A 72,089-nucleotide genomic window follows, 5' to 3' on the forward strand; every position below is an offset into this window, starting at 1 on the left:
AAAAAGAGTGCACCTGTGTGTAATCTAATGTCAGTACAAATACAGCTGCTCTGTGACGGCCTCAGAGGTTGTCTAAGAGAATATTGGGAGCAACAACACCATGAAGTCCAAAGAACACACCAGACAGGTCAGGGATCAACTTATTGAGAAATTTAAAGCAGGCTTAGGCTACAAAAAGATTTCCCAAGCCTTGAACATCCCACGGAGCACTGTTCAAGCCATCATTCAGAAATGGAAGGAGTATGGCACAACTGTAAACCTACCAAGACAAGGCCGTCCACCTAAACTCACAGGCCGAACAAGGAGAGCACTGATCAGAAATGCAGCCAAGAGGCCCATGGTGACTCTGGACGAGCTGCAGAGATCTACAGCTCAGGTGGGGGAATCTGTCCATAGGACAACTATTAGTCGTGCACTGCACAAAGTTGGCCTTTATGGAAGAGTGGCAAGAAGAAAGCCATTGTTAACAGAAAACCATAAGAAGTCCCGTTTGCAGTTTGCCACAAGCCATGTGGGGGACACAGCAAACATGTGGAAGAAGGTGCTCTGTTCAGATGAGACCAAAATGGAACATTTTGGCCAAAATGCAAAACGCTATGTGTGGCGGAAAACTAACACTGCACATCACTCTGAACACACCATCCCCACTGTCAAATATGGTGGTGGCAGCATCATGCTCTGGGGGTGCTTCTCTTCAGCAGGGACAGGGAAGCTGGTCAGAGTTGGTGGGAAGATGGATGGAGCCAAATACAGGGCAATCTTGGAAGAAAACCTCTTGGAGTCTGCAAAAGACTTGAGACTGGGGCGGAGGTTCACCTTCCAGCAGGACAACGACCCTAAACATAAAGCCAGGGCAACAATGGAATGGTTTAACACAAAACATATCCATGTGTTAGAATGGCCCAGTCAAAGTCCAGATCTAAATCCAATCCAGAATCTGTGGCAAGATCTGAAAACTGCTGTTCACAAACGCTGTCCATCTAATCTGACTGAGCTGGAGTTGCAGTTATTTATTTGTAAAAAATGTTTGGAATCATGTCTGATTTTCGTTCCACTTCTCACGTGTACACCACTTTGTATTGGTCTTTCACGTGGAATTCCAATGAAATTGATTCATGTTTGTGGCTGTAATGTGACAAAATGTGGAAAAGTTCAAGGGGGCCGAATACTTTTGCAAGCCACTGTACTTTTTGTAGCTCGTTCTATTCACAGTCAACAAATATTTGAAGCTGGTGTTTCCACGTTCAGTGAGAGTGAGTGGTGCAGGCGGACCTGACACCTGAAGCAAAGCTCAGAGGTAAGTGGCCATGTTTGGAAATAAAAACCTCTCAGAAGGCCTTGGGAGGAAAAACAGTCTGCTCTCTTCTGTTTGCTAAAATACACCATCACACTCTTTAATAAAGATGCAATAAGGAGTGAGAAACGAATCACCTGTTATGAAATGAAGTGTGAGACAGAGCACCCCTTCTTTGTGTGGTGATGGCTCCCTCTGTGGTAGAGTATCATTTCCTGTTCCTGTTACACACACACACACACACACACACACACAGTTGTGTTTTTGTGTAGCCAATTTAATTAAAAACTCATAGATAACATCTTATTTCATAGTGTGATCTTCACATTCTTTAACCAAAGCACACTATCTGGTGATTCACCTGCTGATTGTGTTTACAGTATTCACTCACTGTGTCGTTAGGGATTCACTAGCTCCCCTGTTACCTCTCCCCCTGCAGATTGTCCCGAGCAGCCAGTAAAACAGGCTGAGGAGGAAGCACAGTCCTAAACAGAAGCCCCTGGCACACCACCAGCCTGTTCGTGTGTGTAATCCCCACTCAGCGACACACCGGCTGAGGAACAAACTCTGGTAATCGGCACATCTGTTCTGACACAAGTCCCAAAATGTTGATGACTGAGCATGCATCAAGACACTAGAGACACCGGCAACCATAGTCAACTGTCTTCCAGGGGCCAGAGCAGGCGACACTGAGGGAAATTTAAAACTGCTGGCTAAGGGTAAACGTAAATTCAGTAAAATCATAATTCACGTCGGCAGTAATGACACCCGGTTACGTCAGTCGGAGGTCACTAAAATCAATATTGAATCGGTGTGTAACTTTGCCAAAACAATGTGGAACTCTGTAGTTTTCTCTGGTCCCCTCCCCAATCAGACCAGGAGTGACATGTTTAGCCGCATGTTCTCCTTAAACTGCTGGCTGTCTGAGTGGTGTCCAAAAAATAATTTCTAGATAATTAGGAAACTTCTGGGGAAAACGCAGTTTTGTTAGGAAAGATGGCATCCATCCCAATTTGAATTTGGTCAGTTTTATTAAACCACCCAAAACATGACTGTCCAGTGTTGGGAACAGGAAGCAGAAAGACATGTAATCTGTTATTAGACTCAATTGGCTTCTTTCAAAATGTAAAAGAGCCCACCCACCACAGTAATGAGACTCTAGATCACAGGTGTCGAAGTCCAGGCCTCGAGGGCCGGTGTCCTGCAGGTTTTAGATGTGTCCTTGATCCAACACAGCTGATTCAAATGGCTAAATGACCTCCTCAACATGTCTTGAAGTTCTCCAGATGCCTGCTAATGAACTAATCATTTGATTCAGGTGTGTTGACCCAGGGTGAGATCTAAAACCTGCAGGACACCGGCCCTCGAGGCCTGGACTTCGACACCCCTGCTCTAGATCTTTTTTTGACATCTGGCATAGAAACTGAACATTTAACAGTTTTTGTGAAAACCCTGTTTTGTCTTTTCTGGACTGCAAAGCAGTGGGGAACAGATCGCAGACACACTACATGTCCTTCTATAAGCTCATTAGATGGAGACTAAATAGTGTCTCACTAATTTAGAGAAAACTGTAGCCTCCGTAAAGCCAGAACATCTTACTATTCATCACAGATTGAAGAAAATAAGAACAACCCCAGGTTTCTCTTCAGCACTGTAGCCAGGCTGACAGTCAGAGCTCTGTTGAGCCAACCATCCCTTTAACGCTAACTAGTAATGACTTCATGAATTTCTTCACAAATAAAATTTTAACCAGTAGAGAAACTTTTACTATTGCTTTACCTAAAGTGTATCATGTATTGAATTGTGTGATTTTGTCTGTTCACACAGCTCTCTCTTAGTTGTTTTTTTCACTTGTTTGATACGTATGCTTGGATTCTTTCTGTTTTCAAGATTGAACAGTCACATGCGTAGTTATACAAGTACAACGCGCAGTGAAATGTATCCTGACACGCTCCTCGACTGTGCAAAAGGGGAGAGAAGAACATTATATACATTAAGTGAATATATACATGGGGAGCACTATGTGCAGCAAGTGGGTGAATTGTGTACATTAAATGAATTAAATAAAATAGACAATCTGAAATTTTTAAATTAAAAATCTGAAATGTACATTGTTGTTAAAGTGTCTAGAAGAGAGTCCTGTCTCAGTCACGTGTGTGTGTGTGTGTGTGTGTGTGATTGTGTGTGTGTGTGTGTGTGTGTGCGTGTGCGTGTGTGTTATGGTTTAGGGCCCGGGTAGCTTGGGGATAGAAGCTTCTCTTCAGTTTCTCTCTCCTTGCCTGGATGGTGTAGAACCTTCTGCCTGACTGCAGAAGTTTGAGCAGTTTGTTGCCAGGATGGGACGGGTCCCTCAGTATCTGAGCTGCTCTGGTCCAGCAACTCCTGGTGTAGATGTCCTGAAGGGGGGGAGCAGTCCTGCAGCAGCGCTCTGCTGTGCGGATCACTCTCTGAAGAGTTTTTTGGTCCTTAACACAGCTGTTCCCAAACCAGGATGAGATGTCCTGTGTGAGGATGCTCTCCACAGCACCTGTATAGACGACTGGCGAGACCCTGAACTTCCTCAGTTGTCGTAGGGGGTACAGGCGCTTTAAGGCTAAAGGGTGGCCCAATGAACAGTCTGGTACAATCAGTGTTACAAAGGAGCAATTTGTGGGAGCATGGAGACACCAGCAGAGGGAGACTCCACCATTCTTTCCTCAAGAAACACCTTCACACTGGCTTTGGGAAATTTTTATCAGTATGTGTCCTGTCCTACCAGACGGGATAAAATCTTGGACCTTTGTTATGGATCGGTGAAGAATACTTATAAATCCCTCCCACTTCCTCCGCTGGACTGTTGTTATATGGTCAGAAGAATCTGTGCTTACTTTGCAGGAATGTTTTACAGTTTTTGCCCGTTGCTTGAACACTATAAACCCATGCTTAGACTAAAGTAACACAACTTGAAGCTTTTGTTACCATACCCCAAACACATGTACCCATACCTTAAACAAAAGCGCTGCTTTGCACTCTAGTTGCAATTATGCAACACACTTACTCCTTTATGCAACACACATGGTCCTGCATACTACACTCTATTTCATACATAGCCAACTACAAAAAGCCCTCAGTTTAGCCATTTCAAGAACTTTGCAAGCATGGATGGAGGGAGAGCAAGAGGAAGAGGAGGAGGAGGTCGAAGAGGCCATGCACGGACCCATATTTCTGATGATATAAGAGCAACTTTGGTGGACCATGTCATCAACCATGGCCTGACTATGAGGGAAGCTGGGCAGAGAGTCCACCCACATCTAAGCTGCTTCACAGTGGCATCTGTAATAAGAACATTCCGACTAGAAAACAGGTATGTCGTCACGTCTCTACCTTCTACTCTGCTCAGATGGTTTTTATAGCACTGTTCTACAGTATATCACATTACCATATCAAGTGTACAGGGTATTGCAGGGTGCTAATGCTCCTTTTGCAGCCAAAGTGGTAGTTTTTGTGAAACATACCATGATTACTTATATTGAAGTACAGTGTTGTACAGTGGATGATACAGTATATACAGTAAAGTACTGTAAGAAAAATAAGCAAACCGATGACAATATGTGGTTGTATGTCTCTAGAATGACTCGAAGACCTTCTGAGGGAGGACGCCAACGCCTGTTCACACAACAGCAGGAACTTGCCGTTGTGGACCTAGTGAGGGCAGACAATGCCATCCGTCTCCACCAGCTACGAAAGAAAATACTTGCAGACAGGCAAGTGTTCAACAACATAAACCATGTGAGCATCACCACCATCAGACGCATCTTGGGAAAACACAGCATCACCATGAAGCAGCTCTACAGAGTCGGATTTGAGAGGAACAGTGACAGGGTCAAAGGACTTCGAGCTGAATATGTACGGGTAAGTGTAACTGTCCTTTACATTTACAATACAGTATTGGTGAAATCCAGTAGCAGCTGAATATGTACCATATCAGTACCACATGGATCCATTCTGAGAGCTACACAGGTACCTGTGTGATGGGGTGAGGGTTCTGTATGTGTAGCACTGTAGTACAGTAATATGTTCTTCTTTTTTTTTTTTTTTACAGAGAATCTTGGCCATGGATGGAGCTGCACAGCCTCATGAATTCATTTTTATTGATGAAGCTGGATTCGACCTGTGCAAAACAAGACGACGGGGTCGTAATGTAATTGGCCAAAGGGCAATTGTGCACGTCCCAGGGCAGCGCGGGGGAAATATCACATTGTGTGCTGCCATAAGCCTTCGAGGGCTTCTGCATCATCATGCAAAACTAGGTCCATACAATAGCCAACATATACTCACATTTCTAGATGTTCTCCATAATATAGTTGTACAGAACAGACCAGATCAGCCCAGGTTTGTGGTGATATGGGATAATGTCAGTTTCCATCGGGCTGCTCTGGTCCAGGCCTGGTTCTCCAACCACAATCAACTTGAAGTGGTATACTTGCCCCCTTACTCACCATTTTTAAACCCTATAGAGGAATTTTTTTCAGCTTGGAGATGGCGTGTATATGACCGCCAACCACATGCCCGCATGCCTCTTCTGCAGGCAATGGAACAGGCCTGCGGCGACATTCAGGTGACAGCAATCCATGGATGGTTTCGACATGCAAGGGGATATTTTCCCCGGTGCCTAGCGGGAGAAGACATTGCTTGCGATGTCGATGAGGTCCTGTGGCCAGACCCCAACAGACGGCGGGATCCATGAGCCCACGTATGCACAATTGTCAAGATTTTTTGTGTTTACAGTATAGTGTTTTTTCTATTACTGTATTATGTTTTGTTTTTTTTGCTTTATCTGACTTCATGCTACTGCAATGTACAGTGCTGCAATGTACAATATTGAGTAGGCCTATTTGCTTTTTTGGTTGTTTGAAAATGTGTCTCCTGAAAATATGCCTTCTGAATAAACAATGAAAATCAAAGACTGCAGTGTTTTATATAAAGTAGACTAGTGTGTTCCCCCTGATCTGACAGTGTTTGTATATGATGCAAGTATGTGTCATTTTGTCAACAGAGTTACATTTTGACAAAGGAATGTTAGGTTTTGATAGCAGAGTTTAGGTTTTGAGAGTAGAGTTTCAATTTGGCACAGATGTGAATGGTATATTTCCCAGTGTTGTGTCATGTTTACTTGTGTTTAGAGTTTTGGCACAATGAGCGAAGTTTTGCAAAATGTGTTCAAGCAACGGGCAAAAACTGTAAACGTACAGATTGGGAAGTTTTTATCTAATCTTGTGGAGATGATCTTTGGTGGATGTTACTAGCTCATATGCAGTTTTTTGTAAAGACATGATTATACCCCTAATCCTGTTAAAGTGTACCTTAACAATAAGCCACGGGTCACCAAAAGCATTAAATCCTGTTTAAGGAAAAAGAAACTGGCTTTTTTAAAGAGGGGGCTGTTACTAACTTTCATGCAGCCACCAAAGACCTGAAAACCAAAATCCTGAAAGCAAAACAGAGCTACAAAAACCTTCTTGAAAGCAAATTGGCTGCAAAAAAATTTGGGGTCTGTCTGGACTTGTATGAAAACCACAGCAGGGCTTTAAAATCCCCAGAGCAGCAGTCAGATCAACTCAGACGGGTTTAATTCAGACAGAGATTTTGCAAATGCTTTGAATATGTTTTATTATCATTTTAGTTCTTCTGATTTTAACGAGGATATTTTGGAACTGAAACAGAAACTGAAACATACTCAGCACTTTATCACTGTACTCAGTGATGTCCAAAAGGCCGAGCTGTGTCCTCATAACATTAGTGGCCGCCTAATTAAACCTTGTGCTAAAGAACTCAGTCCTATATTTCAGGTTATTTTGAATAAATACTTGCAAATACAACATGTGCCCTCTCTTTGGACAGAAGCTGTTGTGGTTCCTGTCACCAAATCTAGTCGTCCAAAGTTTCTAAATGACTTCAGGCCTGTTGTAATGGAAGTATTTGAAAAAATCTTCAGAAATGGAAGAGACTGAACACGAGCTGGATCCACTGCAGTTTGTATAGTGGCCCAATAGAGGACTCTACTTACCCTGATTCTCAAACACGTAGAGAGTAAAACTTCAGTTCATCGATTTGTCCTCTGCTAATACAATACAGCTCCATATTTAAATCAAAAGACTTTTAAATCAGGAAAATCCTGGTGGGAATAAATGGGGTTCTGACCCAGTGTTCTCCTCCACAGGTGAGTCACAGTCCTGTTCAGCCTCCCTGTACTCTAAACAGAGGATGGCTTTAACAGTTATTTAAAATGGTCTCCTTCCTCGGGGGTGAATTCCAGCTTCTTTCCTCAGGACGGAGGTTTCCAGCTCCAAGATGCAGGACAAAGCGTTATAAACCAGCTTTGTCCTGCTGCTGTCACTGAACTCAATAAGAATTGTTTTGATTTGATTCATTTTGTTGAATTATCAAATATGTGTTTGTCAGGTTTCATTGTGTGTGTTTTGTGAAGAGATGAAAATGCTGTCATTTTTCTGCAAAGCTAATTTACCTTTAGGTATAAATAAAGTAACCTTAACACGGTCTCTGCCACGGCCTTCATGGGTCTGGAACTAAAAAATATCTGGACAGATGAAACCAAGATTCAGTTTTATAGACAAGGACACCACACCATCTGTTTAATTTCTAATTGCTGCTATCTGTCAGTCTAGTTTTAAATATCCTACGAACCACAAGTAAGTCTGCAGTCTGAGGGCAAAGTGGAGAGATACAGTACCACAAGGTCATTAAGATAAGATGGGGCCTGATTATTTAAGACCTTGTATGTGAGGAGCAGGATTTTGAATTCTGGATTTAACAGGAAGCCAATGAAGGGAAGCCAAAACAGGAGAAATCTGCTCTCTCTTTCTGGTCCCTGTCAGGACTCTTGCTGCAGCATTTTGGATTAACTGAAGACTTTTCAGGGAGTTTTTAGGACTTCCTGATAATAATGATTTACAGTAGTCCAGCCTGGAAGTAATAAATGCATGAACTAGTTTTTCAGCATCACTAAGAGACAGGATATTTGTAACTTTAGAGATGTTGGACAAATGGAAGAAAGCAGTCTTACATATTTGTTTAATATGTGCGTTGATGATGCTGTCATCAAAGGTGCTTCAAATTCTGACCTGAGCTGATGACAGTACTTCCTACTCTGTAGTTTTGAACTGGAAACCAAATGCTAATGATGCTGCTTTGTATCTAATGGATGTGTAGGTACTAGTTGGTACACTTTAGCCACGGGGGTGAATTTCAAACAAGTGTGGTAACACGAGAACGTCTTTGCATGAGCAAAGAGACGACTAACCCCACCCCTCTTCCTCAGTCTCTTAAGAGCTCCACATAAAAAAGATCAGTGGAGTCTTGTACAAAGTGGATTAATCAGTTCAGTCAGTGACATCGTCAGAGGAAGGGTGACAGAGATCTATACTATATTTAAACAACTTCACAAGTCAGGAGCAGGAAGACATTAATCTTTGACTTTATCTGTACATCATCAGCACTCTCAGTGCTACATGTTCCCATTTAAACACAGGAAAGTCATTCATGTGCGACACTGCTCCAGAGCCTGATGACACAGAAGTGGGCATCACCTCAGCTTGTGGCCTGCACAAAATGAAATGAACTTTAACAGGCAGCATGTCTAAACTGAAATCACACACCGGATCACGATGAACTGAATATTCACGCTGAAAATCTTTATTGATATGCATTTTAATTTGCTGAGAACAAAACTACTTAGGAGCACGCCCAGATGATGCAGGGACCATGCTGTCAATGGATGGTCCGCTGACTGATGACCTAACAGAACTCCTGCTGCTGCTCTACACTCCAAAAAGAAGACAAACTCTGTAGCATCACATCAGTCTTTATTGTCAGTATCTCAAATCATGTTATTACATATTATTTTTCACAATGATAAAAGCAGTGAGCAGAAGGTCCACAGTATGAAACGGTGGGTGGAACAGCTGGAACGGGGCTGCTGTAGTGCAGATGAGCAAACCAGTAGTGTTGTCTGCAGCTCACATGCATCTGATTCAACTTTCATCACACGTGAGGTTTGTTAATGAAATGTGAGACATTTGTTTGGTGCATAACTTTAGCAGAGAGCTGTCTCCCCACCTGCAGTCAAAGTTGGCAATAAGAAGGATTCAGATTTTCAACTTTCAGTAACTCGTCTTGATAAAAGTAGACGGTCACGCTCTGACGAGGCCATCGCAGCTGTGTTTTTATGTCTCTGGTTCACTATTGTTACCATTAGCATGGACACATGACTCAGACCATCACATTTATAATCTCCGAAAGACTGACGTTTTATCATTATTATTATTTTAACATAGGGCTGTAAAACTGTAGTGCTACGTATGGATGTTTCCTGCAAACCCATCATTTCCTCATCTTAATGATTAATAGTAACAGATAGATGGCTGTTACAAGGACAGAAGCAGGTGAGTAAAGACTGAGCCTGAAAACTGCTTTGCTTTTCAATTACTGACTGATTAGGTTTCAGCTCACAGGTACTTTGGTCGCTTCAGTACGAGATGTCCGTTTGGCTTAAACACGCTGCTGCACACGTGCAGACAGCAGCAGCTGTGAGGAAACACGGCTCTTTGGTGAATCTGCACAACAACATCGGGCTGATGTAGCAAACATGCCTGCCACAGGCTCATCGTCATCATCACCATCATGAGCCGTGTCTGTTGTTGTCTACTATCACTTCTATACAATTCAGAACTTACTAAAACTACTGCATCACTAATGACTAATAAACATCAGAATTTCATTATAAACTTTAAATATTAAAGTAGAAATCAATATCAATGTACCATTTATTACAAATTAAACTTCAACTTTGTTGTTGTGGCAAAATCACTGAGCAGGATTTTCTGAGGCACTAACTGATCGTCCCTGCTTTGTGTGAAAACGCCTCCTGCTGCCAAATCCACGAGTTACCGAAGGACACCTGAGGGCATCCTGTCACCTGACAGGAGCCAGCTGCTAGCTATGGCCGTCACTGTAGGAAACATGCAGCACAACAACGACACAAACCAGAGAACCTTTGCCAATCACACGGTTGTTGCATGTGTGTGTGTGTGTGTGTGGATTACAGTGCTGGTTTTAGTAATGTTGGAATGGTGAGACTGGGATTCAGCAGTTTGCTGTCAGAGGAGGAGAGACAGAAAGCAGATGGACAGTGGTTTCAAGTCCTCGTACATCTGAAGGTTTTGCTGGAGAGAGCGGTGTGTGTCGTGTGCGGGTTGGGGGTGGGGGCGGCGTCGACCTTTGAACTCCACATTTTAAGCAACGTCTTCCTGGCCTCCGCTGGACTCTGCTCTCTGTGACACCAGGAACGACTCCCACACCGCCAGACACTGAAATAAAGACGGACAATATTAATATTCCTACGAGTAGCAGCCGCGTGAACACTGGGTGGAGAATAAAACTTTGTTTTCAGTGCACATGGAACGGCAGCTCGTACTAACAGTCCTTCCATCCACGAGGCCTTCAAAGTCAGCTTCATCATTATTGGTGGAAAATTGACAAAAAGCGTGAACGTAGAAACTATAACTCAACATATTCATTGCCACTTTGACATCAACTATAAAAATTGGTCGATGTGGATTTTTAATGTTTACATGTCACATTCTAAGACCACATAAATGTGTTTTTGTAAGCCCACCACAGGAGGCAGAGATGGACAGAGGGACTGATCATCGAGTAATCACCAAGATAATCTTTAGTTATGTCCTTCAACATACTGAAAACAGATTTAAGATATCACATTTGACCTCTGACCTCAAGTCACACCTGCCTTTGTTTCAATTTGACCCCAGAGTGTGTCCCATCTTTAAACACAGTCAAGAGAGAGAGAATGAGAAGAAACACTCAAGCTCGTCATCCATGACCTGCTCCTACATCATGTTTGTGAAATCAAAGTAAACCTCTGTTGTTGGTTCTTGGCAGCCCCGTCACACCGAACAGTGTGATCGCACACCGTCTGAGGGTGATGAAGGCCCTCATCATCTCATCAGTGCAGTCCCTGTGTGTGTGTGTGTGTGTGTGTGTGCGCACGGGGTTTGCAGCGGATTCGACACAGCGAATCCCCCCTCTGTGACATACCCCCTCCTAGGACTGGGCGATATATCGAGTTTTTAAAAATATCGATATATTTTTATACGAGATGTGACAATATCGTTTATATCGATATAGTCTATGTTACGTTATAATTATACTTGTGGAGTCGCAGGTTTGCCTCTTTCGTCCACTTTTGTCTCTACGCTGCGTTACTCGGCCTCGCCTCTCTCCTTCACTGAACACTGAACTCCCCCTCCTCCATCGCTTCACCTGCAGGCAGCGACAGGACGGACACGGCAGATATCAAAGAGGAGCTGCTCGGTAAAAAGCAAACATTTGGAGATTACTATTTTAGTGCTGCAGCGTTACTCTCGTTAAAATGGCGTTAACACCATAACTGTATTAACGCGGCAAATCTCCGTTAACGAGTTACCGCAGATCGCCCCGTGCGTGGGGCTGCATGGCATCAATGCGTTAGCGGTTACCTCGTTAACGTGTTGACACCGTGCAGCTAGCACTACTAGTATTTTCACCATTTACAACCGCGCCATAAAGTGCAAAATGAAGAGTGTGTGAAACTGTGTGCTGTATCCCAGACCGCGAAGTCTCCAGCCTCCTGCCTCGAAACAAACTACTTACAAAACTCGTATACCGTATTTTTCAGACTATAACCTCACACTAAAATCCTTTCATTTTCTCAAAAATCAACAGTGTGCCTTATGTATGAATTCTGGTTGTGCTTACTGACCACGAACCGATTTTATGTGGTACACGGCGCTCAGCAATCTGTCAGAAATGTTTTAGTACGACTTTGGTAAGCTACGGAGCTGCACCGCTTGATGGATTGTCGGAGCATTACGGCTACCGTAGTCTGGAGCCTCGCGGAGTGATACGTACTGTGCTTCAACGTAATATTACCGTATTGTGTGTGTATAAGGACCATAAATGGCACCTGTTCAGAGACACGGTTACAAAGATGATTTCAAACTCCAGGCTGTCAGTCACGCAGTAGAAGTTGGGAACAGAGCAGCTGTGAAATCTGTCTTTGTTATTATGCTCAGCGTCTGTTAGTTTACATTTTGACTGCACAATTGTGAGCTCTTTGTTATGCACAAAAACAACATTGTTTTATTTTATTTATGGAGCATTATTATTTAATAAATGCTCATAATTTACTTTTGAGTAATTTTTTCATGTACATCTACGCTGTATGTTAATAAAAGTGCCTGTGTGACATCTGGGACACAGCTGTGACTAAACTCTCTTTTTGTTCTTACTTTATGACTTTAAAAAATATCGAGATATATATCGTATATCGCCATCCAGGTAAAGAACATCGAGATATGAATTTTAGGCCATATCGCCCAGCCCTCCCCCCTAAAAAAAGCAGTTATCTTGTTAGCAAGAAGCCATGAAACCACAAAGTGAAAATGCCAAGCACACACCATCACGAACAGACACACTCAAACGCCCGTGTGAGATCTCAGGGTCAGCGCACAGAAAGTTTATGCGAGGCAGAGTCAGAGCCTCACGACAGCGCAGCACGGCGTCGCCTCAGACAAACTCCGTCATGACAACCAATCCTAACAGACTGCTGCTGCTTCCTGCTCGAGCACAGAGCACTTTCTACTTCCACACACATCATCTTGTCCACGCGTGCACACACATGTCGGGTATTCATAGCTTGTGGGGACATCTAATTGGCATAACGCTTTCCCTCGCCACTTACCCTTTAACCTTTAACCTAACCATAACCCAACTGTGACCCTGACACTAAAACCACATTTTGAGTGTGAAGAATGGGACGAGAGGACAGTGCACAGTCAGAAACACAGCCCTGACTCAACTCTGAGCTCATTAGGAAAACCTGATCAGCTGACAGCTCTCCTCCACACTCATTGGTGCTCAGCAGGTGACCAGAATCAGGACAAACACACAGAGATGGGCAGGTGTGTTGGTCCTCTTGTAGCACAAAAACGTATAATTCTTTAAAACATAGACAGAAAAGTACCAGAACTCAGAGCGGGGTGGCATTCAGCTGGTGTCAGGAACAAATGTGGGGCCAGCTGGTGAGCCGTCATCACCCTGCTGCCCCCCTACTCACTCTCCACCCGCTCACACAGATGCTCGTGTCTCACCAGCCTGTTCATCACCACTGGAAGCAGGAATTAGACATATCCCTCAGTGTAATCCCACCTCCGCTGTGAACCATTTGTTACGCTTACTGCAGCCCTCATACATGCCCCGCAGACACTCGACCACCCGCAGCTTCCTCACCAAAGCTCCTCTCTCACCTCTGTGTGCAACCTTTGACCTCTCTACTTAGTACACTTCTGCCAGATTCTTCTCATTTCTCCCATCATGCATCCTGTCCAGATGCCTGGTGAGTGCAGAGAGAGAGGATGCCCAATAAGATAATCTACTTAGAAACCAAACTGTCATCTCAATATCTCCATGCATTTGTTCATCAGGTCACATGGTCACCCCCTCCTTCACTGTGCACACTTCACCCAACTAATCGCTTGCACTTGCTCAATTTGTACTTCCACAGAAACCACTCAGGATTCAGGGTGTTATTTTTTTTAAAATATTATATTATTTTTATGTATATACATTTTTTTATGGTGATCTGTGCAGAGTACGTCTGGACATCCCGAAGTCAAAATGGGTCAATGGGTAGCGGACAAGTAGAGGAAGACGGCCGTAGTGACAAACACAGCGATACCGAGTGACAGCAACATCAGGAAGACGAGACGCTGCAGCAGTACCGAAGGCTCAGAGATGATATTTCTATTTACAGCAGCCCTTCTCCAGCACACTGTTGCTATGAGGTAACCATAGAAATGGGCTCTGCCATCCAGAATGAAGGCAGAGCTCCTCATAACTGTGTATCACAATGACAATCAGTGCATCATTAATAAGACTATAACTTTAACTGGTTAGTTACATTCTTAGTGTGACTACGTAACTTCTGACTCTGATGAATAGATCATGAATGAACGTGTTCTCTTGCCAGTCCTGCTTCACATATGACTGAGTGGACTCGATGCCTTAAAGGATCACATCGACTGTTTTTGACTTGATGTAGCAACACCACCCCTTCTTTCCTTGATCTCTCCATCCTCACTCATTTACTTCCATCTATTTCTGAGTCCTGCCTGCATCGCTCTTAGCTGCTATCAAATCCTCCCAGGTGGAGGTTTCTTATTAGATTCTTATAGCCTCTCTGGGCTCCAGACCAATAAATCATTCACAGCCCCCATGGCCACACTGGCCCACGTATGCACCTGAATAACAATATGTGCACACAGCCTCTGTGATCGCGCAGATGGAAACTGACACCCCAGAGCACACAGTGTGCAAACACTAAGCTCTTTAAACGTCGCTGTGTAGAGTTCCACTAAAGTCACGAATGAGCCAGTGAAAGGATCCCAGCTCAGGAAGCTCAGGCCTGCCCATTTATCCCACTGCAACTCTGATCACTGTGTGTCCACTGATGCCCTCACTCGGGCTATTCTCCCGTCCTGTAAAGAATGGCTCTCATTACTTTCTCAACACCTTCCCCGTGCTGCGGTTCCTCAAGACAACACAAACTGCTCTCACAGCAAACCAAACCGTGCACAGCTATTACACAGCGGAGTTTGTGCTCGCAGTGATGTAGCACTTCTGCTGAAGAGGCCTCTGATGTGGAATAAATATAGAAAACAAGGCCAATGAGACGTGTGAGCCAAAGAGGCAAACACTGTCCAAACTGTGGACGCACTAATTGGATTTATGACTTTTGGCTTTTTCTCTGCTCACTGTTTCTGACTGCAAAACAACTTCCAATAACTTGGCTCCTTCCCTATTGGATTATACCCACACAGAGACGGGCATGCCGTGGCCAAGGCATGTCTGTTTCTCTCCTCTGAAAGATCAGAACAAAGTGAGCATTAGCTTTAGTAGATCACAGGAGGCAGTTACAGCTGGGTGAATCCTTTCCCCGATCAGCTGCATTGTCTATGATAGGATCAGACATTAGGACTTTTTAAACAGAGACCTGATCCAGACTTCCTGGTTCCACTGGATTCTGAAAAAGGACTTTTTTCCAGGCTCACACACACGTCAGCTCTCTTTATACTGGGCCTCCCAGTACTCGGGTCTACTTTCTTATAAGGTGTAATGATCATAAAGCACGATACGAGGTGCTGCACATGGTTCATTATTGAAGAAGATGATAACTGGTTTCAGATGCCTTTGTTATTAGTTTCTGACACTGTCCATGAAACACTTCTCGAATGTAACTTAACTGAGTAAACAAGAGAAAACATTAGACAAACTGACCAGTCTGAAACTCCGATGTTAAAAAACTAGCTACCAGGAGCATCCCAAGCCTCCTTCCTCTGTTCAGAGGATGCACCAAACACCTTATTGGCAGTTTCTCTCAGCACATCATCTGGTTACTCTTCCCGACCACCCCGAGCTGAACTCTGTTCAACATTCTTCCTTCTTCAGCTTCCATCATTTAGTCACCGGCTCTACCTTCATACTTCTATCTCCCTCCCTGTTCTTGAAGTGTTCACTGTAGATATTTCACAAAATCCACTATCATGTCTCCTTCTGCATTTCTCTCTTCAGCACCTCCTCATCACCTCTGTTTAATTCACTGAAGTCTACTCCAAACTCCAGTCTTGACCCCTCTTCAAGACACTCTCCTCCACTTTATCCAACTTTTCCAGAATTCCCCTTTCTCTTCCCGCTGACCTCCAACCTGTGGAGCATACGCACTGACAGCGTTCAACACCAACACTCTGATTTCCATCTTCAGACTCATGATCCTGTCTGAGCCTTTCTTCACTTCCACATCTGTTTTGTTGGAGTGTCTTTACAATTTAAAGCAGCTTGATGCGACTGCTGTTGTGACTGGGCTTCAGACCAGGAGGGCGGGACAGGTCATCCCAGTCCAGAATCCAGCCCGGTATCTGATCCAGGACCAGTACGGTCCGCTCAGCAGCGCACACGGCGCTCTAAAGCAGTAAGACCAGTCCAGCCTTTGTTCCACTGCTCAGTGGAGCCGAGAAGAATCCACAGAAGAGATGTGTTACGTTGACGAGTGGGAGAAGTTTCATCTCCAAAGCTGTGAGAGAGGTGGAGTCAGTGTTCTACCTGCAGGATGTGGCACCATGAAGTCAAAGAGCTGACGTAAGCACAAGGCGGGCTGCAGGCAGAGCTGCTGCCCTCTGCTGGAGCACAGAGGAGCTGGGGGCGTGTCTGGGTGGAGACTGCAGGGCTACAACCAACTGAGTGAGTGCTGTAAGAGCTTTCTGCTCCACCAGCGTCTCTGCTTCAGCCATCTGCAATAATATCTCAGTGCTCTTCACTCAGTTTCCACGAGCATGCACTCAGTCAGCATGTACTCTTGGACATGCACAACACACATTTTAATGACGCCTGATGTGAAAATGAATTGAATGGAAGTCTGTCATCAGTACAGTCAGAGTGTCATGTAGGTACAAATGGACTCTGAGCTGCTGAGCACACACTTCAACAACAGCAGCTCAGGCTGCGCTCACACTCACCTGAACAGCACACAACCTTCTTCAATACAAACCAAAGTCAGGTGAGATGAAAGGTGTCTCTGCGTGCTGCGTCTAAGCTTCTCAGGTGAGCTCACCTTCTCGTAGTACTCCACGTTCTTCTCTGCAGCAGAGATGAAGGCTGATCTGAGGTCAGTCTTCATGCTGTGCTGCCAGCGGACCCAGTCTCCCTTCAGGCTGTTGTTGGCCTGCTCCATCCGATCTGCCAGGACATCCACCTCCTCCTGAAGCTGCCGCCAAACACACGTTATGCTTATTGACATATTATTGTTCATTATGGAAACATGACGTCCTGATGTATCCCTGTGCTCCTCCCACAGCACGCCTCTGTGCTAACACAACAGGCAGTGCATTCACTGGTTCAATACAGCACCTACTACACTTACCTATACAGGTACATGTATCTGTACACAGGAACATGTACCTGTGTACGTGTGTACGTGTGTGCATGTATGCAATTGTGTGAAGCTGTTTATTCCACACCTATTTTCACCTGGCAAAGCATTTACACAAACACACACACACACATCAGTGTAGAAGATAAAGCAGTTACAGCACAACTTCATGTCACTGTGAAATGATATTTAGGTGTGTTACTGTGGGAGCAGAGTGCATGCTGGGAGTTTTCCTGCCACAGACACTCACCTCATCACTCTCAGTGAAGCACATGAAAGCCAGAGGTCAGTGTGTGCACTTCACTTAGATAACAGTGCCCCCTCCTGGCCACAATACGTACGCACACACACACACACACACACACACACACACACACACACACACACACACACACACAGCCTGTGGAATACGTGACTCATAAAGTCGAGCATTTCTTCCCATCAAAGGTGACGTTCTAGAAGGAAGTTTAATGTGCGATGTCTGAGGAGCCTCTCGTCTTATTGGTCAGTGTAGTCAGCTGACACAGACTCACACACAGACTGCGTGCTGTGTCCAGCAGCTCAGTCACATGTGACTACAGATTCCACTAACCAATCAGATCACTTCTCAGCGCTGCATCTATATGATGGGTTCAAACACCAATGCTCCAAAGCTGCTTGGTGTCAGACACTTTTAGTGGTTTTGGGTTCACAGTAGACAAATAAAGAGCATAACAGGATTCACTTTCAAAATAAAAGACCTAAAGGATGTGAGAGGTAAGGGCTGGTTGCTCAAGCCTCTGTTTTGACCTCACTGCTTAAATTCAAGCACTTTAAAGCCTGCCGGTGCTGGTTGAGCAAATTATTAGTGGGTGTACAGGAGGTTCTGATTTCCATGGTGATGAAGAGCCAGCTCCTGCAGCATCCTGTGTGACTGAAGGGAGGTGAAGGAGCAGGCTGTTAGATCACATGTGGACCAGTCTGAGCTCAGTGGACGAAGGAATCACAACCTGCAGCTCTGAGGTTCTCACCTGCAACTGTAAATGAGTGGAGTTCCACTTCCACTGAGGCCGTCAGTGGAAGTGGGTTAATGAATGTAAGAGCAATAACAACGTATGGTGAAAGCCCAACAACCTCACAGCAGGATGAGCTGCAGTTTAAAACAACTACAGTGTTTAAAGAGTCTCCTTCAATAAGAACATTCATAACTGCATTAAGACAAAATATCACTCGAGGCCTCATTTTCCCGCAGAAGAAACTATGAGGCCAATAAAACTGCAAAGAAGCTCAGAGGGAGTTTGGATTTACTCAACAAACTGCACAGTAATGTAGTGAGCTCGGCTGTATCGCAGCTGCTGCCCAGTCGCTCACAGCATTTGGCTGTCAGCTAACTAAGTGATGAAATTTGGTCATAATGACGCAGGCTTCAGGTCAAATGTAAAGCAGCTACATGGAGGAAGCACAGCCAGTGGGTCAGCAGCTGAGTCAGGACCAGATGTGCTGACAGATGTGAAGATCAGTGCTAGCCCGCACAAGCTGGACTCCTTCTGACGTCCTCTTTGATTGCCATGAAGAAACATTTAGGACACTTTCCCACAGACTGTTCTGTGCTTCCTGTTGAGAACAACAAATGTTTGGAAGTGAGCTGAACAGCGTGATTAGACCTGATCTCCAATGATCTGATCAAATCTTTCTCTTCAACGCACAACACCAGTATGTCCACACACACACACACTCACACAGCATGTTTGTGTGGGTGCTTATGTGGTCTGAGAGTCGATGTGATGTGTACTTTAAAGTGTGTACTTGGAGGTAACACTGCTACACAACACTGGCTGTTTGGAATTACATGGACACATTCTGCACGTATAACTTGATTGTCTGAATTTGTGGGCGGTGCCAACTTTACGAGCAATCTGTCCCGCTCTCCGTCTTCCTCACCTTCATCGCCCATTACACCAGTAGACCCCAGCAGAGACTGTATAGTCACATGACTACCACGCCTTCTGTGACAGAGGCACCGTTTGTTACACTATGCTGTGAGAAAACAGGCAGCACTGCTGCCCAGTGAGGAGTGAGACAGAGCAGAGAGCAACACAAGCACGACTGACAGCAGCCGCAGAGACCTGCCGGGTCCACGCCCACAGAGCAGCGAGACCCGTTTCCTTCCCAGTAACGCCGCCGCCTTCTACAGCAACACCTTGAAGCTGAATGAAAGCATGTCTTTCAGCCTTCCTCTGACATTCACTTCTCATTAGTGCAGGTCTGTTATAGGCATTAGCGGCTGATACACAGCAGAACCTGGAGGGCTGGATTAAATCAGAGCTCACACAAAGCAAGAGCACAACGGCGGTCTGTGGGGGAAGCACAGCTTCTTAATTAACATCTAACAGATGGGACTGCATGTTGGCCTGATGAGGGGGACAGACACCTGCAGGTCTCACACACACACACACACACACACACACACAAAGATGCCTTTCTTCTCGGGTCTTTACGTCCTGACATTACGAAGCGAAGCGTCATCTGAGAAGGAATTTTGCTCCTGCCACGATCAGCTGTCAGTGCGCAGCAGGAAGTAATATCAGCAGCTTTTATTCACTCTCAGCTCAGCACAGACCTCCAGCCTACAAGCAGAGATATTTAGATAATCCTCCCCGGGAGCCCTCTCCTCCTTCCCGATATGAGGTGAGGGCAGCCCTGTGAGAGAGGCCCACTGCACACCTCACTTTATTACAGCTAATCTCAGAGATGACTGCAGGACGGCCAAACGCACGGCTGGCTCAGACACGTGCAGGGGAGGAGGAAAGTGTGTGCGTGCTTTTTTATCAGCATGTGTGGATCAAATTAAACTTACTGCTTCCTGCTCTGCTTTCCTGGTCAGCAGAGCCTCGTTCTTGGCTTCAAACTCTGCCTGGATGTTGTCTCTCCGTCTCATCACAGCCTGCCACAAACCACCAGAGACCTGCTGTCAGTGCACATGCTGTGACGTTTTCACTCACACACTCAGGTGACACAAAGAATGTGACATTTGCAAATACACACATGGCATCACAGAGCAGCACTTTGTTCTTGTCTCCATATTCTCTGTCACACACGTGCTTTCCCAGAGCTGGATGAACAAGGTTAAGTTGTTAGGTTAAAGGTCACACTGCTGCATGCTCCCTTTCCACAGTGAATCTCAGATGTTACCTGTGGAGTCACAGCCAGTATCTGCTCCACACACTGTGCTGTGTCTGTTCTACTGTTAGTGGCAGGAGTGTCACCTCCATGCTACATGCTAAGGCCCACTAACACTGCACTTTTAAAGAGAAACACAATGAGGAGAAGCTGCTGCACAGGGTTCCCCCGAGCCCCTGAATGAGCGCACAGCGCTTCGAGTGTTCGGTGTTCAACTTTGACATCACACCTTGTCTTACCGCTGCTCTGCATCAAGCCCCACCTGCAGAGCACCATCACAGGTGAAGCGTGCTCATGCCTCACCTTCAGCGTTTCAGCGCAGAGGACATACTCGTGCAGGGCAGGGACCAGGACCTCAGACAGATGCTGGACGTGCTCTTCTGCTTCCTTACTGCACTCCACCACACAGCTGGCCACGCCCTTCAACGGCTCCGTCAGCTCCTCCTCCAACTCCCCCCACCGGGCGTAGGTGGGGCTGTACTGCTTCAACTCGTCCACATACTCTGGAAGCACAGAGGAAAACACAAAGACTCATTTTCAGACCCGGCGGTGCTGTTAGCTACACAGAAGCAGGTCACAGGAAGTGTTGCAAAGAATTAAAGGGTGAGACACTCTGAACACATCACATGTGAGTGGCTGGTGTCTGTACTGACACGGAGTGGGTAACGTGTTAGGAGAGGAGGGTGCCAAATGGAAAAGAGGGCTGAATCCAACTCCGACAGTCTGAAGATCAAAGTGAGAAAACGATGTGGCAAAATGCTGCTCGGTAGTTTGGATGCCCACAGACGCCTGTAGTGCTTATTATAACTTACCTCACTAACCCACTGACATCCTTTTTCTCTCTAACATACACACATTTACACTCAGACAGTAACTTGGGTTAGCGTGCTGCCCAAGGATATCTGGCACACACACTGGAGCAGAATCATGAGGGAAAACCCTCATGAAGTTTCTCATTGTGTGGTTAGAGGCATTGACACCGGTGGCCTGCAGGAGGTCATTTGTAGCTCTGGCACTGCTCGTCCTGCCACAGAGGAGCCCTGCAGATGGGACCAGATCACTACACCAGTTTACCTGGCTTGATGCCATACCTTGACTACTACTAATAACAATACATTTTATTTGAGGGCGCCTTTTTAAAACCCAAGGTCACCTTACAAAGAAAAAGACTTCAATAAAACAGTAGATTAAAATAGTTTCTAATAAATTAAAATACAAAAAAAAACAGCAAAATACAACCACAAACAACAAATTGCAAAAAACAAAACACGATTTGACAGCAAGTAAAATCTGTATTAAAGCGAGTAAGCCAGTTTAAACAAGCAGGTTTCGACAGTAAAAAGTGTCTGAACACAGTGTGAGAAATAGAGTTTTTCACTTGGACCGAAAACATGTATTACCCACAATTCACCTACACAGCTGATCAGTGATACCATGGATACTGGTGACACTGTAACAGAAGAACAAAGTGTGGAACAATATGTGCACATGAATATATTGTATACAGAGATAATGTACCCTCAATAAGAAGAACTCTCCTCCAAAGAAGACTCGTATTGTCATGTGCAGTCATGGCTCAGCCATCTCTCCATCAGTGACCACAGAGACATCGCTCATTGGGTCAACATGAGGGGAGGAGCTGTGCTGGGTTGTAAAGCAGCTTGCAGCTGTATGCAGGCTAAAGCAGCTTAAACTGTGTGCACTATATGAGATGTACAGAGGGTGCCAGGAAGCATCTGAGTCTGACTCCTCTGATATGGAGGAATAAGAGCCATGTCCTTCTGGGAGGAGAGCCTGGAGCTCACTAAGCTTGGATTGGGAATACCTCTGAACAGACAGACGGATACCTCTTTGTTCCTTGACGATCCTCTGGGTGACTTTGTCCATGCAGCACATCTTGTTACTGAAGTCGTCCACGTACTCCTGCATCACAGCGAACTCCTCAGGCCGGCTTCTGAGGCCTCGGACCGAATTGGCCACCGCTCTCACCGTCTCCCCCATCCTGCTCAAGAAGCCCGGTCCCTGTTTCCTGTGAGGTGCCAGATCCTGGAGGAGCCATTCAGAGGGTCAAAATACCACAGAGTCACAATTCAATTCATTCTAAAACCAGAAGTGTGTGTGTGTGTGTGGTGTGCATCCGTGCGTCAGACACACACCTGTGCAGTGAGGAAGACTTGGAAGTGCTGGCTGTAGGACAGGATGGGATGCTCGGATATCTTGTTGAGGAAGCGGTGCAGGGCTCTCCTCCTCGTCTCAATGAAGTCGTCGTTGAAGCGCTCCACCATGCCTTTCATAACAAACTTCTCTGGGAGGGGCTGGAGGCAGAAACAATAGAAGTGTGACAGACGGCGATATCAGACCGGAAGCTGTTCCACGTCACCCCATTTACACAAGTTTGTCCATAAGAGTGCAGAAGAGGGCGAGACGCATTAGACTCTTCGTAGCCGTCTATTTTCATTGGTCAATTCTAGCAGAGCAGCTTTGCATGAGTTGTGAGCAGCAGGTGGGTGGGGCTACACGCCTGAGGCGACCACATGAGAGATATCCTCTCTATGACAAACACACCTAAGAGTATCTCTGTCCTGGCAGAGCAGCAACCTAACCAACACACACATACAGAGCTGGAAATGAGGACGGTGGCTTTGCTTGAACTTCAGACCTCAACAATCTTTCATGTTCCAACAGCACAAAAAACACAGAAAGGGAAGCTCAGAAATGGTCCTGCAGTCTGTGACTGTGAATGAATGAACTGATGCATGCACATGCCTCGCAGTAGTGTGCAGCAGCCTACAGCTGTGCAGAGCAGTGACCTGGTGAGCTGATACGTACGTGGACGATTAGTGTGGGGTGCTTTTCTTCTAGTTTGCTACGGAGCCACACAAAATCCTGGTAGCGTCGCCGTACCTCGTACTCACTGGAGTCAAAGTCACTCCGAGTGGTCTGGAGAGAGAGAGACACATGAGTACAGACAGTATCAGTTAACACACATATATACAGACATTTACACTACTGCTCAAAGGTTTTTGAACATGCCAATTCTTTACTGCAATTCAAGTTGTTCAAGTCCAACAAATTACTTGAAATGGTAAGTGGTGAACTGACAGAAGTTAAAAAAAGGTCAACTGAAAAATAATGTACATTTCAGAATTATACAAAATGGCTTTTTTCAGGGAACACAACATGGGTTTAAATGTGTTCTGCAGCAATGGAGGCTGATCCAGCCTTGAAAGCTTCTGCTACTAATTCCTGGAGGAGGAAGTGTGATGGTCTGGAGCTGTTTGCTGGATCCAGGGTCGGTGACTTGTACAGAGTGAGAGGCTCACTGAACCAAAACAGCTACACAGCGTTCTGCAGCACCATGCAGGACCCTCTGGTATGAGCCTAGTTGGTCAGACGTTCATCCTACAGCAGGATAATGAGCCAAAACATAAATCCAAGCTGTGTCAGAACTACCTCAGGAACAAAGAACAAGATGGTGAGCTTGAAACATGGAGGTCCAGCACAGCCTCCAGACTTAAACCCCATCGAGCTGGTTTGGGATGAACTGGACAGAAGAGTGAAAGCAAAGCAGCCTACAGGTGCCACATTTATGGGAACTTCTGCTACAGATATGGGAGAAGATTTGATTTCTATCGTAGAAAGAAGCCACGACTGTGTTCAGCTGTTATACCTGCAAAGGTGGCTACTGATGAGTCAAAAGCTTAGAATACATTTTGGTCTATAAACTGATTCCATGATTTCTTTTTGAACTCCAATTGCTTATTCATACCATGCTTTCATTTCACAGTGCAATCAGACATCAAACTGCATCATACAAACCACCGAGGTTTTCACAAGTGGCAGTACTGTCACAGTAAGGATCTTTCTGTGGTCAACACTTTGAAAACACCCCACACCTATAACTGTGTGCGCCACACATGGGCCAACTCTTCATACTCTTCATCTTGAACTGTTTTCAGTCCCGTTCCCTCACATAGATCAAATGCAGCACCTGTGCAGTCTGCCTTTACAAACTGTTCACACTACAGAGACTAAATGCTTTTAATGGCATAAAGCATCCAAACAGCACTGCTGTGTGTGAGACACCATGTGACCACCACCTCACCCTGGTCACCACTCTGTACAAGATGAACGTCTCGATCGCCGTCACTTGGCTCTCTGGGTGGTCGACGGTGACGAAGATGTCCTTAGTGTTGGCATCCTCTTTGCCCTCATCATCGTCCTCCAGTCTGTACTGGTTGACCATGGAGCTGGGAGAGTTGGGTAAGGGGCTTCCATCTGGCAGGGAAGTATTCTGGAGCACAGAGAAAGTGCAGTGGATATTAACAGCAAACACAGCCTCGCTCACTTTATATGTCAGCAACACATCAGTGTGAGCTGTGTGTGCACTCCTGTCAGCTTTGGAAACACAGTCAATGAATTCAGGAGGAGAGATTTTGTTCTTCACCAAAGCATCTGAAGTTTTTAACTGGCGAACATGTTTATGTTGAATGTTGTTATAGAAGGAAGACTTTGCTTGATGGTGAAAGGCTTAATGAATGTTTGTAGAAAGTAAACAAATGCATCAATTTATGCAGTTTCTGAAGAAACAGGGCTGTGCGATGTGACCAAAATCTCCGATCCTGATGTAAACATTTCTCATCCCGATAACCATATAGATCACAAACCTGTGCTTTTTCTGTAAAATCAGTGAATCTCGGGAAACTCGACCTGTGTGACGCGTTTTCAGCTGGGCGTCGTGTACCTGGAGTGGAGTGTGGAAACTTTGTATTTTTAGTTGTTTCTTTGTGAGTATTTATTACACGGCGTGCTGCGGGGACAAGCCTGCTCCAACCTTTGAGTCTAAGGTTTACTTTCTCTTTCACGTGATTCTTGCGTAGGTGGTAGAAGAGGTCTGTGTTCGAGTCTGAGGTGGGGCCGGTTTGTGCCATCATTTGTACAATAGTACAGTTTTCCGGTCCGTGTCAGACTTTTCAGAACCAAATCGTGTCCATGCTGCAGAGCTACCTGGTTCTGCCTCATCTTCGCTGGACAGGCTGGTAGGGCTGTTCAATATAACGATATATATCTGATGACGATATGAAAACGTCTATCGTTTCGTATTACGCTATCGTTTGTTTCGTGGTGTCACAAAATAAACCGTTTACAGCAATAATTTTTCATGGTTCTGACGCTCACTGTGGTGGCTGTATTCATTTCTTAAAGTTCTCTCTTTCTCTTATATTTAAAATAACCACACTACGCACGGACAGGCGACTGTTCTTACACGTTGTCGTTAGCAACAACTATGGTAAACCCAGCTTGTGGCTCCGTCCGCTTGTTTCTTTTCCAAATAAACCTTTCACAATAAAGCTGTTGAGATTTTTCAAAATAAACTGAAATGATGACCAGTCCAAACAAATCGAGGACCTTACTCCTAAACGAGGGGCTGCCTCTGCAGCACGGACACGGGTTGGTTCTGCAAAGTCTGACACAGACCAGAAAACTGTACTCTGCAAATTATGCAGCACGCTAGAGCAGGGCGATATGACCAGAAATATTTATCACGATATACATTTGAAAATTTGCGATAACGATATAACTGACGATATAATTGACACTAGACAAAATACTTTACAACTCCACAACTTTATTAGTGTAAAAATCCCCATCAATGTATTTTCACTTAAACAAGCAGCTGTTTTTTATGTGCATTAAAGTTATATAAAAATGTAACAGTGCAAATGCAAATTCCTTGCTGACAGTTTAACCAAAAGGCATTTCCAGTGGAAACTGGCCGACATATCCTCAGCATAACCATGTATAATATCCACAAAACTTAAAAAGAGGTTATACACACACAATACGGTAATATTACGTTGAAGCACAGTACGTATCACTCCGCGAGGCTCCTGCCTACGATAGCCGTAATGCTCCGACAGTCCATCAAGCTGTGCGGGTTCGTAGCTTAGCAAAGTCGCACTACAACATTTGACAGATTTTCGAGCGCCGTGTAGCACATAAAATTGTTTCGAGGTCAGTAAACACAACCAGAATTCATACATAAGGCACACGGGATTATAAGGGGCACTGTCAATTTTCAGAAAAATCAAAGGATTGATTTTAAGTGTGCCGTATTTTCCCAAAAACACGGTAATAACGACGGCCCGCTAGCATGCTCTACCAAAAATAGTGCTTTGTTGTGTATCTGACGGATGAAAGCTAAACCAGTTCCACACCACTGAAGCTGCAGCATTTTTACAAACCAGTTCTGGTTCATCCGTTTCACTCAACGATCCGCTTTCGCCCTCCTCATTCTCCGTCGCCGCCATGCTTTTTCCGCCATGTGCGTATGAAAACAAAGGCACGGCGCATGCGCGTTTTACCCATATTCTATCGCCATATTTCATTTTCTTATCGTTGCCCAACATCATACCGGTGTTACTGTGAACGGTATGATATGGCCCAGCCGTACAGCACGCTGTGTAATAAATACAAAGACAATAGCAGCTGTTACAACTTATGCCTAAAAATGTACAGTTTCATGCATCGGTCAAAACACTCTGAAAGCTGAAAACACTTCACGCAGGTCGAGCTGCCCGAGATTCACAGAATTCACAGAAAATGTAAAGTTTTGTTGATATATATCGTTGTTCGGACGATAAATGTCTTATATCGAGAGTTTGGTCATATCACACTGCCCTACAGTATTCTCTGCGCCCCATGAAAACAGTAAACAGTGGATTTTGCGACACCACAAAACAAACGATTGTGTATAATTTGAAACGACAGATGTTTTCATTTGGTCACACAATGCAATACAATTTTATTTATATAGCACGTTTAGAACCAGGGGGTACACCAAAGTGCTTCACAGTGAGGAATAAACAGTAAATGATTACACTGAACTAGTGCTGGGCGATATGACGATATATATCGTGTGGACGATAGAAAAGTGTCTATCGTGCCATTTGTCTTCTATCGTTTCTATCGTTTCTAACCCTAAATTTATAAATTATTACATAAAATATATCATTAACCCTTTACAACCGGTCGGAGCAGGCACACTCCGTTTTCCCTAACTATTTTTAAACCCCTGTAGAACTGGAACCACGTAAGCTAGCGCAATAATTGTTTTTGCATATGAAACCGTAGGAGTTGTACTTACATCTTATTCCATTAGCTTGCCCTAGGTCACGGTTTCCTTCCACATATAGCTTTGCAAAAATTGCATAAAAAGCGCTTCCAGCAACAAAAACATAATATTCCAGACTTGCAGTAACAAAAACATAATATTCCAGAAACACGCTTTGCCGATCCGATCAGCTGTTCATAACACTTCCTACGTTGGAATATAAGTCAGCGCGAACTATCGCATGTCCGCCATTACCTGTCCGAAACCGGAAGTGACGTCATTTTCGCGGAAAATTTAGTTTTTTACCTTCAAAGCCTATGTTGGTGTTTTTAAAAGTCATGTTTGACTTTATGCTTTTCTGTATCGTTTCTGGGATGCTTAGAAGTCAAATTAGTGTATCTCAAACATAAAACTATGAAGACACTCAAAACAAATTTCTCGTGGTTGGAAACTATTTTGTGCAACTTTTTTGTATTTACAGTTTTGAGGGATAAGCCTCTTAAATTTCTCTAACTAGAAATATATCTAAAAAACAAAACAAAAACGATTTTCAATTTTTTTGTAGTTTATTGCACTTTTTTTGCAATTTATGTAGTTACTATGGACTTAATGCATACATATGATTAAAATTTGGGCTATAACGGTTGTATTGATGTATAGCAACTTGAAATGTTCCCACAAATGGCACTACAGCATGTAAAATGTAAAGATAAGCTCTGGCGGACTTGGTTCTATGGTAGGTCTTAAAAGGTTAAATAGCCTGTGCAAATATATTAGTGTTGTCTTCTCACTATACATGCTCTTAACTTTATGCAAGAGAAAATAAAGTATAAAAAAATGATATTTTTCGCAAAGAAACTCTGTCTTGTGGTTTTGCGACATGGTGCTGCTTTACGTGCACCCGGATTTGCGACATGATTTACGGTAACTCTAAACAAACACTGCACCCTCTCCACTCGCTGTTTACAAACTGCATACTTTCCAGATGACCACAGGTCAGGTGGTATATCGTGATATATATCGTTATCGTGATATAAAAGAATTCATATCGTGATAAATATTTTTTCCATATCGCCCAGCACTACACTGAACAGTAAGTCATTAAAACAAGGTAAAATAGAGAAAGAAACAAAAGCATTAGTAAGTAGGGATAGGGAGAAATCATGATTATCCAGAGAAATGAGTAACGATACAGCAATTAATGAGCGGTGAGAATTAGCGAGTCGGAGAAGCCAGGTTGAATAGGTACGTTTTCAAGCGTGCTTTAAAGGATTGAATGGAGTCAGAGGCACGAATGGTAGCAGGAAGACTATTCCAGAGGTTTGGTGCTACAGAGGCAAAGGCAAGATCACCCCTAGTCTTCAGACGGTGCCTGGGCTGGGCCAGAAGATCGTAAAGAACCTCTGGGAGTATAGAGACTGAGGAGGTCGGTGAGATAGTCAGGGGCAAGGTTGTTTAGGCATTTTTAAGTAAGCAGCAGAACTTTAAAATCAATACGAAATTTAATAGGCAGCCAATGTAAGTCAGAGAGCACTGGAGTAATAGAGGCAAACTTTCTAGCTCCAGTTAGGAGACAAGCCGCAGCATTCTGAACCAGCTGTAATCATTGGAGGTGAGCGAGTTGGAGTCCACAGTAGAGCGAGTTACAATAATCTAATCTGGAGGTCACAAAGGCATGTATCAGTTTTTCAAGATCTTTGTGAGGTATTAGACGTTTGACCTTGGAAATTTGGCACAATTGGAAGAAGCCAGATTTAATCACTGAGGAAACCTGTTTATCCAGCTTAAATGAACTATCCAGGCAAACACCTAGATTACTTACAGTATCTGTAAGAAAGAGAGCAAAGGGAGCAAATCGGGCAGCTAGCTGGTCTCGTGGAGTGTGACTATCAAACACCATAATCTCAGTTTTCTTCTCATTTAAAATGAGAGGATTGGCTGACAGCCACTCTGTGACCTCTTTCAAGCAGTCAGACAAACGATTCAATGAAGCTGGCAGGTCACCAGACAACTGGAAATAGATTTGAATGTTGTCAGCATAACAGTGGTAGGAGAGCTGATATTTGTCAAAGATAGAACCCAGGGGCAGCATGTACAAGGCAAACAGTAGAGGGCCCAGCACAGACCCCTGTGGTACTCCACAACAAAGAGGGGCAGCGGCGGACGAGTAGCAACCAATCATGACAGAGAAAGTCCTACCCGAGAGGTAGAAACCAATTAAGGGCAGAATCTGTGATGCCTATAACATGTTCCAGTCTCTCTAAAAGAAGTTTATGGTCTACCATATCAAAAGCAGAGAACAGATCCAATAAAATTAAAATGGCCTGAGTCAGTAATTCGTCATGTCACACAGGCCTATGAATAAAACAAAGGAACAAAAGGATCTACTGCTGGAGTCGAGGTCCTGTGTTGGATATCGAGTGTTTTAGCGTCCTTGGCCTTGTGCGTCTGAACAACTCAAACACACATTTTATTTGTTGTTATCCATCACCCATCCTCACTCATAGTTTCTATTGAATTTGTCAGACTTTATCTGATTTAGTGCTCAGCTAAAATAAAAGAATTATTGTGGGTGAATTTAATATCCACACAGACACAAGGACTAAAAACTGAATACTGATCATTTCTTATCTCAATTTACAATGTTTTACACTTCATTACAGTAGATGTCTTGGTGAGATCTCTGTACCCAAATTTAAGAATATAACTTGTCCACCCACTAAAGTCTGTTCCTACAGAAGAGAGCTCTCTCCACAGATCTGTCTTCACAAATACAATTTTAACCATGAGAGAAAAAAATCTTCCTCCAAACCTGCTCAAAGAAGTCGTACCATGAATGAATGCTTTCATCTTAAACATGATGGCTCGGGCCTTTAAGGTGGCAGCATTGTTAATTTCTTTCTTCAAAAACCATTTTTCCTGATGAAAATGAGCCTGAAAATGAGATAACTAAATAAATAACAATGCACAGGACAATAACTGTGATGAAATGTACTGACGCTTAATCAATGAATAAAAAGGAGATGAAAATATTCTGGAGAGATGAGATCCTACCAGAACTAATTAAGTTGTGTAAAAAGACAGGACGAATTTGGAAGTGATCCAATCAGAAGTAACCTTGTTGTGCAGCAAAGTTAGGAACACACGGTCCTGACAAACAGGACGGGGCTCCCATCGAGCTCCCCCACATGACAAAATGTCAAACTCGAGAGGAAGAGAAGGACAAACAGAGAGTCTGTAAACTGTGGAGCACCTCTAACCAGTAAGAATACAAACTTTTACACTTTATATTTTTAGTCAACAACACAGTTTAACACGAAGCATGAAGCTGCCACACAGAGTTTATAGCTGCTGATGATTTTCAACCTTTGTCCCTCGTTGGGCTTTTACATTCATAACACTCAGTTACATAAAACCATTATATGCTACAATTACAAAACTACAAAGAAGTTGACACACACGCTATCACAGTGTGTGTGTGTGTGTGTGGCTGTGCACTGCCTCCAGCATCAGCTCATTTGGACAGTTGGTCAAATGAGTTGATGCTGCTTCAAAGTTCCCAGTGATCCACAGCTAAAGCTAATAAAAAACATACGACTCAAGGCTCGCAAAATTTCAAAATCCCTGGTAGCCCTTCGGGCAGCACTCTTCAGTTTTTGGTAGCCCAAAATAAATTTAAGTAGCCCGACAAAAAAAAAAAAAAAAGAGGACAATTTTTTGATTGATGTTTTGTTTCCTTTACAATATCATACATTAATGTATAATATTGTAAAGGAAACAAAACACCAACCAAAAATAGTTAAAACACAAATTACAGCAACTGTATAAAAATTACAATCATTAACTCAAATATTTGGTTCTAATTGAACAGAAACTTCTATGAACTTGTAAGAACTGCGTAGAACATGAATCAGTCTGTGTCAGATCCTGAATCTGACATTTCCACTGAAATCACGGGTAAGAGGCGAGTGGAACCAAGATCTAGGACATTTGCTTTTTGTTTGCAAAGACTGCTACATTTTGCCAATGGTAGTTCACTCTTTGCAACATAGCACGCTGTTCTAAACAGCTTTTTCAGGACTTCTTGTTGTGCTTGGTTTATTTTTAGTATGTTTTTTGCAATAGGTGTTTGTTCTGGGAAAAATACTGCAGACTGAGCAATAATGCATTTCTTGCATTTCTCATGGGTTCTGATGGGGTCTTTCTTAAAATGACTGGTCCCAGTAACAAAGGCGCTTGTCGACTCAGAAATCGAGGGAAACTCATAACACACCCGGCAGAACATCATGTTATTTAGCTCGTCATATTCCAGCCACATAAATTCTTTTGTCCATCAAACCAAAAAAGCTATGCTTTCTTTTTGCCTCATAGTCTGATTTGTCATAACTTTTCCGTTTTGTGGTAGGCTTTTCTTTGGCTGTCCCGTCTTCACCCTGACCTGTCTTATTTGGCTCTGCAGAACTATTTGGCGTAAATCCATCTGCTTTTACACACGTACTTACATAACGGTCAGCGATTCTCTGCGCAATCAACCTCTATGACATGTTTAAGCTTGCTGTGGGAGATTTCACTTGTCATGTTTGAATAGTAAGCTAACAATTGATAAGACGATGGCAGAGGAATTCATGCGCAATTAATCTGTCACTCACCAATCAGTGCTGCCGCTCTCTATACACAGTGTGTGCGATCACAAAGTGAAAGCAAAAAACAAGCGCAAAGTCAAACGCAATTTCAATATGTCACATATTGAAAGTGGCTCATCGATGCCAATGACATAATTACCCAGCTACATTTGTGAAAGAATGTTAAAGCATTGAAACATATTTTTCCTTCCTATGACAGCTCGATGGGCAGGGCTGAGATGGATTTTGGTAGCCCTTCGCTAGCCCCGGGACGTTGGGGCTAGCGAAGGTCAGTAAATTCGGAAGGTCAGTAAATTGAACTCCAGCTCTTAAAGTCCAAGTGTAGGAGTGTCCTCAGGTAAGACACCCCGATTGCCCCCGAGTGTGCCATGTATGTGACCGGGTGAATGAGCGGGATGGTAGACACTATTTCAGAAGAAGTCCTTGTTCTGTCAGTGGAGAGGAAGGACCCTGCAGCTTGTGGTTCCTGTACCAACAAGTCAAGCTCAGCGAGCTGCACACCACAACCACCACTTCTGCCATCAACACCGTGGACGGGGATGAAGACCTCACTGACCACTTGTTAGCTACCGCTTCCTAGTGCTGGACTTGAGCCCTCTGTCCTTCAGAGTCTCCTTAATTCTCAGCTCAGATTCAGTAAGAAGGTGGAGACACTCGTCAAAGATTTTGGTCCACGTTGACAACGTCACATAGCTGCTGCACATCCACGACTCAAATGTCTGTTCCACCACAATTTAAAAATCCTCTGTTGGACTGAGGTTTAGAGACTGTGCCGGTCATCATCCGGGTATAATCAACTCATCGCAATATTCAAGGAACCAGTTTGAGGAGATCTGAGCTTTGTGATATTGTCTTGCTGGAAGCAGCCATCAGAAGACGGCACACTGTGGTCATAAAGGGATGGACGTGGTCAGCGACAACACTCGGGGTCTGTGGCTTTTAATTTATGCTTATTCAGTAGAAAATAACCCCTGCACCACTACCCCACCACCAGCAGCTGTCATACTGTTTACACCACCTGAACCCCTGGTCCCAAAAATCAGCACATACTGCGCCTTCTTCAGCCTCAGCTCACTGCAGGTTTCTCCAACCTTATAAAGGCTGAAGCTGAACAACAACAGAAACTAGCACCACTGCCTAACGATGACCCATGAGGTCAGTTTCATCATCGTTTATATGTAAATCACAATCAGCGGTGTTGGGCGATGGCCATCTTACAATGACACAAGCTGTTTAAATAAAAACACCAGTACATCATATATATATATATATATATATATAAAACCAATAACCATGATACCTAATATATGCCTTATATAACAGTAGAGCTGATGACCAACTCCATCAGTTTAACTCTCAGCATTCTCGTCCATCAAGGCTCAAACTGTTTGTGGTAAACAGGAACGTTACAATGTAGCAAATCAGAAGAGAAACTGCAGGAAAGCAGAACATACACGAAGAGAAAGGAGCTTCAGACTGATAACAACCATGAGTTATGAAGATCATCCTGTAATCAGAACATTAACAATGTTTGCAAACACTGTTACGTCAAGAGTTTGTCTCAACCAAAACGTAAAGTTAATATTCTCAATATTACTACATTACTCTGGTATTTTCAATGTAGTAACATATTTAAGTAGCATAGCAGTGCTACACCCAGATGAGCAGTAATCATTCAATCATTTTTATCTTATTGATGAGTAATAAGAAATATTTAAAATAGAAAAATTAGAGTCATTTAAAATAAACTTATGATTGCTTTCAGATATTAAAACTGCAGCGTTTTAATGTGTTACTGCAAACATCTGTCAACAAACCTCTATGCCACATTACAATGAAAGCTTTTAAATGCAACAATACATCAATAATCACAAGTCCAGAAATTTTACATAAAGTAAGGTCTACATTGGAGAGGCGGGTTCAAGTATGAGGTAGAAAGAGTTGGGACACAGATGTGCTGTCTTTTTGTCCGTGTGTGTGTGTGTGTGTGTGAGCCTTCACAGCAGTAAGTGATGGCTGCGGTGATGAAAAGTGAACACATCAGCAGTGTAAAGTTTGCTCTGTGCTGGGATGTCTTTGTGCTGCTGAAAACAGATGTGACACTGACACGTTCATAATAATAACTTCACAGCCCCGGGTCAGTGTCTCAGAGTTTTACTGGCACATGAGCATTTTTATTAGCCTGCAGGAAAAAAGCTCTTAACCCTTGTGTTGTCCTCGGGTCATTTTTGACCCGAAAAGAAATCTTTTGCCATCACAAATGTTTTTTTTCTATTCATCAAACGGTCTGAAAATAACAGGAGTTATTCAGTACTATGCTATGCATGATTGGAATAAGTTTTAAGTAATTTGGTTTATTTATGAGGTTTTTATTGGATTTACTAACACCTGTTGTCCTCAGGGGTCAAAAATGACCCCAAAGTACAAAGTGTTGCAAAGGGCCGTATTTTCACATCATACTGCTTTTAAACATCTTTGATCTTGGATCATTGATGTGTGGGGTCAAGCACTGGTCATAACAACCACAACAACAACAAAACAGGCAGCACAATGAGGAGGCAGGTGCTCTACATTCAGTTCAATTCAATTTTTTTATACAGCGCCAAATCACAACAACAGTCGCATCAAGGTGCTTTATATTGTAAGGTAGACCCTACAATAATACATACACAGAAAGTATGAAAAAAGTAATTTTTTTTACCATGTTGTGGAAAATAATGAGCAGTAGAACAATGCACATATTGTCCTCTAATATAATGAGGAGCAAGAATCAACAATTAGGTGGATCCAGGATTAGAAGATAATGAAAAAAGATTGAACCAACAACCATCCAATTAGCAGATGACCTGCTCTACAGCCAACTCAATGACAAACAAGGAGGGACAACAACAGATGAAGAAAAATGGATCGAATGCAGCTGTAGGCACATGTGGGTATGTTGATTCTTACTGCCGCGCATCCAGTAGAGTCGCTACGGCCAGTTTATGACATCCTGAGTCTGGTAGAGAAGTTTTCATGCTGACACAAGATTAATCATAGAAGCACAAAAAGGATATAATTTCTTGAAAATGAACAACAGATGATCGTCGTTCATGACACAAACGTGCTCCCATGAGGTGTATGGAACAAGTGGGTGTTTCTCCTGCTGTGATGTGAGATCCTGGTACTGATGTGACTGTGTATGAGCACCAAGTCCCCTTCAGAGGACTCTGTCCATTCCAACAGAACATCCCAAGTAAACCGGGGAACTATGAGATAAAAACATGGGCAGTATGTGATGCCAGGTCTAGCTGTACATGGAACATGCTAGTGTACGATGGCAAACCGTCTGTCCTGCAGTCAGGACACGCGAGTTGTCCCCAACATTGCAGGTTTCCAAAAGAAAACAATCACCTGTAACAACTTGTGTACTTCATAGGCCCTCGGCCTGCAACTGCAGAAAGAAAGCTGTCCATGATGGGACCAGTACAGAGGAATAAACCTGAGCTTCCTCCTGCACTTGTGTCAAATATGGACACACCTTTGTCCTCATGAAAGTTTGCCTTCACTAAGACTTGAAGTAGTTTAAAAACAGCTTTCTAAATTAACTTTGACATATACCCGTCTGTGATCATCTGTTAAAGCAACAAACTCTGGTTGTGAAACAATAATCACAATAACTGATCATTTAATTTATTTTTTTACCTGAAAACAAAGAAACATTTTGTATAAATGAGGTTTTATCAGACATAAATTTGAAATGGAATAAAGAAATAGTGTCAAAATGTTTGAATTAAGTTTTAATTAAAAGTGGAGGAAAAATCCACTTCATATTAATGAAGTATCAATCAAACCAGATGGGGACATGTTTGAGCCCTGAGGACCACAGGTGTGATTATGTGCTGCCATTTAAAAATTTTAAATGATTCAAAAAAACAATTCTCACTAAAGTTCAACATACAGGACTTTGTAGTTAGTTAAATAGTCAAAATAATCTGAACATTTAAATATTTTATTGACTCATTTTATTTTTGCTCAGAAACAGACTATACTTTATGTAAACAAGGTCTGGTGGCCCTAAATTGCAAAATGAAAGGTAAATTTTGTGGTAATGTGTTGGTCTTAAGTTAAACTAAGGTGTAACACTGAATTGATTGACAATTTATACTTTGTACTTTAAAAAACACTCAAATGAAGTCGGGTCATTTTTGACCCCTGAGGACAACAGGTGTATGGAAATCGGGAGGACATTATGAGGGTTAAATATTCAATGTTATTAATGTAATATTGTATTTCACCTGAAAAATAATGTTATGAAAGCCTTGAGATAAATATGGTGTAGCACACCCCGTGCCCCCCTTCAGCCTCAGCTTGCTGCAGGTATCACTGTGACAGAGAGTGGGCCGGCTGCCCTCAGCCTTCAGCAGGCTGCCTGATTTGATTCCAGTTATCAGCCTGGGTGAACGTTTCATCTGCAGGTTTGACTGTAGTGTCTGGAGCTTCACTGCACGTTCACTGTGTAAAACAAACGACGGTGGATGGAGCAGCTACAAAGTTCACTTTTCTTCATGTTGGAGTTTGTTGATCAAGTGCTCTGATAAAGGACCATGTACAGGTGTAGACAGGCTCCACATCAAACTATGGTGTCATAACGGGCTCTGTGTCCAAGCTGCAGGACTACATGCAGTGAGGGGCTGTGTCCATGTTAGAGACTACAGACTGGCAGGTGTTCAGACAGGCAGCAGTGAGGACTGAAGGAAAACACGTCGTCTTTTCTGACTACATTAGAAAGCGCATACAGCACCTGGAGCAGAGGACTCCTATCAGTGCTCAGTACGACATCAGGCCCTCTCTCACATAGATAACAATGACTCATATGTTTATGGAGCTCAGTTGTGCATGCAGCACCATTAAGCTAGCACCACCGGGTACCTCCTCATCCGTGTGCAGCTGGGTCCTGGATTTCCTGAGCTGCAGGCCACAGAGCCTGCACAGCCACAGCTGCCCACACCAATGACCTGTGACTGAAAGAGCACACTACAGCAGCGGTCCCCAACCTTTTTTGCGCCACAGACCGGTTTATGCCCGACAATATTTTCACGGACCGGCCTTTAAGGTGTCGCGGATAAATACAACAAAATAAAACTAGTACCGGTACCGAAAAAAAGAAGGTTTATTCATAACACACGTGAAAAGACCCAGGAAAACCGAGTTAACGATAAAAACGATAACAAAATAACGCTGAAAACCGATAAAAACCCTGAAAACCATACATTTCACACCCGAGCCTCAACTCTCGCGGCCCGGTACCAAACGACTCATGGACCGGTACCGGTCCGAGGCCCGGGGGTTGGAGACCGCTGCACTACAGGATGAGACGGTGTTCATGCTGCAGGTGGAGGACCTGACACGTGGTGTGGGGACAAATACCTCATCCTCAACATCCAGAAGACCAGGGAGATAGTTGTGGACTTCAGCAAACCTGGCACTCCCCCTGCTCTCTAATTAGATAGAGTAGATGGCTCCTCCATTACGTACCTCTGACTAACACCATCAACACTACGCTTATTAAGAAGACGACCTAGCATGTGCTGGACTGAATGCTGACATCCTCGGGTCCTTCGACAGCTGTGTGGTGGAGCGCGTCCTGACCTACGCCTTCACTGTGTGGCATGGCAGATGCACTGGGGAAGGAGTTGCAGAAGGTAAAAGTCTGCAGACTTACCACGCATCAGTGACACCAACACCATTAGATGTAGAACAAGCACCACCTGTAAGCACGTGAACTGCTTGCTCTAATACCTAGTAGGAGGAGGCCGCGCTGCATCCAGTAAAAAACCTACAGCCCGATTGCTAAACTGCTCCACCCTCAATAGTCAACACCTTCCACCTCAACAACATGACTTACTGAACATGAGTCTGTGAAGTGTTGATGTTACCCACACCTGACAGCAGCTGTGCAATATTCTGCTTTATAATGATTCCTTCTTTATATTTAGGGCTGCCACGATTAGCCGACTATCAGAATCGTCAACGACTAATTTAATAGTCGACGTGTCGTTTGAAGCTTTGTAAGATCCTGAAAGACGCAGGAATAAGCATTAGGATTTAAGAGTGTAATAACGGACTGAAACAGAAGATGGCAGCAATGTATCTACAAGGATACCAGCTGCCGTTAAACACCAAAGAAGAAGAAGCAGTAGTCTCTGGTATCGCAGCTGTGTCCAAATTCAAGGTCAGCATCTTCCTGAGGCCGCATTTGAAGGCCGATTACATCACAGCCACGCGACGAAGACTCTCCAGATTTGAAGGATGGGTTGGGTGTATCCGTCGTGGCCCAACCTATCCCAGAATTCATAGCGCGGCCCAGCCAATTCCAGTTTCCAGCAATGGCAGCAGCTCCTTAGTGTTAATATTACTCTTATTAATCTTTCTGGGTCACAAATAAACTTTTAAGATATTTTCAGGTGAGAATGTAGCTGTGGAAACATTTTTGGAGACGAGCTGATCAAAAATGATCCAAAAGGTCAAAGGTCACTAGAGCCGGCGAGAACAGCAGACTCCTGGCGCACTGTTTTCAGAACATCAATATTATGTTTAGTAGCATAGTGCATATAATGAGACTAAAAAAGTGTGTTTCATTCATGTCTTGTCCAGTAGTTGAACGACAAAGTTGAGTGTGGTTTTCATGGACAGACACGTCCTTGGTATTACAGCTGGCCCCTGAAACACGCCGACAGCAGTCTGGAGGCAGAAGTCGTCGTTCCATGTTTGGCTACCTTTACAGCTCCACACACACAGTTCTGACGTCAGACCAGAGAAGCTGGTGTCCAAACAACAAACTCATATTCACATCACGATGTGAGCTTTGCAGCTCCCTGTTTCAAATTCAGCCACACAGTGCAACAACATCAACAGCATCTACACACTTCCATCAAACTGTCATCTCACAACAGACTCCCAAAAAGCTAATGGCAGCATGTCATCTGTAAGCTCCGCCCTTTTACCATGGATATTATTGCTGCTGCATTCAAATGATCCACTTTATGCAAATAGTAGTGAAGTGTACACGCTTTACCTACAGGTGTGTTTCCTCTAACAGCAGTCTGAGGTCAGCGTCGGGCTCCAGTGATGGTGTGCGGTGACAAACATGCCATGGCTCTGGTCTCTGGATGGTTGATAGTTCTACATTATCTCCATGTGCAGAAAGCAGAAACAGCAGCAGCAATGCTTCTGCCCTCGGCTAACATCTATTCACAACTACTTCCCTGTATGTCTTTGTGAGTGAACTGGTTGTTATGGTAACATGATGTGGAAGCATAGATGTGTGCTCGGCTGCAGGCAGCGTACAGCTGTGCAGTGTGTTAAATGTGTAAAAATACCTGAGCCACATGCAGGACACATCTGCACACGCTCAGATCCTCATCAGCAGCACTGGACTGTGACAGCAACAGTTGTCATAGTAACAGGACTGTTGGTAGCTTCATTTCCTTCATGCACACAGCTCGCCCTGACTGAAATCCCTCCATTAAACCGCTTTTCATATCAGTGTGTATGTCGACTCGTGTTTATGTTCAGGACTAGGCTCTTTTGCACCTTTTTTCTTTACGGCATGCTGTCATCTCTCCTGTAAGCTCACAATCACTCAGTTTAGTTCGTGTGGAGTCAAGAAGAGAGGAGCCGTTTTTGGGGATCAAAGATCTCAAAGGTTCTTATAGGTGAGCCTGTGCAAACTGCTGTTCTTTCTTTCTGCCGCGTCCAACACGAATACCTGCATGGGTAACGCCCATGTGAAATAACTGAAGCGACACACAGGTAAGTCCATAGGTTTTTGGACAAAGACACATTTTCTGTCATTTTACCTCTGTACTCCAGAGTGGACTCTACATGAAACTGGAGTTCAGCCTGCGTTTGGTAGCTGTTCAGTGGATCTCTAAATAGCCCGTCCAAAGACATGCTGATGCAAGTGAAGGACATCATTAGGCTCCAGGTCACACCGTCCTTGCCAAGGTGTCCCCTAGGAGGACGATGGAGTCACCAGGCAGAGCACCCTTGAGCACCCCACTCAGTGACTCCAAGAAGACTGCAACTGATAGTCAGGACCTGTCCCCCAACCCAAAGGGATGTGCATGACTACTCAACTAGCCAACTAATCTTCGCTGTCACTATTCAGTACCAGACTTACCAGTCATTCAGATAAACCAAAGAAAATTGCTAGATGATTTATTGTTTTGTTACTTCAGCTTTTATTGAAGCGGTTGTCATATTCTTTCAAACAGCACAGCACGGCACAATGCACCACACATTACAGTCGCAATTTATGAGTTTTTCATGTTGACATATCATATTTAACGTTTGGTAAACATGGTTGTTTCAGGTGTGTTTCTTCTTTGCTGTCTGCAGTATAACATGTAATGTTGATGGTGTACAATGCAACGTGCTGCACAGCTAAGCATCATGAGTCATTATAAGAACGTAATAACGCCTTTTAAACGCCTTTCTTATTAGTTTTCGACGTTTTCCATTAAACAGTTCTTGAATTTAACTTAATATCTGAGTGTTTCTTCATTTCAGACTGGTAATTAGTCTAATTTCTTTTCCACAGTTAATCGACTAACAAATTAGTCGCCAGGATTACAGTGAGGTGAGCCTAAGGATATCTAGCTAGTATCTCCCAACTTCACGCACTAGCTCATGCTCCTTTCCCACCAAAGAAGTGACACGTAAAAACAGGCGCTTGTCCGTCCGTAGTGTGGTTATATTAAATATAAGAGAAAAAGAGAATTTTAAGAAATTAATAAAGCCACTACAGTGACCATCAAAACGCTGAAAAAGCATTGCTGTAAACAGTTTATTTTACGACACCACGAAACAAATGATAGACGTTTTTTATAACGTCATCCGATATATATCGTTATATGGAACAGCCCTATATACATGTCACTCATACACGTTACATATAAATACAGTCAATAACTTAATTATTCTCTGTAGCCCAATTAAACATTTCAGTTGCATAAAATGTGTATTTTGACATTATGTACTGTATGGCCTGTATAATAAATAAATATGTAGCCCAATAAGTAGGGATGGGTATCGTTTAGGTTTTATCCGACACTGGTGCCAAACCGGTACTTTTGAAACGGTGCCGGTGCTTAAACGGTGCTCGAACCGGTGCTTAAACAATGGAAAACACAAACTTTGTCCTAAAACCTCTCATGTTTAGCTATTTTTTTTTTTGTAAAAAGATAACGTTAGCCTTTTCTGCAGCTATAGGTCATATATGGCATCACTCTATCAAACAAGAAGACAGCCGCATGTAACTACGACGGTGTTTGCTATTTCACCTTACATGCATTAATGTAATAACGTGGTTAGCCTACTCAACGTAAATTACACACTACTCACGCAGAGAAGAACGGCTGCTGCTGCCATCATCATCCTCATCATTTCTGCTACACTGGCAGGGCTAGGGGCCAGGACTCTCCTCTTCGGGTTCTTGAGGGATGTTGCTAACTCCGGGTCCAATAACAGGCACCACACCCGCAGTAGATGTGCTCGGTGTGAGGTCTTGCAGCAAGCTATCAAATACGGTGCATTTCTCGGCTTTTAAAAAAACACCAGGTGTTTCATCAGATTCGAGGTGTTACCTCCTTTGCACAGTATCACCTTAAAGCACTTGTTGCAGGCTGCTGAGTTTGCATCTTTTGCTGTGAAGTACAGCCAGACTTTTGACCGCTTCGTCTTGGGCATTTTTAATCTGTAGCTCTGCTCTAAAAGAACGTACGTACCTGGGCCCGCCTACTATCCTTGGAAACGTAAAATGATTGGCTAGAATCCAAAGTGTATGACATCTCAGGAAAAAAAAAGCACCGAAATAAAGCACCGAAATGTGCGCTGCTTTTCGGTCTGGTTACTACCGTTTATGTCAGAACCGGTGCTATAATGGCACCGGATACCAGTACCCATCCCTACCAATACGTATAAAATCCAGAGAGCTACACAACATGGAGCGGTTCATTTACAAACACAAGTTCACACTTTGTTTGTTAGAAATAATCAAATTGTTGCTTAATTTACACAAAGTGTCAGAAATCTGCACCGTGAACAAAAATTAAGCCTAAATTTTCATGATTTGTTGGGTTCACCCTCTGAGGTCCAAAACATAAGCGGCCAGTTTTGATTTTCTATTTGTATTTCACCTTTAAATTGTTTCATTTTATCTTTTTTGCCTTGTTTGGTCTCATTCTCTTCAGCTCAACCTCACCTGTCTGAATTTACAATTATTTTTCATTGACATACTGTAGTAACACAACTGATCTGAAATCACACAAAAACCCTAGAAGTAGTTATAGGTTTGTTTTTACTGTAAAAACCACAGACATGTTCAGTAACTTATTTTAATAAATTGAAATGTGAATCTAAATTGTCAATGCTGAAAACTTATGCACAAATTTTTTAAACACATAGAACTATTTATCTAAAAATGCAGTGTTTTTTTTTGTTTTCGTACAACCATTTAAAAATACTACTATAACTAAAATCAGAGAACAATCAGGTGTCACAATAGGATGTCCCACAAATTATTTGTGCCAGAAAGAAAAACATAATAAAAAAAATTTAAAAAATGTCCGTCTCAGCAGAGAGGAGACACCACAGGGATGAACCTGCAGGCCTGACAGCAGCAGGTGTATCACTGCTCCAGTTTTTACCTGGAGACAGTGTTTACACTGCAGTCTGCCTTTGTGACATTCATTAGTACTCTCACTGACACACAAACAAAACAACGACTACACAGCACACTAACTGGACTTCCGGATGTGCTTTGCCGTGTGAAGACGTGCGTGCGGAGGCTCCGTGTAAAAGTAGTCAAAAATAGTAATATCGCCAGTTTGAGGAAGCTCGTTTAATACGATTCGTGCTTTGGAGTGACCGAGTGTGCTCACGGGGCAATTTATGACCGAAAATGTCCAACCGACAGACCCGTGCCGGCGTAGAAAAGTTGCACGCGGATAGCAACCCTGCCGCCGCAGCTAGCAAAGCTAATGCTAGCCCAGCACACGCCGACAACATGCCTCAGTGGGCCCAAGACACGATGTCCGAGATCAAAAAAACGAATGCTGGGATCACAAAATACAGAGAGGAGACGAAAACCGAGATCATGAGATGCAAAGAAGAAATAGAAAAAGGAAGAAAAGAGTCCAAAGCCGAGATGGAAAAGTGGGCTAAGAGTGTGGAAGATAACACTAAAGCTCAGTTTGAGTTGCTACGTGAGGAGGTGAGGCTGATAAGCGAGACGACCATCAGTCTGGCTAACGAGATGGAGGCGCGGAAAAAAGAAGTGGATGACACGCTGAACGACCAGTCTGACAGTATAACCAGCATGGAGACGAAACTGAAAGAAATGGAGAAGGAGATGCTGAAGCTGAGGAGACGGAGTGAAGACCTCGAGGCGAGATCACGACGCAACAACATACGCATCGTGGGGGTAAGAGAAGGGGCTGAGACAGGCAAGAAGCCGCCGGAGTTCATAGCTGGACTGCTGAAAGAAAAGCTGGGGCTATCAGTGACACCGACGCTTGATCGAGCACACCGAACACTCGGCGCGAGACGAGACGGAGCCGGGGCTCCACCGAGAGCGTTCGTGGTGAGATGCCACTACTATACAGAGAAGGAGGAGATACTGAAGAAGGCAAGGGAAATGGAGAGAACGCCAGAAGGTCGGAATGGACGGATTCACATCTTCCCAGACTACACCCAGGAAGTAAACAATAAGAGAGCAGCCTTCAAAGAAGCAAGGAGCCTCCTGCGTACCTGCGGGGGGGTCAGATATGGGCTCCGTTACCCGGCAACGCTGGTGATTACACCAGAAGGAGGACAAACGAAAACCTTCGAGAGCCCAAAGGACGCCATGGAGTTTATCAAGAAGACATTGAACCCCGGGTGAAGTATATGGGCTGGTCTGAGTTTGTATAAGTATAAGGGCTACACTGGTGTAGGGACTTGAATGTCTCAAGAAAGATATTGTTGATTGGATTTTACAATACTGACAAAGTAATATCTCATTTTATTGTTTTGTATTTGAATATTTTATTTAAGAAATACTGTGGCCCTGCTTCATACTACTTACACATTATTTTTGTATTACTGTATTTTGTTTTCAAAGATCTTTTTGCTACAAGCTTCCCCTACTGTTTTTTTTTTTTTTTTCCCTCCTTTTAGGAGGTGCATAGATTGGAGGGGTGATATTATATTTTTAGAACCATGGGATATTTTGCACGGAGCCGCACACGGTAGGCTTGGCGTGTAGGAGATGGTGGACCGGTTGGCCACGAGAGTGCTTGTTAAAGAGCACTGTGTTTGGGTTCATGTTCATATATGCAATGTGTTGTGTGTTACTTGTGTATGTGTGTGTGTTGCTTCCTCGTTTTTTCCCAGACACCGCCCCTTTATTTTTTCTGTTTTTGCTGCCAGATCTTCAGGGTGTGATCCAGATAGTGGACGGCGTAGGAGCGTAGTGGGCATGTTGGGCTGTGGACTCCTGGCATGGCACCAAACATGGCTGTGAGCAGAATGGGCACAAATTTGATGAGCTGGAACGTAAGGGCGATCAATAAACCGGCTAAACGGAGTAAGATCTTTTCCCATTTAAGAGACCAGGGAGCAGAGATAGTATATTTGCAAGAGACACATTTGTTAAACAGGGACCACCTCAAACTGTGTAGGGGGGGATTTAACCAGATCTATCATTCAAATTTTGATAGTAAGAGTTGAGGAGTGGCCATCCTTATACACAGGAATGTACAATTCATAGAAACAACTGTCATAAAAGACAAACATGGTCGATATGTTATTGTAGCTGGGAAATTATTCAATATGCCAGTGGTGTTGGCGAATGTATACGCACCCAATTGGGATAATGTTCAATTTTTTAAAGATTTGTTTTCATTACTACCTAATTTGGACACGCACAATTTGATTTTGGGGGGAGACTTGAATTGTGTCCTAGATTTAACTCTGGACCGCTCTAGCCCAACACCTAGTGGGCTAAGTAAATCTGCTCAATGCGTTAACTCCTTTTGTAAAACTTATGGTATATTCGATCCATGGAGATATGCAAATCCGACTACCAGGCAGTACTCCTTTTATTCCCCACCACACCAAACTTATACTAGAATTGATTATCTTTTGTTAGACAATAAATTGACCCCCATGGTAATGAATGTAGAATACCCTGGTATAGTACTATCTGACCATAGCCCGGTCACACTGACACTTAAATTCCCTGACTATACACCACCTCAGAGGATGTGGCGTCTTAATAGTAGATTATTGGCTGATGATGATTTTAAAGAATTCATTAATTCGCAAATAGTTTTTTTCTTGGATCTTAATGATACTCCTGATATAAGTAGTGGCACTTTATGGGAGTCATTAAAAGCGTATATACGCGGACAAATCATTTCATACAGTGCTGGTGAAAGGAAAAGAAAAATGAAACGTACCATAGAATTAATGAAAGCAATAAAAGAAGTTGATCTGGCAAATTCTATGACTCCATCTGAGGAGTTGCATAGAAAAAGGATTTTGCTTCAGACTGAATATGACATCCTGACAAGTCAGCGTGAGGAGGATTTATATCTTAGGTCAAGACAAGATCTCTATGAACATGGTGAGCGCGCTGGTAAACTCCTGAGCTACCAGCTAAAACAATCAGCAGCTGCTGGTATGATAGTAGAGATAGGAGATAATATGGGTAATAAAATTATAGATCAGAAGGGTATTAACAATCAATTTAAATCTTTTTATGAGGACTTGTATACCTCAGAAATAAATGATAGGGACCGAGCGAAGAATTTTTTTGACAACCTTGAAATACCACCACTAGAGGCAGCAGATAGAGATAGGTTAGAGGGACCCATATCTGCCACGGAGATAGACAAAGCAATTCGGAATATGAAGACAGGAAAAGCGCCGGGCCTTGATGGGTACCCAAATGAGTTTTATAAAACATTTGCTCCCAGACTGATACCCTTGCTTTGCAGAGTATTTAAGGAAGCTCTTGATAAAAAAGCTCTGCCCCAAACAATGTCACAGGCCTTGATCTCTGTACTCCTTAAGAAGAATAAGGACCCACTTAAATGTGAGTCATATCGCCCAGTAAGTTTACTTGGATGTGATTATAAAATACTGACCAAAGTACTGGCAGCTAGAATTGAGCTTGTTATAAGTAAGATAATACATCCTGATCAGACAGGGTTTGTTGCAGGTAGACAACTCTCCAGCAATCTCCGCCGTCTGTTCAATGTACTATATACTGCTGAAGATAACATTGTGCCAGAGGTTGTGATATCCATAGATGCCCACAAAGCCTTCGATAGAATAGAGTATTACTATCTATTTACGGCCCTCGAGAGATTCGGCTTTGGTCCAACATTTTGCTCGTGGATTAAAATAATTTATTCGAGCCCCCAGGCTGTGGTAAGAACAAATAATATCATATCTGAACCCTTCTCTCTATTCCGGGGAACGAGACAGGGGTGCCCTTTGTCACCCCTGCTCTTTGATGTGGCAATTGAACCCCTTGCGATAATGCTAAGACAGGCTGCTGAATTGGTAGGGATACAAAGGGGGACACAAAACCATAGGCTGTCCTTATATGCTGACGATCTCCTCCTTTTCCTGTCAAACCCTGCCATTAGTATCCCGGTGGCCCTTGGTATTGTCAAAGATTTTGGGAGGGTGTCGGGCTATAAAATTAATTTAGACAAAAGTGTTCTTTTCCCCATTAATAAACAGGCGAGGAAACTTTCTTTCCGGGCCTATCCCTTTGCAATACATAAGGATAAATTTACATATTTAGGTGTTGATGTAACTAGTAAATATAAAGATTTACTGGACAATAACTTTAAAGTAACACTGGACAAAGCAAAATTAGATATGGAAAGGTGGGCATCGCTCCCATTGTCATTAGCAGGGAAGATAAATTCTGTTAAAATGAATATAATGCCACGGTTCCTCTATTTGTTCCAGACGATACCAATTTTTATTCCTAAATCATTTTTTAAGGAATTGAACAAATGTACATCTGCCTTTATTTGGAAAAAAACAGTCCCCAGGATAAGAAGAGAGTTTCTTGAGAGACAGAAAGAAGAGGGAGGCCTGGCTCTGCCGAACTATATGCACTATTATTTTGCTGCTAATATACATAAGTTGTTATTTTGGGTCAGAGAGTTAGATGAGGATGAAACCCCAATATGGGTTCATATGGAAAGGTATGTCTCTAGCCCAGTGTCCCCGCGCTCCCTGGTCTGCGCTCCTCTACCCTTGAGCAAACATCTTTACACAAACAACCCGGTGGTATCTAATTCTTTGAAAATTTGGACTCAATTCAGATCACATTTTAAAAACAGAAACGCCCTCCTATCTGCTCCCATCTATGGAAATCACTTGTTTTCCCCAGCCCTCGGGGGAACAGCCTTTAGGGAATGGCATAGAGCTGGGGTGGAATGTGTCAAACATCTGTTTAAAAATGGTACTTTTATGTCTGCTGCTCAACTGGAAAAGGATTATGGAATCTCCTCCAAGACTAACTATTTTAGATATTTCCAGGTTCGGGACTTTGTGAAAAAGTCATTCAGCCCCTCCCTCGAGCTTCCACAAAGCGGATGGATAGACGAGCTGATGGACACAGATCCGACTGCTAAGGGGACAATCTCCACGCTATATGCAAATATTCAGAAGGTGGCTTCCCCCTCCCTGGACAATGTAAGAAGGAAATGGGAGGAAGAATTGGGGCTGGACATTTCAGAGGTTGACTGGGGAGGGGCAGTGGATCTAGTACACTCTGCTTCTGTATGTGTAAGACACGGATTGATACAGTTCAAGGTGTTACACAGACTCCACTGGTCAAGGGAGAAACTGGCAAGAATGTACCAGGGGGCCGATCCGACCTGCCCCAGATGTAAACAGGTGCCAGCCAACTTATGCCACATGTTCTGGTCTTGTTACAGGCTAAAAGACTTTTGGACTAACATCTTTAGAACATTCTCATTCATTTATAATAAAGATGTGGAACCAATGCCTCTGACAGCCATCTTTGGGGTGGCACCGAGGGAAACTCAACTAACAGCCTCTCAGAGGAAGGCAATAGCATTCACCTCATTGTTGGCTAGGAGACTGATTCTATTTAATTGGATAAAGGCAACACCGCCATCCCATAAACGCTGGGTGGAAGAGGTGATGGCACACCTCAAATTAGAGCATCTCAGATTTACGATACAGGGCAACACCAAGAAATTCTTTAAGGTCTGGCAGCCTTTCATTTCCTATTTTGAAAATGAGTTTCCGTCTACTCCATAACTGGCAACTTTTTACCCCCCCCCCTCTTTTTTTTTTTTGTTTTTTTGTTTTTTTGTTTTTTTTGGTCCTGTCTGGGTATAGTTTTGTCTTACATTGTGTTGTAGGACTTGAGTTCGAGTTTTTCTGTATGAATGATATGCTTTTTGGAAACTCAATAAAAACACTTTGATTATTATTACACAGCACACTAACTACACACTCCACGCTAAACATCACAAATCTCTCACATCTAAAAGCTCTCTCTCTCGTTCTGGCTCGCTGCGTCACTCCCAAAACTTTCCCCTCTTCTTAAAAAACAAAATCCCACGTGTTGCCATTTTTTTAAAATTGGTCGACATGCATTTTTCCACCAATAGGAAAGAGGTGGCTTTTTTCCTTTCTTTACCGTTTTCACGCCATTCTTAGAAAATGCTTTTTTTAGCGTTTCTTCCCACACAAACGTGACGATAGTATTCAGAAAAAAGCATCGCTTATATATTTTTTGAATCATAACTCTGGATTTAGTGGCCTGTCATTAAAATTTAAAAACCGATGTTTACTTTGAAGTCCGAACTTTCAACACGGGCTGAAAGACTCAGCGTAGCTGCAGCTTGTTGCTATGTCAGCTTAAATCAGTCATGTGATCTGGAGGTGCGGCGTGTCCGTGGACCCCAGAGAGTTAATAACTCTCACCTTCATTCCAGAGTGTAACAACCAACCACCTGTGTGAAATCTGAAATGCCCATGGTGTTCATTCAAAATGTGCTCTGGCACAATCATAGGCATGGGTTGCTACTGACAACAAGTAATAAAGCCGGTCTGCACTGTGGGCTGAACCATTTGTTAATGATGGAGGGGGGTAACACTATGTAATATATTCAGTGTTAACTGTAGCTAGGCTCAAAGTGCCATCTTATTTCAATAAACAACACTGTCATATGCAAAACACCCCTCTAGATCCGCCCCTGGGCCCTGAGAAAAGATTTCCCAGTTTAAACATCTGTTATGTTGTTTATGTTTTCTTGTGAATAAAATGTGGACGTATGAGATGTTTAAATGTGGTTTTTATTTACAGATTACACAGAGTCTCACTGTTTTGGAACCTGGTTAGTACAATGAATTGAGGTTTCAAGTGCACAGCACTATCACTGTTACAGCTGGAGTGAGTTCTACTATTACTATGGATTTCATCACAACCAGAACACAGCCCTGTTTACCTGAGCACAGACCACCTGAGCACAGACCACCTGAGCACAGACCACCTGAGCACAGACCACCACACACATTTTGCTTCACTCTTATTTGAAATGAAATCTACAAACGGAGAGCTGCAAACACAATAACTAAGAGCTATTATAGAACTTCTTTCAGACTTGCCGCTCAGGCTCTCGTGGCTGTGAGAATAACAATGCAGTCATCACACAGCAGCACTAAACCTTAAAATCTCAGTTCATCGTCAGAAAACACACACCTGGGAGGTTCCGATCACATGACTGCTGAGTGTACACAGACTGTAAGTGAAGATGGAACCTGCTGCTTCCGTGGACCTGAGATTTCCTCCAATCATGCAAGTCAATTTTTAACAGTGAGCGCACTTTATGTGTCGGCGTGGACGATCACACACTTTTAGAGAGTGATCGTCACATGACTGAGCCCGGAAGTCTGCACGCATAAATGAAGCGAGCTCACAGGCTTCCACACAGACAGAGCCAAGTGACGCTATCTGAAAGCTTCGACTTCTAAATATAAATTTCAAGATAGTTTCTCGGTTTTGAGTTATTATCTGCCAAGTCTGAGATCCTAACTCGACATTTTGAGAGAAGTATCAAAAACGTTTTCTTCAGTCGCGTGAAGCCGGCACCACAGGTCTCCTACTCTTTAACCTGATGACAACATGACAGTGAAACTTTCAGCAGCCCCACCTTTCATCTTTTATGTTTCAAGCTCGAGCTCTTCAGCTCTTGCGCCTGCGCAAACACGCGCCGAAAAGCTGCCCCTCGACCCGACGAGTGTATGTGTGAGTGTGGGCGGTGAATCTTCGGAAAGAGTAAACTTGAGCAGCGGTTGGAAGCGCAGTCCCGCGGCTGTGGGAGTTACCTTGGTGAAAACCTCCAGGTCCTCGTCCTCGTCCAGGTCCAGCATGTGTTCTGAGAAGTCTGCGGGGACCGTGTGCCCGCTCATCGCTCTCAGCTCCGGAGACTAACTAAACACAAACTTCCACCTCAACTCCGCACAGCAGCCGCACTCAGAGGCCCGCCGAGGATGCCACTTCCTCTAACGGATTTCAAAGTAAAAGCTGCGATCGGTCACGTTTGACTTTGGCCCGGAAGCTGAGTTCTCGTTATGCGTCTTTGTTGTTCGCAGTAAAGTTGAGTGTTGGCTGTAGTTTGTTCATGTTTTTTGGCCAGAATGCTGAGTGTAAATGTGTTGCCTCATATCATAAGGAAAGGCCATGAGCATGATTTAGCCAGAAACGTGTCTGAACAGGACCACTGGAGTTTTTATTTTTAAGTCATTTTAATTTTTCTTTTCATTTTATATTTTCTGTTTGTTTGTTTTAAAGTTTTTCTATTATGATAACATATGTGCTATTTATCATGTATTATTAAATGTTAAGCTTAACAGATCCAACAAAGTCAAAGCGTAAAAACGCTGCCCCATAATGTGATTGATTCAAGTTAGTTTTGCAACACTGCAGTATCGTTTTAGCCTTTTATTCTTATTTATTCCAGTGAACTCAAACTTAAAACTAGGAAAGAAAAATACTGACAGCAACCTGTTTGTTTGTTCGATCCCTGGCTGCTCCAGTCTGCATGTCAAATATCCCTGTGCAAGATACTGACTCCGAGTTGTTCTTTGATGGCTTGTATGAATGGGTAAACAAGACAATTTGTATAAAGTGCTAATGATAATAATAATAATAACAATAATAATCATAATGAAGGTCAGGGCTGTCACGTGTCTTCAAGAGAGAGAGAGAGTGTGGTTTTCTCTTTGACTCCTGTTTTGTATGACGTCTTCTTTGCTTATGTGTCTCTGTGTATTTAGCCTTTTTTACACTTTTATACCATTTATATTTTCATTCACATGGATTTTTAAAGATTTATTTGAAGTGCATACATATTTGAATTTTATACAGTTTATGAAAGAACAATTACTACTGTAAATTCTGCATCCATGGCTCTACTTAAGTAACAATATAGAAGCCTTAGCTTCAAAATATATTTCAAGTCATCATTCTGTTGAAGAAAGGTTGTGAGCTCTGATATACTGTTAGACCTTCGACTCCTCCTGATATTCCTGCACCTGCCTTTAACTATGATCTGTCATCTATGAACTATGGATCCAGTGTTTAGGAACCAGTGAAAATTTATTTGATTTTCAGCCACCGCACTACACCCAGAACACGGTCGTATTTCCTGCATATTTGTCTGAGCGAGACTTTCACTTACCTGCAATTTTGTCAACAAACAGGCAAACTGTGTGTTTATTTAGGGGAGTGTGGCTGGCACACAGGCTGCACTGACAGTCAGCCCCACCAGCACCAAAAGATGTCAGTGTTGCATAAGGCTGTGCAACAATGTGTCACAACTCAGGCTAGACCACTACTGCACGCTCACACAGTCACCCTCCCTACACTTTACAGCAAACGCTGTGCTTGAAAGAAGAAAAGGAGCTCATGCACAAAGAGTTATTTTTTTCCTTTTGAATGTGAGAGAATCTTCATTTATTCACAATGAAAAATAAGTTTCTCTGCAATTTATTTTTTTCTTTGTGATTCGATTTTCCCTTTACTGTCTACTTTCACTACACAATTTAAGGGTACAGAAAAATTGACCACAATATCCAAATTTCACCTTTCTGCAGGACTGCTGCAGTCTGCTCTGTTACATGATACAAACAGAAGCATCGGCAGGTTACCCTGCCAAAGACTAAGTGGGCTGTGGACAGGAAGAGGACCAGAACCGTGTCCATCCCTGGAGTCTGTGTAGAGACACAATAGCACTCTACAGGAAGAGCCAGAGTCATCTGTTATCTGCAACCACTTGTTTCAGCTGCTCCCTTTAATAGTCCCCACATCTCATTCTATACCATCTTCTTCTGTTTTGCACCAACCCTCTGCATGTCTTCCTTCACTAGATCCATGAACCTCTCAGAGGTCTTCCTCTTTTCCCCCTGCCTGGCACCATTTTCATCATCCTTTGTCCAACATACCCACTATTCATCCCCTGCACATGTCCAAACCACCTCAGCCTTGCCTCTCTAACTTTGTCTCCAAAGCACTCAGCCTCAGCTCTTCTATTAATTTCTAGTTGTGGCAGGGCGTGGTCTGAGGTGCCCCTGCGAGTGAGGCGGACGCACTAGTGTGCCATCTGCAATCACACCTTGCCGGCTTTAAAATCTGTACCGGGTCCTGAGAATTGTTGTTGTTGGTGTGTATGTTCGGCTGGCGACTGGAAAGCTGCAGCCACGTGTGAACAGCAACCAGTGAATAAAAGCAAGATGCTGAATAGCATGAATGTGTGGACGGATCTGCCGTGTGTTCTTTACACTAGTCATGTCCATGCTTCTTACACCCCATGAAGACATGAACATCGTCAGCTGGCCTCCTGTCTTTCTGTCAGAGCCACCATCTCCAAACCATTCTTCATAGCAGCCCTGACTAGAGGACTAGAATAGAATAACTTTGTTATTCACATCAGTGGAAAATTGTCTTCGCTTCACCAAGTCATAAAGCAATCAAGTTACTTCATACGAACCAACATAAATATATATAATAAATAACACAATGAAATATAAGTTTTAATATACAAAACTTTAATACAACAATTAAACAATATATGTCACAGCATCTCATTATTGAGTATACTGACTGCTTTGGGCACAAATGATCCCTTATCCACCGACCACTAAGAGGCAGAACGTTCTCCCCGACAGAGGGGCTGGCTGCCACATTCAGGTGGTTAAACCTAGGGAAGGTTGATGCAGATGACCATGTTGCCGCCGCACAAATGGCTGAGGCCCACTATGTGGCCACCCCTCAGGGTAGAGTGGGCGTGCATTCCAGAAGGGAGGGGAAACCCTGAAGAAGCATATGCCTCCTAAATGGTGTCCACGATCTAGTGGGACAACCAGGTCCTAGACAGCTGTCGGCTCAGGATCCCTGAATGGACGGCCGGGTACTGACTACACTGCCAAAGCATGGCCAGGGCACAAGGCAGCCTGGTGCTGAGCTGCCTCCTGGGCCAACCTCTCAGTGGGAGCTGTTCGAAGCTCACCTGAATGGAACAGGTGGAATTCAGACAGGGCCTTCAGTAGGAATGCAGGGTTGTCATTCAGGTCGATGGTGGTAAACCAGTCCCTGGCACTGATGGCCTGCCTTACCTTGGGGACCTTCAGCATCTTGCATCTCAGGTACTGAAGATATTGGTTGAGGCCCCTGAGATCCAAAATCAGGCAGAGTCCCCAGTCCTGCATCCTGCTTGGGAACCAAAAGATAGTGTGAGAAGAGCCCAGCTTGGTGGTCCCCAGCATCCACCTCCCATATTGCACATTTCCCCAGGAGAGCCGAGTGTCATGGGCCTGGGTCTGGTGACCCAGGGTTCATGAGTGTTTATGAACTTGAATATATTTGATGGGTTTGCCTTGGGCTAGCAGTCCTCACAGGTGAGTGTGTTCCCCCAGGAGGCCGGTCACACCTAAGGGGGATGATGGCACACACCTGCTGCTGATCAGCCTCGTCTGGGGAACTACTGGGGAGAGTGGCTGATCTGTGGTCGACGCTGGATCGTAAAGTTTGGGATGGTCATGACGGCGGGGTCTGCGGAGGAACTGCAGGTGGTCCCCCTGGGTCATGGAAAATTAAAACCAAGGCTCTGCCCCCAGAGCAGACCAAGCTGCCTTGCATTGTAAGGCAGACAGGGAAGAGGGCTGGCCGGCTTGGCCCGAAGAAAAGTCAAGGGGGAAGTAGTTGACATGGCCCTGTGTAGCCTAGCCAGCAGGGAATCCATAACCTTAGAGTCTCTGCTCAGGCATGTGGCCTTCACAAGAAGGGAGCTAGCGAGTGCAATCAATGGGGTGAGAGCATGATCTACTGGGGGAAGTGGGCCACAGGCAATCTACTCCCACCCATTCATGTTAGAGAACCTCCTACTGGCAGGGGAACACCTGTGCAAACTCTCTCCATGCGTGAATTAAACAGTCCATGGCTCTCTCTCATAGGCATCTCCATCCACAGGTGTGTCATCGCCACTCTTCATCCTCATCATAGTTGCTCACACTTCCTGGTTGTGATCTACCAGCTTTCTGAGCAGATGGAGAAGTAAATGGAAAGCCATGCACAGCCCTGTGTTGAACTGGATCAACGAACCAAAGAGCCAGCAATGAGAGATGACAGTTTTACCTGATCCAGCACCAACTATGAGCTTTATTGAAACGTAAAGCTTGCAGCCTAATATTAAAAGTAGAGAAGGTATCCAGAGGTATTGAACCAACACAGAAGCTGAAGACGACACTGAGTGCTTTAATCCCAGATCCAACACTGCACACCACAGTGATGATGCTGTGTATATGCAGAATAGGTTGATTGCAGTGGAGTTCACTAGAAAGTTTTCATTGTTTTAAACTCACAGTTTCGCTCCACTACAAAGAAATTCTTTGTTCGTTCTTCCATTACGAATAAATATACTTCAGATTATTTGTATTTTATTTGAAGCACTTGGGAATTTTTGCAGTGTTACTGCTGATATTGTATTCAAATAATGAATGATGGCTTCATGTTGCCATGACACCAGGAATGTGCAGGAAGACACTTCTACACACTGATCACATGTAGTTCACTCAGGGTCATATATCCTGCTTCATTTTCACCATGACACTATTCATGTGAATAACACTGTGCAGCACTATCAATGTCTCCTTGGAGACTGTCTAACAATGTGCATCAATATCCCCATTTTTAAATAGTAAAACAACATTTCTCCTCCTTCTTTCTTCTCCCTCCTCTGCCAAAGGACATCCAACCATAAATTACCGTTTCTTAATTGCAGACGGTTTGTGCAGAAATAATTCAGCTGAAAAAGTCACATATTTCCTCTTCAGCAAAGCAGTTGTTGATAAGACTGTATTCATCAGTCAAACAGACTGCCAGAATGTGCACTTCCTTTGGAATCATAGATGTTATTTTTTTTTTATGCCTGGCTCTCTTGTATTGATGTGTCATCACATCACTTGCTTAAACATCACCAATTTTTCCTAATGGACGAAGATAATCAATACATATGGATCCATTTTCTCATTTCCAACAATTACCACGAGTCTTCCACTTGCCTGGGTCAGATTGCTCAGTCTGCACTCTGCACACGTACGTACTTACATATGCACACACAGTGCTGCACATAATTATCTATTCAAACACTCCACAGGATATTTTTTCTGTATTTTCTCTAAATGCACACTGGCAATGGCATTAAAAACAATGTGTCATTCCACTTCTGGCATTTTGCAATTCAAAATGATGCGAGCGTCACCTGAGCGGAATACTGAGGAGCAGACAGAGGCGTTCCAGCCAGCAGCATTAACATACAGGAAGCCATTATCACATCTGGCCTTTGCAGCCAACTGGAAGGCTGCTGAGTGTGTGTGTGTTTGTGTGTGTCTGCACGATATGTTTCCGTGTGTCTACCTGTAAATACACGGCTGCGCGTGTGTCAGCCTTTATCCATAAATATGCATGAAACAAATACAAGGTGGTGTCCATGCCTGTGCAAATTAGGTACATATGTGTGCATGTGTCCCCATCCCCCAACCAGCTCTCAGATTAGAGGCTTCTGTAATGCTTCTACAAAGGTCAGGGTTTTGTGGTGGTTGGGCTGTAGCGGCAGGCCGTGTTTAAAGGTCACCACGCCACACCATCACATTATCTCGCTGCCATTTCATACCAGTTTGTCTGTCTGATTGATTTTTAAAATAAAGCTGCACGTCCTCCCAGGCTCAGCGTGGCTGCTTTTCTCTCACAGTAAAAACAGGCAGTCTGTGGGGGGGGTAGCTCTGTGGCTGTTAGACTGGAAATCCTGTGATGGTGACAGTGATGACCGTTCCCTGCTGTATGGGTGGATGAGCTTTGTCAGGGTTCACTGTTTCGCTGTGCGTTTCGTCAGCGCAGGTGTAAAAATCAAACATCACATCAGTTGGCGCTCTGGCTTCAACACTGGTGTATAAAAAGTGAGAGATTTGTTGTGGTGGAAGGAAAAGATGGAAGCGCAGCTTTACAGACATTTTTTCCCAACTGTTGTGTGAACTCGTTTCTTTTGTTTGTGCATTGTGCTTATATTGCTTTGTGATGACAGCAGCTGGTGATTTGGGTCATTTGCTTGGCCGTTGCTAAGGATTTTCTCACTTTTTAATCATGTCTCCATTTCAACATCTTTGCTATCATAATGGAGCAACACTGAATGTTCAACAAGACAGATGTTAGGAAAAAGGAACCTGGATTACAGTTTCTGTGAATTTCTATGAAACCGTAATTAACAATTTAAAATTCTGCGACTTTTAAAGCGATAATAAGAGATGAGGAACTGTACTGGAGGTTGACTTGGTGGGAACATAAAAGCGATATAAAGAATAGACTCGCAGCCTAAACACCAGGGAATGCACGCAGATGAGTGATTACAGATGTCATGAACCTCATTTTGGTGCCACGGTGTGTCCGAGCAGAGGGACAGGTCACACCGCTGCTAAGTACATCCTTCGAGTACTTAAAGCCATTGCAATGGATACTGAGCAGGTCATGTTGGATTTGGGGTCAATAAATATTTAACAACAGTTGCTGAACACATGGGTATTCAGAGCTGCAGACTGAAAGTGAGAAAATGCGCAGATTGGATCTAAAAATAGAAGTCATACTGAATCAGTTCCACAGGTGGCTGAGAAGATTACCACGAAGTAAGACTCATGATATTCAGAGAGCTGCTCCTGGAGTTTTTTGCATGCACCTCATTTTACAGTCTGTTTCATGGCTGTATTAATCAATATACTGCAGTGTTACTATGTTACTGTGACATGGAGTTATACATCCGGGTAGGTGGGAATCCAGGCTGTAATGTAGAGTATGCAGCCATGTCATACTAACTCCTTTGAACCGTAGATCCAGGTTTAGTCCGAAGGAGAAACATTTAATAGCAGCTTCATTTTATAGAACAGTTAAACTGAGCTTGGGTCATTTTAATCATTTGAATTCCAGGTTGAATTATGATGTTTTTCCTTTTCTGTCTTTTTTTCCTCCTCCTGCCTGTCAGCTTGGATATTGCCGTATTGCTCATGCACCGTAATAACAGAAATAATGCGAATTGAAATTGAAACACGAATTGAATAAATAACCAAATAAAAGTAACACACAAACAAGTGGAGCCTTTAGAGAATTTATAGAGCTCATGTTGGAAAAGCAAAACGTGTTTGACACAACGTCACATTCAGACTGGAAAAGCTGCCAGTCTTTAAAATGAACTTAACATTTTTATGTTTCATATATTTATGAAACTGCTGTGAATCCTAATGTAACTTGTTATGCCGCAGCTGACAAAATACATGTAATTCATAGTTAACACTGAGCAGGCTGCAGTTACACGCTATGGTGTGTATGTAACCACAAAAATAGAAGTATTGACCATAGATCACTTCGTGACAAGAGCTGATTCTTAATAAAAAGCGGAGTTGACAAAGGGAGATACTGGTGTCACCCCACTGTCACAGACTCCCAGTGTTCCCCTCCATTCACCAGATAAACTGGCACAGCACCAGATTTCATGCGCAGCCAGTGGCAGTGTAATAATCAGATCAGAAAATCCCCAGGCCTGCTTCAACAATGGCTGATGTAGATCAGTGCAGTCAAACTGCTTTTACACACCATCACAGCCATTAGCCTGCACAAGCCTGAGTGGCTTCTTGGTAAGAAGGCAACAAAATGAAGGTAAATGGAAACATCCACTGTGACTATTTCCCCTGTACCACATCCAAAATGACTAAAGTAGAAAAGCATTACTGACAATTATGGATCAACTCTTGTTTTTGTGTGTTTCCAGTGTCCCCCTCCTCCCACCCTCCTCTCTGTCTAATGCTGAATGAATTGCTCTTGTTCAGGAAATTGCTGCTAAGCGTGGCAGGCAGCTCCGAACATGTTCCACTCAAAGAGAGGGAGGGAGACAGAAATAGAGAGAGGGATTAAATAGGAGAACTTGGCCACCTGGATGAATCAGGGACTGAACAATTAAAAATCAATTTACCGTCAAAAAATGTTGCCTTCTAATTAGGACCACATGCAGACCACAGGGCCTTTTCTGTTGAAGCGCATTTTTTCTCCTAAACCAAATTGTTTCATACTCCTATTGCTGTCCCCTCCCTAACTATCCCATTGTTTTTCATCATCTGCCTACCATCCCACATAATGATAATGCAGCAGCAAATAGTGTATTATTCAGGCCCGCTGTAGTACAATAGGCCTAAATGTTTCTGCCCAAATGGACAGAAATTTGTTTTGATTCCCAGCAGGTGTGCAGGGCTGGGGCATATCTCTGTTCCAAAGGGAGATGACAATGTCTCATAAAGCACAAAACTGTACAATGCCTGATAGAGCATAAACTCTGACCACATGTAGTAACAAATGCATAAACGTTAAAGAAGAAAAGCAAAAAAGGAGCTTTATGTGAGCTCTGAAAATCATCTGATCTCACAGACATAATCTGTAATTTCCCAGATTCATATTTGTGTTGTTGTACTCTGCACTGTAAAATCTAATTAGTTCACAGGACTGGAAAAAACCATGCAAACTCGTTGCCTCAAAAAAATTGAGTAAAGTTTACTTAAGATGATTAAGTTAGGGCACCGTATTTATTTTGAGTAGAAGAGCATTGTATGATTTTTATTCTGTGCTTTGGTGCCGCTTATTAGACCATCCACTGTATGAAACAAGCTGTTTTAGCTTCTTAGTAAGCACTTAAAGGAATAGAAGGAAGTGAATGGGTGTGACTGGGTGAATGTGGCATGTTGTATAGAGTAGAAAAGAACTATAAATGAGCATCCACTATTAATGATTTCATCCTACTCTTCTCTTTCCAGGGGGTTTATAAAAAAACAATAACTGGGTGCACAAGTTTGAATTTATTTGGGGTTTTCTCCAATCTACATGGGATCAAATATATACTGGCTCAACTATATACCCTTCCCACACTAATAAGTTTCCCATAGCAAGTAACACCTCAGCAAGATGCTTTTGGTATCTTTATGCTTCTTGCTCCTCATGTTTCTTGTTTTTTTCTGCCTGAAGACCTGAGGTCAAATTGGGATACGCCCCCTAGGGTGGTTGATAACAACCAAGCTAAGATCCTGTCATCATCGAAGATCTCTGGCAAGAAGAGGAACTCGTCTGCTAGAGCAGCGGTCCCCAACCTTTTTTGCGCCACGGACCGGTTTATGCCCGACAATATTTTCACGGACCGGCCTTTAAGGTGTCGCGGATAAATACAACAAAATAAAACTAGTACCGGTACCGAAAAAAAGAAGGTTTATTCATAACACACGTGAAAAGACCCAGGAAAACCGAGTTAACGATAAAAACGATAACAAAATAACGCTGAAAACCGATAAAAACCCTGAAAACCATACATTTCACACCTGAGCCTCAACTCTCGTGGCCCGGTACCAAACGACTCACGGACCGGTACCGGTCCAAGGCCCGGGGGTTGGGGACCTCTGTGCTAGAGGACCCAAGCTTGAAGGATAAAGACAAGTTAAAGGATGGATAAAGAAAGTCAACTTTTTGGGATTTACTTACCTGGATGATTGAGCATGCATTTGTTATTATTATTATTTTTACATTTTTATACACTGTGTTTATCCATCCATTTTATTTTATTAATATAGTGCTTAATCACAACAACAGTTGCCTCTAGGCCAGGGGTCTCGAACTCCAGTCCTCGAGGGCCGCTGTCCTGAAACTTTTCCATACTTCCTTGCTGCAACAAACCTGAATACGATTTGTAGGTTATTAGCAAGACTATAGAACTTGACTGCATGCTGAGGTGGCAATTCAGCCATTTGATTCCTGTTATAGCAGCTCATGAGTGAATGAACATGGTCCAATAAAAGTACTTTTAGAAGTACATTTTTCCAAACACGTACATTTACTTAAATTTACTTGAGTAGGGTTAGAGGTTGCCACTTCAGCATGCAGTCAAGTTCTATAGACTCTTGCTAATGACCTGCTAATTTTATTCAACAAGGACACATGGAAAGGTTTCAGGACACCGGCCATCAAGGACTGGAGTTCGAGACCCCTGCCCTCGGCTCAGGGCGGCGTGGTCATCTGCCGCAACCAGCTGGGGTGAGAGAAGGAAGACAGGACAAAGCCACGCTATGGAACAGAGCCAGAGATTGATAATAACTAATGATAAAATGCAGAGAGGTGTATAAATACGTAGTGATTGAAAAAGGTGACAGAAGAAGAAACACTCATTGCATCACTGGGATCCCCCAGCAGCCTATTAGAGTGTAACAACAATATCTATCCCTAACCATATGCTTTATCAAAAAGGAACCAGAGTAAGCATCTGACAAGACTTTTAGGGCCAAGTGCAATAACCTCAGTTTTGTCTGAATTTAGAAGCAGAAAATTGGAGATCATTCAAGTCACGCCAAGACATCCCTGCTGTTAAACTAATCGGTGTGTGTTATCTGGCTTCATGCACAGAAAAAGTTGGGTGTCATCCCCATAGCAGTAAAAATGTATGCTATGCCTTCTAATGATGCTGCATGTATAATTCTGTTTACATGTATAATGTAAACAGAATTGGTTCTAGCATCCTTATCTTCAACGCCATGCTGCTCTGTTGTATGTTAATTGCCCCTTGAGGATAAATAAAGTCTTTCTGATTCTGATTCTGATTCTGATTGAACCCTGAGGAACTCCATAATTAACCTTAGTGTGTGAAGAGGACTCTGAAACTTCAAACTGAAGTCTGTTATAGATACATTTGATTCAAACCACTGTAGTGAAGTACCTTCAACACCTACAGTGTGCTCTAATCGTTTTAATAAAATGTTATGGTCAACAGTATCGAAATGAGATCTAGCAGGACGAGCACAAGTCCACTGTCAGAGGCCATAAAAAGGCCCCGCAAGGTTTTCTACTGAATACCAGCTCATCTCCTTTACTACAAACAACACAGGGTCTAGCAATTAATTCTGACTGTGTTTGTTGTTATAAATGAACTTATGAATGATAGATTTTAAGATCTTATCCAAATGCTCAACCACCTGCTCACTGCATCTCTAAGCTGCTGGGTAAAGGGAGAGTTGGAGGGCCCTAACGTGGGCGTGCAAGGCTGATTTTCAGGAGAAAGGCTTTCTGACATACATAGTGTAGAGCAGTGGTTCCACTTCATAAAATATATGGCTCTTGAAGTACCACCCTTATGACCGACATTAAAGTACAGTAGTATGGGCCTATTTAACACCACATACAGTTTACACAAGACAATTTTGTTTCTTATATGAATGTTGTTTGTTTGAAGTGTCATAAACAGGATGTGACGAGTGATAATAATAACAACTGTACTGCATTAAAACATTCATATTAGGTGGGATAGTCAATCTTTAAGTGATGACTTGGTGAATCCTGCTTCCGGGTCCAAACTACTCTGTGTTTATTAAGGCTGTTGTGTTTTTAACATGTTTTAATGCTTGGTGTGTTGTTCTATTTAATCTCAACAAGCCCCTAAAAACTGTTGGTGATCACTGTCGGCCTCTCTCAGTTTTTATTACCGCTAATTATTTTAAAGCTCAGTTTTTATACCCTTTCGATGTAACTACAGCCCAGCCCATGCAGCAGTATATTAATGACTAACCTTATATTGCAGTTGTTCTCCTGACTGAAGTTTGGTCCGTTACAGCATCTTGCCATGCGATTGCATTTGTTCCTAACCATCGGGAACCCTCATCGAGTGGAAAAAAGTTAGCATTCATCCTCCAGCTTCACTGTGTTTATGTTATGCTAACATAGCTGTGTAGCTAGCCACCACGCAGCACCTCATTATATACCAGCTAGTCCAACTTCAGTAACCCTACAAACGTCACTGCTGTTTAGTTTTCTGTCTTCATTTATGTTGGAAGTGATAGCAGAGCTGTACGTTTGAATTTGTGCTGTGGCAGTTAAGCTGCTGGATTTTTGACTTCACGACCCTCCTTTGTGGTTTGTGCATGGTTTTGTGCTTGCCGTGGAGGATTACCGCTCACTCGCAGAAGAAGTGGATTGCACTCTCCTGGATACTAGGAGCTTCGGCATCCAGGCAATAGTTCCCGACTCACTGACGGCATCTCCCGCGCCATGATTCTCCTGGGCCTCCGACTCATCGATGGTGGCTGGGATCGCGGCACGACGGCACAGTGGAAAGGGGTTGTGTTTTTACCATCAGCGTGACAGCGCCGCCTTTGCAGTTTTAAGGCCCAGGGAAACGAGCCTGCCAGCGCTCTGTAGGGGCCGCGGCCGCTGGCGATAAGGAAAGGCTGCTCTTCACAGAGGACTCACACTCAGGGAGATGTTTTCTGGTTGACTCCGGCTTCCAGAAGAGTCTCGGCAACTCTTGTATCGTCTTTGCATACCTCCACAATGGTATATTATTTAATCTTTAAAAAAAATTGGAGATTTCCCGCGTACCACCAGAGAGAACCCAAGTACCACTAGTGTTACACGTACCACAGTTTGAAAAAGACTGCTGTAGAGGACAAGGAAGAGGCAAGCTGAACACTGCTGTTTGAGCCCCCTCAGACTTTAAGGGAAGTGGGTGAAAAGGTGCAATTTACAATTACTTTGATACAACAAATGTATAAAATTAGTTACTAGTGGTGCAACGGATCAAAAATCTCACTGTTCCGATCGGATCACGGTTTTAAGTCACGGATCGGATCAATTTTCGGATCAGCAAAAAAAGAAAAAAGACAAAAATTTAACGTTTACTTATTTACTTATTGAATAATTTTAAACTCAAGACTCATTCCACGCAATTATTAAAAAAAAATTATGGTACAATACAGGGCTTTGTATCTACCACTCAATTCAATTCAATTCAATTCAATTTTATTTATAAAGCGCCAAATCACAACAACAGTCGCCTCAAGGCGCTTTATATTGTAAGGTAGACCATACAATAGTACATACCGCTCATTACATCGCACTCTGCTGTGATATAATGAGCGGTCATGGTCACGTAGCTTTCCGTTGCCCTGGAGGTCCACCCATTTGTAGTAGTTAGGGCAACAGAAGATGCCTGGGACAGCTCAGCCACAACTTAAATCTTTTCCTGCTCATACATGCTTGGAACGATCTTGCCACTAAAATGGACACGAACGGGATATCATAGCGTGGCTCAAGCACGTTCATCATAGTTTAAACCCCTTGTTTTGCACAACGGAATATGGCCTCCCGTCTGCAGCTAAACACCCCAATAGCTTTTGTAATAGCTTTACAATTGGGCAGAAAAGGGCTGCTTAAATACCGCAAACTCCCCTGCTCCTCCACTTGGACCGCTAGCGCTGGCCATAACTATCGCTTGACAAACCCAACACGCGCACCATACACATACTTTTCTTTCTTCTTTTTCGAATCTTCGGATCACGTGCGTGCTGAACCGTGGAGTGGGATCGGTTTGGATTACGGATCAACCATGATCCGTTGCACCACTATTAGTTACCATGGTGCTCTACTGTGCTGGTTGCAGCAGCTCATGTGTTTTCGGCTGTTTTTCACTGTTTCCGTAATGAATGACTTAATTATTCTTAATTATGAATAAGGTGCTCCACCTGGGGAATCTTTTGTCCTACTGGAAGACTTCAATGCTCACATGGGCAATGACAGCCAGACCTGGAGGGGCGTGACTGGGAGGAACGGCCTCCCGGGTCTGAACCCGAGCGGTGTTTTGTTATTGGACTTCTGTGCAAACCACAGTTTGGCCATAACGAACACCATGTTCGAACATAAGAGTGTCCATAAGTGCATGTGGCACCAGGACACTCTAGGCCACAGGTCGATGATCGATTAATCGTATCATCAGACCTAAGGCCATATGTTTTGGACACTTGGGTAATTAGAGGGGCCAAGCTATCAACTGATCACCACCTGGTGGAGAGTTGGATCAGGTGGGAGGGGGAGGACGCTGGACAGACCTGGCGTGCCTAAACATACAGTGAGGGTCTGCTGGGAACACTTAGCAGAGGCCCTGGTCTGCGAGATCTTCAACTCACACCTCCGGCAGAGCTTCAACAGTATTACGAGGGAGACTGGGGGCCATGTTCAGCATCTCCATTGCTGAAACCGCTGCACTGAGCTGCGGCCACAAGTAGGGCTGCGTATCATCACTGATTTCTAGAATCGATTCGATTCCGATTCACAAGGTCCCGAATCAATTCGATCCACGATTCGATTTGTTTCGATTTGATTCGATTTGAATCGGGGAAATGTTGCCGCAGTCAGAAATATTATAATTCAGATCATGCATCAGTACATTTCCATATATTTATATCTATAAAAAGAAAGCTGACACTTGCGAGACTTTATCAAAAGTGTAAGCATCACAGCAGATGCCTTTGTGTCAAAGTAACTGAGGATAAAACACAGAAAAACATGAAGGCGACTTTCCTTGCCTGGGAATTTATAGCAAATAACCTTAAAAATATTCTGCAGTAGATCAAAAACGAAAGAAAACCATTAATCAACATATATGAACATTAGCTGATGCTGCTGAAGTGAAGCAGAGCAAAGTTACAGAGGTTTTATTAGAGACACAGCTAAGCGTTTAGCAATTTTGCATAATTTTAAAAAGTTTAAATTTGTTCAGTATTGAGCAGCAGAAATGAGGCTTTCTTTTCGGAAGTAAGTAAAAGGAAAAAAACAGCGTCCGACAGCGCAGTAAACAACGGTAGACTGGTGCATAATAAGCAAGCGAACAATGCAGAAAAAAGATTTTTAGATGGAAGTTCTTGAAGTACAGAGTGAGAGAGACAGCGAGCTCTGCATGAAGTGTGACTTTATTGTGGTGGAAGCAAAACAGCAAAACTAAGAGTGAATTCATGACGATGTTTACGTGAAGCGAAATGTGAAGCGTAGTTTGGATCTTCTTTTGCTGCTGGTTCAGTCAATATTGTTTGGAGAGAGATAAAACCTGCAGCTTCTGAATCTATCGCAAAAAGGGCGTAAACACAAAGCACGGTCCCGCCGACGCATCAGAATCAGCGAGCTGTCGGCTTTCAGCCTCGACCGTGTCCGTGCCGTCGGGTGAGAAAGGCGACATCTCACTGATTCTGATCCGTCGGCGGGTCCGCGCTTTGCGTTTATGTCTTTGTGCAGAATCCGTGTTCCTGCTCTCATTTACTGTTTTAGCTGTTTGGTGGTTGTTGAAATTTTGTGAGGTTTAACCTGAGATTCTGGCGTTTCGGGCAAAATAAATTTATATTTAAAAATCGATTCAGGATTGTAATGAATTGATTTTACGTTATCCAAGCTAGAATCGATTTTAACTGATAAATCGATAATCAAAACTCACCCCTAGCCGCAAGGTGGTTGGTGCCTGTCGTGGTGGTAATCCCCAAACCAAAAGGTGGACACCAGAGGTGAGGGGAGCCACCGAGCTGAAGAAGGAGTCCTATCGGGCTTGGTTAGCCTGTGGGACTTTGGAGGCAGCTGATAGGTACCGACAGGCCAAGTGGAACGCGGCTCCATAAATGGCTGAAGCAAAAACTGGGGTATGGGAGGAGTTTGGAGAGGCAATGGAAAAAGTCTTTCAGACTGCCTCGAAGAGATTCTGGCAAACCATCAGGCGACTGAGGAGGGTAAAGCAGTGTTCTACCTGCACTGTGTATAGTACGGGTGGAGCGCTACTGACTTCGACTGAGAAGATTGTCGGGCAGTGAAAGGAATACTTCGAAGACCTCCTTAATCCCACTGGCACGTCTTCCATGGAGGAAGCAGAGTCTGGGGACGAAGGGGATGACCCGCCAATCTCTGGGGGCGAGGTCACTGAAGCAGTTAAACAACTCCTTGGTGGCAGAGCCCCTGGGGTGGATGAGGTCCACCCCAAGTTCCTGAAGGCTCTGGATGTTTTAGGACTGTCCTGGTTGACACACCTTTACAAAGTTGCATGGAGATCAGGGGCAGTACCTCTGGATTGGCAGACCTGGGTGGTGGTTCGCATCTTTAAGAAAGGGGACCGGAGGGTGTGTTCCAACTACAGGGGAATCACACTCCTCAGCCTTCCTGGGAAAGTTTATGCCAGGGTGCTGGAGAGGAGAGTCCGTCCGTTAGTCCAACCTCGGATACAGGAGGAACAATGCGGATTTCATCCTGGTCGCTGAACACTGGACCAGCTCTTCATCCTCTCAAGGATACTTGAGGGTACATGGGAGTTTGCCCAACCAGTCTACATGTGTTTTGTGGACTTGGAGAAGGCATTTGACCGTGTCCCTTGGGGGGTCCTGTGGGAGGTGCTACGGGAGTATGGGGTGTCTGGCCCATTTCTACAGGCCGGCAATAAGTTGGACTCGTCCCCGGTGGGTGATGGACTCCACCAGGGCTGCCCTTTGTCACCGATTCTGTTCATAATTTTTATGGGCAGAATTTCTATGCGTAGCCAAGTGGCGGAAGGCTTTCACTTGGGTGGTCTCAGGATCTCATCTCTGCTTTTTGTGGTTCTGTTGGCTTCATCGGGTGATGGCCTCCAGCTCACCTTGGAGCGGTTCACAGCTGAGTGTGAAGCGGTGGGAATGAGAATCAGCACCTCCAAATTTGAGGCCATGGTCCTCAGCCGGAAAAGGGTGGAGTGCCCACTCTGGATAAGGGACGAATTCATGCCCCAAGTGGAAGAGTTTAAGTATCCCGGGGTTCACGAGTGACAGAAAAAGGGAGGGGGAGATTAACAGATGGATTGGTGCTGCGGCTGCAGTGATGCGGATGCTGTACTGGTCTGTTGTGGTGAAGAGAGAGCTGAGTGTAAAAGCGAAGCTCTTAATTTACCGGTCGATCTACGCCCCTACCCTCACCTATGGTCACATGCTGTGGGTAGTGACCCAAAGAACGAGATCGCGGATACAAGCGGCGGTAATGGGCTTCCTCTGAAGGGTGGCTGGCCTCTCCCTTAGAGATAGGGTGAGAGGTTCGGCCATTCGGGAGGGGCTCAGAGTAGAGTCGCTGCTCCTCCACATCGAAAGGAGCCAGCTGAGGTGGTTCGGGCATCTGACAAGGACGCCTCCTGGGTGAGAGGCAGCAGGCAGTGGTGGGTATTCTTGTATCCCCCCCAATTTGCTCTCTACATAAGGGGTTTTCCCCAGAGGATCAGAGGGTTGCTATGGTTTTGGTCCCTGCACAACTGCACCGAGAACCTGGTCTGTATTGCCAGCAGTAAAATCAGTAAAACTGTCAAAACAGTGAGGCGACTGCTAAATGTCACAGTTGCTAGCCAAAAAGCCACCAAAGTCAGACTCGAAAGCAGGAGGAGTGATACACCTCCTGCTTTCAGCTCTGCAGGTATCAGGCTTGTAATTTGCGCACAAATAATTTGTGTGACTGCTTAATTGATGCAGAACACCTGATTGTTCTGTAAATAGTTTTAAATGGTTATATAAAAAAATGACTAAAAAGATATGAAAGCTGCGTTGCATCACTAGTGATGATTAAGGGCAACAATGTCCTTTTGGGGGCTCGGTACACACACAACTGTGTGTGTGTTTGTGTGTGCGTGTCTCTTGTGACTGATGGTGTAAGAGCATGGCAAAAAAGGAACGAAAGAGAAAAATAAATCACCTATTTTCTGTATCCAAAATGCCAAAGACAGAGATAATCAGTGATGAAGATAAATTGTCCTGCACAGCAGCAAAGTCTGCACAGAAGACCTAGGTGGGGGTGATGCAACCACATTATATACCATTCTGTTGCACAAAATTCCCATTCCTCCTAATGGGATTCAAACATTCCAAAAAGTTTGACTTTTGTCTTTTCGGTCTGTATAATACTGTCCAAGTCTTGGAACTCATCAAGCTGTGTTGCCAACTTAGCAACTTTGTCGCTATCTTTAGCGAGTTTTCAGACCCCCTTAGCAACTTTTTTTCTAAAAAGCAACTAGTGACAAATCTGGCGACTTTTGCTGGTGTTATTGGAGACTTATGACGACTTTCTGATGTGAAAGCAGGTATTGCTCTTACTCTCAACAAGCAGCAGGTGCTGCTGTGGGCACCTCGCGCTATATATATGTATATAGAGCATCTTTGCTAATTTCAGCTACCGATATCTGCAACCTCTTTCTAATATTTATATGATTGTTGGGATTTCTCTTGTTTCTTTTTATTATTGTACGGCCTACCTTACAATATAAAGGGCCTTGAAGTGACTGTTGTTGGGATTTGGTGCTGTATAACTGAAATTGAATTGAATTATACTTATCTAATTAACTTACTCTGACTCAGTGTTGACCTTGTTCTTATTGTCGTGAGGAGACAGGTTGAGAGAATGAACACGCCCTGGCCACCAATGCCTTCTCTCTCTCCAATAGGAGAGAAGCCAAGTCCAGCAGGGAACAATGAAAATCCTCAGAGTCTTGAATTTATACTTAAATACAGCAAAAAATGAGCAGACAGGAAAAAGAATGAATACAAAAATAATTTTCAGGTTTACAGTTTTGGTAACCCCTCTGGCGTTGTTTGCTATAATTCGGCTTGTGGACTCTCTGGAGTCTGCTCATTGTGAGAACTAGAGGAAGTATCCCAGAGTGTTCCTAGGTGCTATCTTTTATACTCATCTGCCCATTTTCCTTCCCTCTCTCTTCTCCCCTCTGGACATCCAATCACAGTTGTCGACATATAATCTTCCAATGTCCAGCAACACCACATAATCCGCTCCTTATATGACTTTTTATATACATAACTTAAAACACAGTTTAAACTTTGAAATAGCTTCATTACATTTTCTTCTATTTTGTGTTATACTTAACATAATTTGTCATTAATTCACATATTAATACTTCATGTTTCATTCAGCTCGTGCAATTTATCTTCAGTTCATTCTCACATGAACATCCATTTCTGCTCTTTTTAATCCAGTTACATAGGAATACTTTCTTTTACTTTTTCTCTTCAAAACTCTGTGTTTGATGATCACAATATACTCGATACAATTTCTTTTATTAAATCATACATTTAAATTGAGACATTTATCTAAGATTAGTTGCACCTTGGTGTCGTTCACTCACTGCCCCTTCCAGCGTTTCCACAAACACACATGCATGCATAGCATCCAAGGCTGTCTTCATACGGATTCTCAGGGGGAGGCCTATTACTAGAACCATTAGAACCATACTTTCGTTGTCCTTATAGTGATTAAACTTATATGTGATTATATTTTGTTCAGTATTAAGCAATTAACCACAATTAACTATCAGCAAAATCAATTATAAATGACGGTTCTGTGATCAACCACTACTGCAGTTAATACCGTTTCTCTTATTCAGAATTGGTGACACCTTTCTTATCTACCGCATTTCTGCAGCCGCACACAGACACTGATATGCAGAGGTTGAAACTGGATCATGTCTATGCACACAGAGAGGAAATCCAGACATTCGAATACCTTTTATTACTCTACTCATTTCTCATTCAACATGTTAATCAGATATACTTTCATTATGTCTTTGATAATGAATAAAGATGGTAACTATTACCAAGCACATAGATAAAATCTGTTATTGCACTCTGTATCATTTTAAACATAAAAAGCTTGATGTTAAGACCTTTATCCTCTCTCAGATGTGATGAGAGGTAAGCTGGGGGGACTTCAGTCTCTTTCAATCCCACCTTCCTTACAATATACGGTCACAGTTCTGTGTTCTCGTGCTTCTTTGTCCTGATGCTGCTATTTGATGGGATTGCCAAAGCTGTCACAGCTGTAGTCTTCGGCTCTTTGTCAACCTTGCCTGTGTCTGTTTGGTTGGACAGTAGCTGCATGTCTGTCTGGTACTTGAAGTCACACAGGACTGTTGTTCTAAACCACCTTTGGTGGTGTCGCCCATCGGGACTTTGGGACTTGTAGTCCATTTGGGGCATAGATGTTCCTGTACACTATCCCAGGCTTGTGTCTCCCAGTATACACAGTTACATGGTTACTTGGATTATACGTCTTTCAATTCCTGAAAGTATGTGTTGATTGTCTCTGGGGTACCATGAATCCTGTTCCCTTTGGTAGACTTCTACAGATGATCTATGGATTTAGTGCTTAGGGCCTGTTCTTGTGATCAGAGCCTCTATGTTGTTATTTAGGATGACCTTTTCCTGCCACTGGTAGGATTCCGTGATGTCAGCCCCTGTCCTCTATCTGTTGATGGTACATCCCACATAGGGACTTGATTGTCCACAACAGTTCCTCTTCCTGTTCGTTCATTAGTCTTCAGTTGCCTGAGCCATTGTTGGTTCAGCTCATCTTGGGCGGTATCTTCCTGATGTATGGATAAATGCTCAATGTTTCATCCTGGATTGTGGATCTGACACTTTCTAGTCCTTGCTCTCTTTCTTTTCATTACAAGAACCTCAGGGTGGACTTCAGGTGGAATCCTTCATGCACTGTGAGGAATTTTTATGTCTTGATATCAGTGGGATCTACCTATTCTTTCAGCCTGATTTTCAACACCTGAATTACCTCTGAAGGTAGTGTGGTTGTGACTGACCTTTGTACATCTTTATGTATCCAGCTGGCCTGTGGGATACAGATACTTCTTTTATTTAATGAAGCTTATGCGCAACTTCAATAAGGAAGATCTATGGTTTCATATCTCACTAAGGTTTATCACTCCCACTTTCCCATGCTGTCAAGCTGTTTGTGTCATCACTGGTCTAGTCCAATCACCTTTTCCAGGCCAGTCAACACAGCTTCAGCACACATTCATATATCGTTTAATCAGGAACACCCTGCATCTGCGTTCCTCATAGAGTGTAGGGTGATATGTTTAGCTTCGAATTTTATCCGTACGAGCCGTTCATGTGGAAGTTCATTCAGTCCAGTATCAGGAGCCTTATATTTAAAAGAACCCCGCAAAACCTCAACCTTTTCTATTAATATCACAAGCCTCCATGACTGGCAATTATTGGCTCACTGATTGTTCGCTAGCCAATTCAGGCGTTTCTCTCATCTTAACACGTTTCATAAATTTTCTCCTCTCAGATGAGAAATCAATTTGTGCACCAGGTGTGGAGTTTCTGGGCACTTTAGGCATCCTAAATAATCAAATGCTGCTCAAATTTCTGAGCTCCTCATCCATTAAACATGCCTGCCTTCTCTGCTTGGTGATCTAAATCTCTTTCGTCAATTTATTTTGCCTTTTTCAGTCATGCACATTACTTTAGATTGTTCATCCTGGCGCTCAGTGCAACTTCTGCTACTTTCTATCATTTAGGCTTCTGCCTCAGAAGGTTTTTCATACCCGTTAAATATTTTCAGTG

At 43.5% G+C, this 72,089-nt stretch overlaps 1 protein-coding gene across 2 annotated transcripts; it reads right to left on the reverse strand.

The window, feature by feature from the left end:
- Positions 1 to 9,147: 9,147 nt before the first annotated feature.
- On the reverse strand, positions 9,148 to 50,910 carry LOC134619377 (sorting nexin-7-like). Of its 2 annotated transcripts, none has more exons than XM_063465187.1 (9): positions 50,667 to 50,910; positions 24,598 to 24,786; positions 23,322 to 23,432; positions 22,649 to 22,807; positions 22,340 to 22,538; positions 20,796 to 20,995; positions 20,170 to 20,256; positions 17,016 to 17,168; positions 9,148 to 10,659 (listed from the first exon to the last, which is right to left on the reverse strand). In XM_063465187.1, exons 1-9 carry the CDS (start codon positions 50,748 to 50,750, stop codon positions 10,585 to 10,587), a joined length of 1,257 nt encoding a protein of 418 aa, XP_063321257.1. In that variant the 5' UTR covers positions 50,751 to 50,910; the 3' UTR covers positions 9,148 to 10,584. The 2 variants fall into 2 exon arrangements, with proteins under 2 accessions (XP_063321257.1, XP_063321258.1); XM_063465188.1 differs by lacking the exon at positions 50,667 to 50,910 and adding an exon at positions 25,160 to 25,215.
- Positions 50,911 to 72,089: the final 21,179 nt, after the last annotated feature.

Source organism: Pelmatolapia mariae, linkage group LG20 (assembly GCF_036321145.2).
Source record: "Pelmatolapia mariae isolate MD_Pm_ZW linkage group LG20, Pm_UMD_F_2, whole genome shotgun sequence".
Taxonomy (NCBI): domain Eukaryota; kingdom Metazoa; phylum Chordata; class Actinopteri; order Cichliformes; family Cichlidae; genus Pelmatolapia; species Pelmatolapia mariae.

What these genes read in the sequence shown, in the direction of transcription:
- LOC134619377 (XM_063465187.1), bottom strand. Translation starts at nt 50,750, where the DNA reads ATGAGCGGGCACACGGTCCCCGCAGACTTCTCAGAACACATGCTGGAC. An exon ending in AAGTCTTCCTCACTGCACAG is followed by an intron (nt 22,539 to 22,648) that starts GTGTGTGTCTGA and finishes TGGCTCCTCCAG; the next exon opens with GATCTGGCACCTCACAGGAA. An exon ending in TCTGCGCTGAAACGCTGAAG is followed by an intron (nt 20,257 to 20,795) that starts GTGAGGCATGAG and finishes GGTTTGTGGCAG; the next exon opens with GCTGTGATGAGACGGAGAGA.